The 72089-nt window shown below is 32.6% G+C and overlaps 1 protein-coding gene across 5 annotated transcripts; it reads right to left on the bottom strand.

The window, feature by feature from the left end:
- Positions 1-14806: 14806 nt before the first annotated feature.
- On the bottom strand, positions 14807-39808 carry LOC145296139 (uncharacterized). 5 transcript variants are annotated; one of them, XM_080142308.1, is made up of 5 exons: positions 39654-39775; positions 33048-33099; positions 30795-30846; positions 17713-17788; positions 14808-16891 (listed from the first exon to the last, which is right to left on the bottom strand). In XM_080142308.1, the coding sequence occupies exon 5, from the start codon at positions 16860-16862 to the stop codon at positions 14991-14993; it is 1872 nt and encodes a 623-aa protein (XP_079998434.1). In that variant the 5' UTR covers positions 16863-16891; positions 17713-17788; positions 30795-30846; positions 33048-33099; positions 39654-39775; the 3' UTR covers positions 14808-14990. The 5 variants fall into 5 exon arrangements, with proteins under 5 accessions (XP_079998432.1, XP_079998434.1, XP_079998436.1 ...); XM_080142310.1 differs by lacking the exons at positions 17713-17788; positions 30795-30846 and adding an exon at positions 30893-30959; XM_080142307.1 differs by lacking the exon at positions 17713-17788 and having other exon boundaries at positions 39654-39774.
- Positions 39809-72089: the final 32281 nt, after the last annotated feature.

The raw sequence follows: 72089 nt of genomic DNA, 5'->3' as shown, positions 1-72089 counted from the left end.
ATATCAAAAACTACGAATACACCTTGGCTCAGATATGTTGGGATGAGATGCATCCTCGATTGGGGAAGATCGAGTAAGTTTGCTCATCGAGTTGTCTCCACACCAGTGGTTAAGAAATGAACAAAAAAAGAAAGACAAAGCAAGACTGGTGGATAAACGAACATTGAAAAAACATCAAATGTCATATCGGCGAAGCTTGATCGACCCACATTATAAACATTGGATGAATAACCTTTCCTCGGACACTCGATTATCCATCTAGATGTGTCTTCCTGAGTATCTTGTAATATCGTCTCACCCTCTCACCCCCCTTACTTCATAAATATCTACTTACTGAATTGTTTTTTATTATTTTTTTTTCTTAATTGAATATTTTCTGCTTGCCTCATATGACTTAACCGATGTTTCATATAGGAAAAAAAGAAAAAAATACAACAAAAAAATGAACAAAAGAAAAGAGGCAATGTTTATTTGAACATTTTTCTTCATCGGTGCCGTCCCTTTCTTGACCCCTTGGACACTGTCTGCATGTTTTATTATTATTATAATTTTTTATTGTAATTTTGTTTGTTTGTTGAATTTTAACGTACAATAAAATGGCATGTGTATAATACATATATATGGCCGTGTTGTTACGTTATTTCATTGCTTGGTATTTCATCAACCGAAAACCTTATAGGAATGATCCACGACGGAGTTTATGTTCCAAATCTGGGTAAAGTGCTACTTGGCTGTGATAACTCTATGGTTGACACTTTACATTTTTTTATACGCTACGATTTAATAAGTAGATCCCCTTTTGAAAACTTCTCAAACGGGAGATACAATCACAAAATTCATAAAGATATACAGAACATTTTCTATTGTATGTCAGTAATACATGTACATTCATAAGGACATATAGGATATTTAATATTATATGTAAGTAATATATATACATTCATAAAGACATATAGGATATTTAATATTATATGCTAGTAATATATATACATTCATAAATACATATAGGATATTTAATATTATATGTCAGTAATAAATATACATTCATAATGACATATGAGATATTTCCTATTAGGTGTTTGTAATAGATATACATTCATAATGACATATGGGATATTTACTATTAGGTGTTTGTAATAGATATACATTCATAATGACATATGGGATATTTACTATTAGGTGTTTGTAATAGATATACATTCATAATGACATATGGGATATTTACTATTAGGTGTTTGTAATAGATATACATTCATAATGACATATGGGATATTTACTATTAGGTGTTTGTAAAAGATATACATTCATAATGACATGGAATATTTACTATTAGGTGTTTGTAATAGATATACATTCATGAAGTTATATGTAATATTTATTATTATATGTTAGTAATAGATATACATTCATAAAGATTTATAGGAAAATTAATATATGTTGATAATAGACATATGGGATATTTACAATCACATATAAGTCATCATCATTATCATCATCATCATCATGCAGTCCGTCAGTCTTGACGATGCCTAGTTGAGGCCTCAGTGCTTTACCCCTCAGTGTTGACATAGTTTCACTCCATCGCCACAGGACTTTCCACCTTGGCTCCAAACTTGCTTGCACAGTTTAGGTGCAGTATCTGTTGCGCATCAGTTAGACACCCTCTGAACCTCTATTGCTCATGTCCAGTGGAGCGAACCCGCGACGACTGGCAGCAGAGGAGGCCGCAGCTTCTGGCCGAAAGTAATCTCAGTAAGGTAAACAGTCGCCCTATCGTGTCCGCTACCACGCCTTTTCTTTCTGGATGAGGTTCCATAGCTTTTTAAGGAAAACCGCAAGGCCATATTAGGATTTAAAGTCAGAGTTCCTATCTCTTAGCCTTTTGCTGTGATAAGGCCCACAAGGCAGTGGTATTTGATTTTGAGGTTGGTTCCCCTAGTCTTCGCCCAACCAAGGGCACCCACAAGACAGTGAGGTAGGGGATGGTAGTGTGCCAGGGCATGTTCACAAATTGGTGGGCCATAACGCACTACCTCTGGGGTCCCCTACTACTTCAAGATCTCCTACAAGTTTAGCCTGGACCGCAAGGCACCCAGTTACATGGAAACACTGTAGGAGTCTTGGTGTGTGGGTTTGGATTCTTAATCCGGCAGAGGGATGTGATGCGTCTAATGTGTTAGGTATAAGTTAGTGTTAAGTTCATGCTTGCATGCCTTCTCGCTTCCAGCTAACACTGCTGGCTAACCACGTGGTGAAAAGGGGGCAGATATGCATAAGTCTTTCCTGCCAGTACATGGCCTCTCCATCATCAATATATAAGTAATAGATATACATTCATAAAGACATACGGAATATTTACTATTATACGTCTCTAGTAGGTATACATACATAAAGACCTTGGAATTTCAAAACAAAAAAAATACTCTTCACCAAATTAAATTATTTGGTAATCTCACTAAGTTTCTAGCATGAAAAAAAATTTGTGTAGACAGAAAAATATTTTGCTTTTTTTTTTTTTTTTTTTTTTTTTTAATTTTCAAACAAAACAAAAACAGTTACGAATATAATTAAAATAAAAACTGACTTATTTTCGACATTTGAACGACATTTTCAAATCTGACCTTTTCAGTTTGGTGCTCCCGACCTTGACCCCCGCCATCTTGACTTCCGGCCTTATATTACCTCATTCCGGTGTGTAGCTTCATTGATATGCAAATTACATCAAACTGCAACGAAAAACTTAAAGGATTTCGTTTTTTTTTTTTCTACTATTCTGGAAACAACTATACAGAATCTTTGACCATTCTGGGAATTGAACTTAAGCCACACTTTTAGAAACAATCGCCCCCCCCCATCAGAAAAAAAATCAAAAATTTTCTTTATTTACGTTAAAAAAAAAAAAAGCCAGTGAATAAGTGCCTTTACAAAAATGAAAAAAAAAAAGTTAATGGAATTCCATTTTGTTCTTAAACTTTTTGTCAGTCACGCACGCGCGTTAATGTTTGCAAATTACCTTTTTCCCTTCTTTCGCCTTTCAGGTTCGAGATTGTCTCTGAGGCTAATTATATTTCGGAGGGGGGTTACTCGGGCACTTGCCGTTATTTTTATTTAAACAAAACTTGTTTTGGTCCATTTATTTTTTATTTGATTTTTTTTCGGGGAGGAGTTCCAGTGCATGGGCAACAAAAAGTTCCTAGTATCAGAAGAATAACTTCTTCTCTTTGTATCCCTTCTGCCGAAATATCTGGTGGAGAGGGTATCACGTACTTCTTCTTTTTTGGGCGATTACATTTACATGTTTTTATCCATTCTTTTACTTTTGAAATTGTTGTGGGGGTATCGACGTTGCCCACGATGAAAGTATCGAAGGTGTGTTCCACACGGAACTTCATGTCAAACCGAGTAATGCCAGGGGCCCATACTAGTGTATATATATATATATATATATATATATATAATTTAAAGGAGATTAGAATAATAGTCTAAAGAGCTAAGTGTATTTTAATGTAACAGTAAAATTACTAGTTTAATTAAAATACAGGAAATGCTCGTTGTAATTTAGATATATAATAAGCTCGATAGTTAAATGTCCTAGAGTTAATTCAATATTAAGTAAAGTGATTTTCAATTTGAAAATTTAAAAAAAAATTTTTTAATTTAAAAATCAAATTTTAATTAAATTAAAAATCAGTTTCATAAGAAGGAACAACAACAAAGTCAATTATCTGTTCCTTCTTATGAAACTGATTTTTAATTTAATTAAAATTTGATTTTTAAATTTAAAAATTTTTTTTTTAATTTTCAAATTGAAAATCACTTTACTTAATATATATATATATATATTACACTGCTTACTCCTAACAACGGGGGTGGGGCCCCAAGGGGGTCACTTATACTTGGAAACCTTGTGCACGCTCACACTGTTTGATGTCTACTAATAGAGTTACTAATTATGGTAGGATAATTCACAATGGGGTGGGGGAAGCTTTGATAGGTTACACTGCTCACCCTCAACATAGGGGGTTGGAACCCAAGTGGAGTCACTTATAACTGAGAACCCTATGCACACTCACACCGTTTGATGTACAGCTGCCAATCTTGCCATGATAACCCAACATGGGACAGGGGGTTTACGGGCTCATTCTCACCAATGCAGGCGGAGCCTCATGGGTATCACTTATATTGGGACACCCTAATTAATGTTCATACGTTTGTGTCAATAAATATTTACACTAGTGCCTTCTAATGTTTGTTTGAGCAATTGACACTCCACCCACTGTCTCTGTCTGTCTATAAGATGAAAGGAAATATAAGATACAAATTGTATGTAAAAAATAAATATTAGTATAAAATAATTTCGAGGTTATATTGTTATATAAATCAGAGTCCATTTTTCAGAGGCTCTTTTTGAACCCAGTCAAATACAGGTATTCTGCTAGTTTTTATATATATATATATATATATATATATATATATATATAGTCAGGATTTATGGTATAGCTGCTTACATAACTGTATATTAAGTAGAGTTTGCATTAACAGTTAAAGGAACTGTGTTCAAAAATAGGTTCAGAAGTGAGGCTTCAGGGTCCTGACGATCTGGAAGACGAGTCGAGAACATTACTGTCTGCGTTATTTTTTTTTTTTTTTTTACACAGTGATAACCACTTATCAAGGCCCGGAAGCCACTCAGGGATAAGGGTTATTGCAAGTACATTACGTTAGTGTGGAGATTTGATGAAGTGTTTACTTAAGGGGGTGGTTCATTAGGAATTTGTTAACGTTGGACTTGAACACATCCAAGTTGTAGTCCGGTGGGAAGCAGGCAGACGGAACAGAGTTCCACAGGCGTGCAGTTCTAAGAAAGAAGCTTTGTTCATGGAATCCACGTTTTGACTTAGGCACAGATAAAAGTGGGGGAAATTTTTCACAGTGGATTCGGCTAGACGGGTGTTTTTCGTGAAAGATTGGCAAGGGGGGACCTGAGATTGGAGTTCAGATGAGCACCTGCCATGGAAATAATGATAAAACAAGGATAGGCTCGCAACGTCTCTTCTGTGGGAGAGAGGTTGCAGGGTAGAGAAAAGGGCATCCCCCACTAAGCCACGAAGTCTATTTGGTACTCTGTCAAGGCAGGATAGGCTGTTTTTTGCAGCTCCTGCCCAGATATGGCAACAGTATTCCATCCTTGGATGTACTTGGCTTTTATATAGATAGAGAATTGCATCAGTAGTGAGATATCTTCTGGAGCGGTAGAAGGATCCCGCCATCTTTCCAGCGACCTTGGCATCAAATAATGGGATATAAAAAAGTTATATGTGATGCTACCAGCTGTGTCTGCATAGACTGAGAAACAAAGCTAATTACTGTGGTGGACATGAAAGTCACCAAATGCATGTATTTTGGCAGTAGTGTCTAGGGAGAGTGCAACATTAGGTGTATCAGAATTTTTGACACCCCTAACACGAAACTGCGAATAAAATATAAAAAAAACTTGTAATTTCTCTTTTAAAAGTGGGTTGTTTATTTTCTTTATGGATTATACTCCCAAAATAAACTATTAAAGTTGTATAAAAATTAATAGAAATATTTTTTTTATTTTTTTTTAAAAAACAGTAATTAAATCAATTGAATTTTATGAGTTCAATATTTTTAAATTTTTAAACTTTAACAATCTATCAAAATTTTCTATTGATTTTATTTTTACGATATTTTCAGGGTCAATGTAAAATGTTATGCTCTTTCCAATAAAAAGAACATAATATTTTAGACAAACGTTTTTTTTTTAATTCACGCAGCCCGCCTATTTGGAAATGTCTATTAAAAAGTAAATAATTAATTTATGTGCCAAAGTTATATATATATATATAACAAATTGAAGATAAAAGATCAATAAATAATATGTTCTAACTTAAAACAAAAAAAAAAGAACAGTTTTTTGGAAATTTACCCGTAAAGTCCGAAGTTTAAAACCTTTCTTTTTTAAAACCACATTGTCTGTATTATTTGTTTTTTTTTTTTTAATGAAACCTTCGTCCTTGCTCCTTTAATTGAAAAAAAAATTAGGGTTGGAATTACATATTTCAAGTAGTTATAAGCTTGGAAAGACAAGGGGTCGAATTATTCAATATTTTTCACAAAGTTTCTGACACATCTAGTTCAACATCTATGCTGTCAGAGATGTGATTGATTAGAGTTACAATCTTTGGTCTAGGGAGAGCGATAAAGACAGTATAAGTAGCTATAAATGCTATGGTGTTAAAATTAGTCCAAAGCACATAAAGGCCTGGTCATCTGATTCTAGTTTAGACTCTCTAGTCATGGGGAGGGATTTACGAATATAGACTCCAAGTCCATGCATGCGTCTGTCAGAGTCCTTATGACAAAGTGGAAGATAACTGGAAATGTTAAAGTGGAAAAAGGCGACGGAGGATTATAAGTTAGTTTCGCTTAGTGCTAAGATATCCGGGGAGTTTACTATGAGAAATGATTCTACATCGTTTAATTAGTTCTAAATTCACGGAGATTTGTAAATGCAAGTCTCCGGGGAAGAGGCAAATTATTATTTGAATGTGTGTCTGGGTTCATCATTACATAGTTTAAGATTTAGGGTGAGAGGTGCTAGACAAAACAGATGTGCATAGCCACCATCATGCAACACAACTGACCATCAACAGATTGAAAAAATTGATACAGAGGAAGAGACCATCATGCAACACAAGTAGACCATCATGCAACACAACTGACCATCAACAGATTGAAAAAATTGATACAGAGGAAGAGACCATCATGCAACACAAGTAGACCATCATGCAACACAAGTAGACCATCATGCAACACAAGTAGACCATCAACAGATTGAAAAAATTGATACAGAGGAAGAGACCATCATGCAACACAAGTAGACCATCATGCAACACAACTGACCATCAACAGATTGAAAAAATTGATACAGAGGAAGAGACCATCATGCAACACAAGTAGACCATCATGCAACACAACTGACCATCAACAGATTGAAAAAATTGATATAGAGGAAGAGACCATCATGCAACACAAGTAGACCATCATGCAACACAACTGACCATCAACAGATTGAAAAAATTGATATAGAGGAAGAGACCATCATGCAACACAAGTAGACCATCATGCAACACAACTGACCATCAACAGATTGAAAAAATTGATATAGAGGAAGAGACCATCATGCAACACAAGTAGACCATCATGCAACACAACTGACCATCAACAGATTGAAAAAATTGATACAGAGGAAGAGACCATCATGCAACACAAGTAGACCATCATGCAACACAACTGACCATCAACAGATTGAAAAAATTGATACAGAGGAAGAGACCATCATGCAACACAAGTAGACCATCATGCAACACAAGTAGACCATCATGCAACACAAGTAGACCATCAACAGATTGAAAAAATTGATACAGAGGAAGAGACCATCATGCAACACAAGTAGACCATCATGCAACACAACTGACCATCAACAGATTGAAAAAATTGATATAGAGGAAGAGACCATCATGCAACACAAGTAGACCATCATGCAACACAACTGACCATCAACAGATTGAAAAAATTGATACAGAGGAAGAGACCATCATGCAACACAAGTAGACCATCATGCAACACAAGTAGACCATCATGCAACACAAGTAGACCATCAACAGATTGAAAAAATTGATACAGAGGAAGAGACCATCATGCAACACAAGTAGACCATCATGCAACACAACTGACCATCAACAGATTGAAAAAATTGATATAGAGGAAGAGACCATCATGCAACACAAGTAGACCATCATGCAACACAACTGACCATCAACAGATTGAAAAAATTGATACAGAGGAAGAGACCATCATGCAACACAAGTAGACCATCATGCAACACAACTGACCATCAACACATTGAAAAAATTGATACAGAGGAAGAGACCATCATGCAACACAAGTAGACCATCATGCAACACAACTGACCATCAACAGATTGAAAAAATTGATATAGAGGAAGAGACCATCATGCAACACAAGTAGACCATCATGCAACACAACTGACCATCAACAGATTGAAAAAATTGATATAGAGGAAGAGACCATCATGCAACACAAGTAGACCATCATGCAACACAAGTAGACCATCATGCAACACAAGTAGACCATCAACAGATTGAAAAAATTGATACAGAGGAAGAGACCATCATGCAACACAAGTAGACCATCATGCAACACAACTGACCATCAACAGATTGAAAAAATTGATATAGAGGAAGAGACCATCATGCAACACAAGTAGACCATCATGCAACACAAGTAGACCATCATGCAACACAACTGACCATCAACAGATTGAAAAAATTGATACAGAGGAAGAGACCATCATGCAACACAAGTAGACCATCATGCAACACAAGTAGACCATCATGCAACACAAGTAGACCATCAACAGATTGAAAAAATTGATACAGAGGAAGAGACCATCATGCAACACAAGTAGACCATCATGCAACACAACTGACCATCAACAGATTGAAAAAATTGATATAGAGGAAGAGACCATCATGCAACACAAGTAGACCATCATGCAACACAACTGACCATCAACAGATTGAAAAAATTGATACAGAGGAAGAGACCATCATGCAACACAAGTAGACCATCAACAGATTGAAAAAATTGATACAGAGGAAGAGACCATCATGCAACACAACTGACCATCAACAGATTGAAAAAATTGATATAGAGGAAGAGACCATCATGCAACACAAGTAGACCATCATGCAACACAACTGACCATCAACAGATTGAAAAAATTGATACAGAGGAAGAGACCATCATGCAACACAAGTAGACCATCATGCAACACAACTGACCATCAACAGATTGAAAAAATTGATATAGAGGAAGAGACCATCATGCAACACAAGTAGACCATCATGCAACAAAACTGACCATCAACAGATTGAAAAAATTGATACAGAGGAAGAGACCATCATGCAACACAAGTAGACCATCATGCAACACAACTGACCATCAACAGATTGAAAAAATTGATACAGAGGAAGAGACCATCATGCAACACAAGTAGACCATCATGCAACACAAGTAGACCATCATGCAACACAAGTAGACCATCAACAGATTGAAAAAATTGATACAGAGGAAGAGACTATCATGCAACACAAGTAGACCATCATGCAACACAACTGACCATCAACAGATTGAAAAAATTGATATAGAGGAAGATACCATCATGCAACACAAGTAGACCATCATGCAACACAACTGACCATCAACAGATTGAAAAAATTGATACAGAGGAAGAGACCATCATGCAACACAAGTAAACCATCATGCAACACAACTGACCATCAACAGATTGAAAAAATTGATACAGAGGAAGAGACCATCATGCAACACAAGTAGACCATCATGCAACACAACTGACCATCAACAGATTGAAAAAATTGATATAGAGGAAGAGACCATCATGCAACACAAGTAGACCATCATGCAACACAACTGACCATCAACAGATTGAAAAAATTGATACAGAGGAAGAGACCATCATGCAACACAAGTAGACCATCATGCAACACAACTGACCATCAACAGATTGAAAAAATTGATACAGAGGAAGAGACCATCATGCAACACAAGTAGACCATCATGCAACACAACTGACCATCAACAGATTGAAAAAATTGATATAGAGGAAGAGACCATCATGCAACACAAGTAGACCATCATGCAACACAACTGACCATCAACAGATTGAAAAAATTGATACAGAGGAAGAGACCATCATGCAACACAAGTAGACCATCATGCAACACAACTGACCATCAACAGATTGAAAAAATTGATATAGAGGAAGAGACCATCATGCAACACAAGTAGACCATCATGCAACACAAGTAGACCATCATGCAACACAACTGACCATCAACAGATTGAAAAAATTGATACAGAGGAAGAGACCATCATGCAACACAAGTAGACCATCATGCAACACAACTGACCATCAACAGATTGAAAAAATTGATATAGAGGAAGAGACCATCATGCAACACAAGTAGACCATCATGCAACACAACTGACCATCAACAGATTGAAAAAATTGATACAGAGGAAGAGACCATCATGCAACACAAGTAGACCATCATGCAACACAACTGACCATCAACAGATTGAAAAAATTGATACAGAGGAAGAGACCATCATGCAACACAAGTAGACCATCATGCAACACAACTGACCATCAACAGATTGAAAAAATTGATATAGAGGAAGAGACCATCATGCAACACAAGTAGACCATCATGCAACACAACTGACCATCAACAGATTGAAAAAATTGATACAGAGGAAGAGACCATCATGCAACACAAGTAGACCATCATGCAACACAACTGACCATCAACAGATTGAAAAAATTGATACAGAGGAAGAGACCATCATGCAACACAAGTAGACCATCATGCAACACAAGTAGACCATCAACAGATTGAAAAAATTGATACAGAGGAAGAGACCATCATGCAACACAAGTAGACCATCATGCAACACAACTGACCATCAACAGATTGAAAAAATTGATATAGAGGAAGAGACCATCATGCAACACAAGTAGACCATCATGCAACACAACTGACCATCAACAGATTGAAAAAATTGATACAGAGGAAGAGACCATCATGCAACACAAGTAGACCATCATGCAACACAACTGACCATCAACAGATTGAAAAAATTGATATAGAGGAAGAGACCATCATGCAACACAAGTAGACCATCATGCAACACAACTGACCATCAACAGATTGAAAAAATTGATACAGAGGAAGAGACCATCATGCAACATAAGTGAACATCAACGGATTCAAACAATTGAGTAGAGGGCTTCCTTATATCTTATAGAGTAAGAAAAATATTAGAGGAAAAGAAAAAAAGGGGGAAAAAAAGAGTAAAGGGAAGCAAGTTTTAAATAAAAGGCAAACAAAAGCAAAATAATAAAAGCCTTTTCAACTTTTAATCATATTAAACTGGCGAAAAAGGGAGATAAACATGTCCATGTATTCGCAATCTCCAAGGTGTTCACATCTAGAAAAAATGCAATTACCCCCCTCCCCCAAAAAAAATTATTTTTAACGCTAAATAAGTTTTTAGTCTATGAATATTTATATATTATTTATTTAATTATTTTATTGCATTAAACTATTTTATTAAAATATATAAAAAAATATATTATTAAAATGAAAAAAAATTATATAATATTTTAAATAATTATTTTATTGCTTTACAATACGTTATTAGAATATATAAAAGTATTTCATTAGAATATAAAAATCTTTCAAGTATAATTTAAAGTATTTCGTTATAACATCATGAAATTTATCACAAAAATAAAAATATTATATAGAATTTTTTTTAATAATATTTATTGCTTTACAATGTTTTGTTAAAATATTATAAAATCATTTATTACAAAAAATAATATTTCTTTAAAAATATTTTAATTAAATATAAACAAACATTTTATATAGTACATTTGAAAAACTTATTGCTTAAAAATATTTTATTAAAACACGAAAAATATTTTATAATGTATGTTTAAAAACTATTTATAGCTTAAAGATATTTTATAAGAAATAAAAACATATTTTATTAAAATATAAAAAATATTTTTTGACTACAGTGTAATAAATATACTTTATTAAATTATGCAAAGACATTTGATTTAAATATAAAAATGTGATTAAAATATTTTATTTTATTTAGCATTTTTACAAATTATTTTAATGCTTCAGAAATATTTTATAAAAATGTAAAAAATATTTTGTTAAAATATAATAAACTGTATTTTATGAAAATTGAATAAATTATATTAAAACATAATAAAAATATTTTATGAAAATATAATACAATATTTTTTATATAAGTTCAAAATAGTTCATAAAAATTTGAAATATTTATTGCAATCAAATAAAATATTGTATTAAATAATAAAAAGATATTACAATATAATAAGAATATACCATTAATATATAATAAAAACATTATAAGAATATAGTAAAACATTTACTTACAATAAAATGAAATATACCAGTGAAAATACGATTAATAGATTTTATTAAAATATTATAATAAAATATTTTATGAAAATATAATAAAAATATTTTATCATAATATAATCAAAATACTTTATTAAACTTTGAAATATTTTATAAAAATATAAAATATTTTATTTAAATATAATAAACAGTATTTAATTAAAATATAAAAATATATGCTACCAAATATAATAAGAATATCTAATTTTAATATGATAGATATATTACTTACATAGAAAAATATTTTATTAAAATCTAAAGATTATTTTATAAAAATATTATTAAACTATTTTATTTAAATATAATTAAAATATTTAATTAGAATAATTTTAAACTACTATCAGATATAATAATAACATTTTATTTAAATATTATTAAAAAAATAACATGCAATAAAAATATTTTACTCAAATCTAAAAATTATTTTATAAAAATATTAAACTATTTTATTTAAATATAATTAAAATATTTAATTAGAATAATTTTAAACTACTATTAAATATAATAATAACATATTTTATTTAAATATTATTAAAAAATAACATGCAATAAAAATATTTTATTAAAAACATTAAAAATATTTTTGGAATATATTTAACTATTAAATAAAAAACTTCATAGAGAATATGTCAAAAATATATTAAATACATGTATTATATAGTAGTTTTTAAAAACTATTTAATCTAATAAAAATATTTTATTAAGATGAAACTATTTTATAACACTATAATAAAAATATCCTAGATAAATGTAATAAAAATATCTTATAACCATGTCTTAAAAAATCTCATTGAAATAAATTAAGTATATTTTCTATAATTAATTCTTATATTCTTCATTAAAATATAATTAATATTTTATTAAAACATAAAAATTGTTTTATTAAATTATAACAAAAATATTTTATAAAAATATATTAACAAATAATAAAAAATTTTTTTAACAAATATATAGTATTTTTTTTTAATAATAATAATGTTATTTTGTTTGATATACTGCACAATCACATTGACACTAAGGTTCTCGCCAGATCACCGAAGTTAAGCAATGCTGAACCTGGTCAATACCAGATGGATGACCATTTGGGAAAAAGAGGCGTTATATGTACTATGAGGTAAAATACCAGGTTGAGAAACTGGTGCAGTCTATCCTTCTCTTGAGTGTAGATATGACTCTCTTAAGCCGTGGTAAACCCCCCCCCCACCAACCTAGTGATAGTGTCACAAAAAAAACATACCCTTGATAGCCCTGGCAAAGCATCAAGTATTCAGCTACCGACAAGATTTGGATTGCACTACAACTTGTGTAGTGAGTTCAATCTCAGCCACGGCTGCGCTGGGTGGGATAAATGGATTTTGTTAAAAATATCTTTTAAAATATATTAGAATAACATTTTTTTAGAATATAAATATATTTCATACAATTCTTTTTATAAACATTATACTATTGCTTTAAAATATTTTATTGAAATGTAAAAAAAAAAAAAACAATATTTTATTTAAATATGACAAAATATTTTATTAAATATAAAATACTTTAGAAATACATAAAATATTTTATAAATACATAATAAAATATTTTATTCAAACACTATAAAATGTTTTCTTATAAACAAGAAAATATTTTAAAAATATATAAAAAATTATTAAAATTAAGTAAGAATGTTTTAATTAAATATAAGTAAAAAATTTAATCAAAGATAACAAAATATTTCTTAAATATAGTCACAATATTTTAGAGAGAAAGTGAATACAGAGAGAGTAAGAAGGGAGAGGGGAGAAAAATTAATATAAGAGAGAAAGAGAGTTAACTAAAGTTAATAATTTTGGTTTATTTCTCCATTGTGACATATGTTAGAGGTTTCATTAGAGTTAGTGCTATGGATAAAAGAAGTATTTCGATTTCATTTTCTCGTATAAAAATGTGTTTTTAATAAAGCAATAGACTTGTAAAAATGTTTTTAATAAAGCAAAAGATTGTAAAAATGTTTTTAATAAAGCAATAGACTTGTAAAAATGTTTTTTATAAAGCAAAAGATTGTAAAAATGTTTTTTGAATTAAAAAAAAAAAATTCCGAAAATTAAGAAAAAACAAATTTTACTTTTGAAGGAATATATTTTTTAAGAACTTTTCTTTACCATAAAAAAATGATAATGATAGTTTGTTTTCCTTCTCTGCGGGAAGATAGACACGTCATGTTTTGAATGAGCATTGCACTAATAAATGTGTCTTGGCAGTCCTGTTAATATTCCCTGGTAGGAGATGTCCAGGCGATAACAATAAACTAATTGATTCTCAAAGACAAGGCAAAACCTGAGAGCGTGAGACCCCTAAGAATCCCTAAGCTCGATTGCAAAAAGTCTCCTGTCAGACTGAATGCCAAAGACATATCCGTGACTGATACAAACAATGCCTACTCAAGCTGTGCCACTTAATGCTTATTGAAATTTTTGTAAATCGGAAGAACAAATGAGTAAAAATTTTGTTAAAATATTGATGGTCACAGAATTATAAGATGGAAACAATTGTTTTTATTTTTTATTAGTTTGATAATAATGGAAAAATGATTCAATAAAATATTAATAAAAAATAAACATTTTATTTTTTATTAGTTTGATAATAATGGAAAAATGATTCAATAAAATATTAATAAAAAATAAACATTTTATTTTTTATTAGTTTGATAATAATGGAAAAATGATTCAATAAAATATTAATAAAAAATAAACATTTTATTTTTTATTAGTTTGATAATAATGGAAAAATGATTCAATAAAATATTAATAAAAAATAAACATTTTATTAGTTTCTACAGTTCTATTGAAATATTCAAATATTTTAAAGTTTTTACATTAATTTTCAATAAAATATTTTAAAAACTTTAATTATCCATTTTCCATCACTTTGAAAACAAATAAATATTTTGTTTTGAAAAACAAAAAATATCGGATGTGTTTCAGGTCGTTTCTCAAAAACGCAAAAACGTCCTTGTCGAAAAAACGAAAAAAATCCGTTGCGATTACAATAAAATTGTCCAAATTCAGTCAAACTAAAATCAGAAAAATTATTATCTTTTTTAAACGAATCAATTTTTTCACCTTCCGAATTAAAGCAAAACATTTCAGAACGATCATTACTTGAACCCCAAAATTTCCCACTGGAAGAATTAACACGGATTCGCAGAAACTGTTGTGACCTACTCAATCCTCTATTTGTGATTGTTTTAATTTCTATGCCTCCTTTTGTAAAATGATGAATTCCGAAATAAAGATCACAAGTAAAAATTGTTTCGTTTTTTACACACACGGAATAAAATTCTCTTTTTGTTGGAACGATTTTTTGTATTTGTAAAAATGGATCATTTTCAATTCTTTTCAAAAAAATTAGTTTATTTTCTCCAATTCCACAAACAACAAATTCTTCACATGAAATTGAACACATGTCAACAGGTTTGAAGTTTTGATTTTCTTTATCAGACAAAAGAAATTCACTCACAAATTGTCCGATTTCACTCATTTCAATTATTGATTTATTTTCACAATCACACAAAAAAATGTGATCATCTTTTTCATTGATTAAAATAGTTCTGATATTTCGTGATTTTGATCCAGGTAGAATCCACTGATTTTCTTTTACAAGTTTTTTGACAGGAATTGTTTTCCGAACACAAGACACTGATGGGATTTGTCTGCTGACCAATGGTTCCATCGCTTGATGCCACCAGTCAGGCAATGTGAAACACAATTCACATATTTTATTCGGTCGCATCGTTTTAAGATGCCATGATGGAAGTCTTGATGTCAACAGTTTTAATCCACACAAGATCTCTCGGTCTTGGTAATCTTCACGGAACAAATACTGTAAATTCAGCAACCAGATTTCAACTTCTTTGAGAATTCTTGTATTTTTATCAAAACTATTCTGCCATTTTTTAACTTCTTCAGCCGTTTCTTGTCTTATCTTTTGGCACAGATCCAAGGCATCCAACTTTGCATTTTCTACGATTTGTTCATATTTTATCCAAACATCCTGGCATTTAGATTCGCATTCAAGATTTAATTCATCCGTATATTTGAAAACATTTTCATTTGATGACTGCAAGAATTCTTTGAATTCATTCATTTCTTTTTTAAGGTTCGGGACTTGAGTTTTTATTTTTATAGTTTCCTCCTTCACTAATAATGGTGGCATTTTCATGCAGTTGCTGCTCGTGTCAGTCGAGTGAGACTTGTAACATGTGTTGCAATAACACACGTTACAATTGTTACAAAACAATTCCACGGCTTTTCCGTGCAACAAACATTGTTTCCCCATCATCATTTCAATGGCGTCAACCCTCTTCATTTCGGTCAAGATTTTCAAAATGTGTTCTTTATGAAGTTTATTATGGAATGATAAGCAAGTGTTGCAAAACAATTTTTCACATTGGATGCACCAATATTCTGCTACTGATAAACCGTCACCTTCTAAGCAAGTGTCGCATTGCAATTCAGGCAGTGATAATCGTTGACGTTTTAATTCATTGGCCAAAATAGGTGAAAGAGTCAAGCTTTTATAATTTTGAAAGTCGCCACCACATTGTGGACATTTGCCTTCTATCTCTCCATTTAATGTGTTGCAGAAACATGAATTACACAAACTATGAAGACATGGTAAAGTCTTGGAAGTTTCGTTTATTTGAGATTCACATCGGACACATTGGAAAAGTGATCGATATTGATCTGACGCCATCAATGAAGAATTAAAAAATGTAAAGCAAGCTGAAAAAAAGAAAAAAAAGAAAAAAAAATTATCTCAATTATATATAATTTGAACTTTGATAAAAAATGTATTCAACCAAGAGAATTATTTTTAGGATATTATTTATCAAATATCATGAATACTTTTTATATAAAAATGTAAAAACAAAGTCGACAATAATCCAATTTTTTAAAGAAAAGTGAAAATAAAATGGAATGGATTCATTTTATAACATTCCTTCATATTTTTTAATAACTAAAAAACACTCGTTCTTTGAAAAACCACCAAAAATAAAATCGATTACCAAAAAAGATAACACAGTTTAATCACTTAAAAATGGAGAATCTATTCTGTCAGACAATTATCTGAAGAAATCTTTAAAATTAATTAAAAAAGTTTATTTAAGTTGAAAACAATTTTTTGAAGAATTAGCATCCAATGTGTGCCTCCATATAATTTACATGAGATAAAAATCGAAATTGCAATCGAGTTTCAACAGTTTTTCCATACAACAAACATGATTTTCCCATCAACAAAATTTCGACTTCTTTGAGAAATCTTGGAATATTCTGCCATCTTTAAACCTCTAAGACCATTTTTTGAAATAAAAAAGGTAGAACATTGTTCTCCCACAAACTTTTTTAGTTTACTATTACACTAAATGATAGATGTGATCACTCCCTTGATTACTTGACTTGGGGTAGAACCCTCGTCAAACCAGTGGTTGAACACATCCGTCAGAATCGGTATCAATATGGGCGACAACCTCAAATACAATTTGTAAGCCAGACTTGTTGCAGTCAACTTGCTTCAGCGCAGTCAGAACCTCCTGCTCAGTTACCTTGCCTTTGCAACTGCTCTAGCCACCTCGAGGCAGGGAGAGTTGACCAAATACGTGAACAGGGAGATTGGGCTAACTGCAAACAATGATAGAAAAGGTATATATATATATATATATATATACGAGCAAACAGTTAATAAAACATGTTAAAAAACACTTTGAAATGAGTTAAAAACATATTTAATCTGAAAAGGAAACACTAGATAAGTGGATAGTCCTTAATCCGCGGAGTTTCGAAGAAATACTTTCCTTCTCATCAGAGGGTAGGAATTAGCAAAATGCGGGATCGGATTTTGCATACAAAAGTATTTGATGAAATGAAACAACAAGTCAAAGATCTAACTTGAAAACAAAAAAGTGAAGCAGAGGGAATATGGTGAAGAAAAAGGTGATTACACATGAATTTTATTTTATTTTATATATATATATATATATATATATATATATATAATAAGGATAGAAGAGGTATCAAGGATCTGAAAGGTGGGGGGGGGGCCTTTGCACACTCACACCATTTCACATAGGCCTATTAAATTTAGCAGGAAAACCTACAATGGGGAAGGGGATTTTTTGATGGGTTACACTGCTCTCTCCCAACAACGAGGGTGGAGCTGCAGGGGGGGGGTCACTTATAACTGTTTCATGTAGACTCGTAGAGTTACTAAATATCGTAGGATCACCCACCATGGGGTGAGGGAAGTTTTGATAAGTTACACTGCTCACCCTCAACATAGGGGGTAGGGCACGAGTGATGTCACTTATAACTGAGAACCCCATGCATGCTCACACAGTTTGACGTAGAGCTACCGAACTTACACTGGGAAGGCAGTTTATGGGTTACATTGCTGATTCCCATCAACTGAGGTTGGGCTCCATGTGGCTCACTTATAATGGGGAACCCTAATTAATGTTCATACATTTGTGTCGATAAATATTCCCACTAGTGCCTTCATATGTTCCTTTGAGATATTGACCCCCACCCCACAAAAATGATCCAAGCAATGCCGGATCTGTCCGTCTGTCTGTCTGTACGATGAATAGGAATATAAGATACAAAAGGTAGAAAATAAATATCAGTTTAAAATAATTAAAAAGTTATATTTTCATTCATGTCAAGTTCATGCAAATCCAATTCACCTAATTAAACTCACAGTATGGTGCCGAGTAACCTCAAAAAGGGTTATCAGGTCCTTCTTCTTTGAAGATGCGGATGAAAATGCTGTGACTGTAACTGCTGAGAGATATAGAGATATGCTCATGAATTTTGCTCAACCTCAGTTAGCAAACATGCAAGGGTATTAGTGGCGACAACATGAAGCAACTTCACATACAGCTAGAGCCACAATGCAGTTGTTAACTGTAATGTTTCAGGATCAAAAAATTTCTCGAAATTTCCATTTTTAATTGCCTCCACATTCACCAGATTTGACAGTTCAAGACTTTGGGGCTATCTTCAAGACAAAGTGTATGCAAATAAACCTCAAACCATCCAAGAACTTAAGGCAAATGTATGACAGGAAATTCTTTCCCTACAACCTCCGATGTTAAGAACTGTTATGGAGAATCTCTTAGAAAGAGCTCGACTTTGCAAAGCCAATAATGGAGGTTACTAAAGAGACATTATCTTTCGCAATAAAATCAGAAAAAATTTTCACACTCTAAATAAAAAAAAGAATTAAGTAAATACAGTCATTTAAGAAAAAATTGTTTCATTTTCAAACTCTAAATTAACTTATAGGTCACCCTGTATAAATTATCAGGATTTGTACTATAGCATCATGTATATTAGAAGTTGTTAGAGAAATTTCATCAGTGTAGGTATTTTGATGGTTTGGGAATTTTCCTCTGATCCTTGGTAGTTTCTCGAGGTATGTGTTGGGATGGGCTTATGCTTCAAGTTCTTATAGTTATGTATTCCAATATTTATTCAAAAAGTTTGGTTTGTTATTTTGTAGAGGAAAATTATTGTTGTTTTTTAGTGACATGTAAGCCTTACAGGTATTCATGCTGGATAAAGTTTGTTGTATTTAGTTTTGAATTTTACGATTAATAAGTTTCGTTTACTGTATGTTGAGATTTTTCAATTTCTTTGAATATTTTTCTTCATTTTCTATACTTTTGTTTTGTTAAAATATTTTCATCTCAAAGATTTTAGTTTCCTTTTGGTGAGTTTTACTAAAGTCAAGGACTGTTAGATTTTTTTGTATGATCCATGGAGGGATATATATTAATTTGGTTTCATTTTGTTTTGTACCTTACGTGTTGTATTTGTTTTTTGTTTTTTTCTGTACTTTTAGATTATTATCGATCATGGAGTTGGGGGGGGGTAGATTAGCTATTTCGGTTTTGTATTTTCCTGTTCCAAAATATCTTATGGAGGAAGTTGGATGTTTTTCTGAAATTTTTCTTATTTTATGAATTTGGTTGAATTTCATGTTTGAGTTGAGCTTATTTACATAGTTTTCCCGATAATTTTTTAGCTTCTTTTATTTGTTCTGAGTCTTTTTAATTCATTTAGATTTTGGGTAGTTGGTGTAGCTCTTAATTGCTGGCAGAGTTTCAGGCCAGAGAGCTATTGCTTTTTAATAGTCCTTATTGAACCATAGCTTGTTTTATCATTTTTTTGCTTGTCTTTAAGGTATGCATTTCTTTGCTATAGTGGTGAGGTTTTCTGTAAAATGAATTCAATGATGCATGTTATTGGACATGACACAGTTTGCTTTCTGAGAGTCTCACACTGTAAATATCTGCAAAAGAAACATGAAACTTTCAGGTTATGAATGCATAAGTTCAACCATGCTAAGAATGCAATTTGCAAACTCATCTGATCCATTCGGGTGGAAAAAATAGGAAGCATTACCTTTGGAATGTAGCTCGTATTAGGAGTGATTAATAAGATGCAAGTAAAAAGCATTTACGATTTTGGTATATTTACTTCCTGATATGACGAGATCCCTGGCGACACCAGATGATCTTGCTTTTCATATAGAGGAAGAGAAGATGGGAGAGGATGAGGTATGGTTGGGGGGGGGGCATGCTGACATTTGGTCAAGGAAAAACAGATGTTTATGAGATTCCTGTCCACCAGAGAAGAAATAGTAAATATTTCAATGAGAAAAAAATATAAATAAATATGATAATAGATAATAGTTGTTCTTAAGCGGTTTTAATTTCCATTTTGTACTTATGTAGCGATAGGAAGAGGCAAAAATGTCCAGAAGAAATAAAATATTTCAATGAGAAAAAAAAAAAAAATAAATATGATAATGAGATTCTTGAGTTGGCAGAAAAAAACAATACAAGATCGTTTTCTGATTTAGGTTAGAACAACAATTCAAATTATTAAAGAACAATGTTCTGTTGAAAGGTACGTGGGGGGATGTTTAGGGTCAGGAAAAAAGGAAAAAGGGTCGCCAGCCGAAAATGTTTGACTCAGATAACGAATCACTCATGGAAATAAATAGTTATCGCTTATCACATCAGTGCTGGGGTGGGGTATTTAAGAGAAAGACAAACGAGAATTGTTCCTATATCACGGCTGTTATACATCTATCAACAACGGAAGGGTTGGTTTTAAACACCTGCGAGCAATAGGAAGAGAATTCAGAATTTAGTGACTTGAGGTGGGAACTGAGGGGTGAGGGGTCGCCGTCAGGCCTTGTTCGACCTAAGGACTAATAACTCCTAATTTGATAATAAGTTAACAACTCAGACCAATGAGGGAGAAGATTTGGGACAAAAGAAAGAGAGAAGGGGAGTAAATTAATAGGGAATGAAGAGAAAGAGAGAAAGGGAAGAGAAAAGAAAGAATAACTCCAGAAAGGTGTTTTGATAAAAACCAGATACTCTGGCTAATCGGCGTCTTTTCTCGTTCGGGCCGGCAGGAGCTATTCGTGATAAACAATTGAAGAAAGAGGCCCCTCAAGAAATTCTTACTAGCCGAGATTATCACCAGTAGAAGAGACAAAGGCACCTGCATCAAGAATCCTTGCCTGAAATTAGCGAAAACGATAGTGATTTTAATAACCTGAGTTTTCCTTTCTGCACGATGTGTATGTTGAATCTATTGCCAATAATGTAAATTGTGATACAGAACTCCCTGGCGTTGTTGATCATTTAATGCTTTCACTTTGTGAAGGATGACCCATTGATTTCCGCTGCCAGGACCCTGATCTTCAAGCTGCAACAGCGAGAGATATCTACTTGCCAACTCCAACGCATGTGAGAGAATCTGACCCCAGAACCTGACGTAGACGATCACCTAGCCGCATCCAGGTTTTGCCCGGACTTGGGGTTGAGAGCGCTGTAACGTATCGGTGACCTGATTCCGAGGGTCTGAGAGAGACAGTGCATGTTGAGGGGTCCGGTGCTCGACAGAGTAGGGTTACTGCACGTCGCTTCGTATCATGCGTGCACGGCCTGTGGGTGCAGTTGGGGTTACATTTATATTTTTGTTTGTTTGTATCTCTCTTGATCAAGGGCATTCAAAAAGTAATGTTTTCTATTTTTTAAACCTTGACATTAACTTTGTTTTGTATCTTACACATATTTGTTTTTATATTTCTTGTCGATTATTAAGGTTTTGGTGTATTTAAGAATTTAGCAGTGATTTATAAAATGCAAGGAAAAAAACATTTAAGATATTGGTGTATTTAGTTCCTTATTTTTTTGTTTGTTTGTAGCGCTCTATATTTTATATGAGAAGTACATTCAAATGTAATGTCTCCTATTTTTTTTTTTTTTTTTTTTAATTCTTTGACTAAAGTGCCTGGAAAATGGTAGTGACTATGTAAAAAAATAAATTCTGGGTCACCAAAAAGTTGCTGGTTTTAATGGTATCACTTTTGTCTTTGTAGCTTTTTAACTTTTTGAGTAAAAAAATAGGAGGTTTTACTTTTGGAACAACTTCCGAATCCCATTTTTTTTGCTATTTCTTGTAACATTATATATATATATATATATTCCAGTAAACAATATATGTCAGTAACATTCACAGCAACCCTCTTTCTCTCTCTCTCTCTCTCTCTCTCTCGCTTGTCTGTTTGGCCATTCCACATTATCTCAGAAACTATTGGGCAGATAAGTCTAAAATATTGCATGAACGTTTATAGTGCAGCCATTCAATGTTTTTTTTATTATTATTACATTTTCACCCCAAACAAGGTACATTGCCAGTTTGATGTAGGGAGTTACTATCAGGGACATAAGCTACAGGGGTACTATGTAGGGAGTTGGGCAGCAAGATGTCGGTTCACGTTACACTTGAACTTCTGCATGTCAGTACAGTTGAAGAAGCAGGGACCCGGAACGGAATTCCAAATTCTAGCGGTTCTGGGGAAGAAACAACTGTAGTAGAAGGCTCTCTAACATTTAGGTATCTCTACTGTGAAGGGGTGGGATTTAGCTGCTTGTCGGCTTTGTCGGGAGTATTTATCGAGGGGTACAAGTGCTTGCAGTTAGTTGGAGCATTCACCGTTAAAGTACTTGTAGAACAGGTAGAGGGATGCAACATTTCATCGATGGGTCACAGGCTGAAGCTAAGATGAAAGTTCAAGACCTATCAGATTGGCGACTCTCTTTTGAATCTTGTGTAGGAGCGAGAGACTAGTAGCAGATGCACCAACCCAAATATGACAACAATACTCCATACATGGCCAAATGGTGGCTTTATAGAGGTACAGGACACTTTCAGGCATTAGTAGCTTTCTAGCATGGTAGAGAGAGCCCACCTTTCTTGCAGCGGTTCTGGCAATGCTCTTAATGTAATTGTTTCAACTCCTGTTTCCTGTGAACGTTAGGGCGAGGAGTTTAAAAGATGTACTTTCAGATAAAGAGTCACTGACCATTGCTATTGGTGGCAGAGAAGGTTTCTTGTAATTATTGAAGGAAACAAGTTTAGTCTTGGCAGCATTGAATGTGACCATCCATTTTTGTCCCCATTTCACTACAGATTGGAGATCATCCTCTAGTGTTTCTGCCATTTCTTTAGATATATGTTCATTCGTTTTCCTGTCGTGTCTGTCAGAGCGTGGTGTCATCAGCATATATACCCATCTCACAGACAATTTTGTCAAGGAGGTCATTTATGAATATTAGGAATAACAGAGGTCCAAGGATAGACCCTTGAGGTACTCCCGCATTTATATCATATTGTTTAGATGTACGACTGTCTAGGACAACCTGGATTTTCGTCTTATCTAAGAAGGATTTAATTGTGTTAAGTATTCGCCCAGTGTCTAACTCCATATTGTTGGTCGGTAAGAAGTTTAGCATCTGTGAGGTAATGGACTAGAGCTTGGTTAATTATGGACTCAGATATTTTGGCGAAAAGTGAGAGAAGGCTAATAGAGCGATAATTTTATGGCTCAGTTCTTTTGCCAGAATTCTTGAAAACTGGTACCACAGAAGCAGTTTTCCAGCAGGCAGGAAAGCAAGATTCATTAAAGCATTTGTTGTAAAGTTTGGAGAGAATTGAAGTTACTTTGGTGTAGGACTTTTTTAATAGCACAGCTGGGATCAGATCAGGTCCACATGCTTTTGAAGTGTAAAGATTTTTTGTGATAGCATGTACCTGAGAAGGAGTGATTTTTAGATTGTCTAGTGTGGCGTCTGTCAGCAAAGGAAAGTCAGGGAGGAGGTGGTTAGCACGGTCCAGTGTGGAGTTGGAGGTGAACCGACTGGCAAGCATGTTAGCCTTCTCAGTTGCTGAGCAAACAACCTCATGATTGTTGATTAGTGGGGGAATTGTTGATTGCCCATTATTTACTACACTGTTGTAGATTTTCCAAAAATCACGGGTTCCTAATTTCTGTTATTTGATACGTTTTTGGTGATTTCAGTAAATTCTCTCTTAGCTGTCGCTATTTTTTTCTTACAGTTACTTCTGGCTTCTATATACTTCTGTCTGTTTGAACTGGACTTATGTCAGTTAAATCTGCGGTACACATGCTGCCTTTGCGCAATGGCAGCTTCACAAGTTGAAGTAAACCATTGGGGAGAGTGGGGCTTGCTATAAAATTTCCGCGTGGGAACATGTGCTTCAATTGCAATTTTGAACCATTCAGTGGTCTCAAAGAGAAAAGATATTTTTCCATGGGGCATCTCTGATGAGATCCCTGACGGCTTCCCAGTCAGCGTTTTTATAATATCTCGTTGTTTTGAGCAAGGGCTCCCCAGTTTTGGGTCTACAGTTTAGGGCGATTTCAACGATTATCACTGCATGATCAGTGTTCCCAAATAGGTTGGGCATTCGTTACACAATAATCAGGAACTATGGCCAGAAACAGATCTAGAAGTGATCTGTGTTGTTCTTGCTGGTCTGGGAAACGGTTAGAAATGTAACCATCTGTTAGAGAATGAGATATAGAGAAGCTATGTGTTGTGGTACGAGCTGCGTCTGTTTAAGTAGAAAATCCAAGCCATTTGTTGTGGTGGACATTAAAGTCACCAAATACATGCACTTGTGCGCTAGTGTTGAGGGAAAGTGCTGTATCTATGCTGTCAGAGATTTTGTTTCTTAGGGTGCAGTCCTGGGTTCAGGTAGAGCAGTAGAGAAAATAAAAGTAACTAATGTTATGTTGTATGTTAAGTCTAAAGCACATAAAGGCTTGATCGTCTGATTCTAGTTTTGTTTCTCTAGTCAAGGGGAAGGTGTTTTGGATATAGACTCCAAGCCCGTGCATATGTCTGTCAGAGTCCTTACGGTAAAATGGGAGATATCCAAGCATGTTAAAGTAGTTAGAGGGGATGGAGGAATGCAGCTTAGTCTCACTTAGTGCTAAGATATCCGGGGTGTTTGTTAGGAGAAATGCTTCAACATAAAAATATAATAAAAGTATTATATAGAATTTTTTTAAATCCACTATATTGTTTTAAGATAGTTTTAAAAAATATAATGAAATATTTTATATAGTATTTAAAAAAATCTATTTTATTTCTTACAAATATTTTATATAGTATTTAAAAAAATCTATTTTATGACTTACAAATATTTTATATAGTATTTAAAAAAAATCTATTTTATGGCTTACAAATATTTTATATAGTATTTAAAAAAATCTATTTTATGACTTACAAATATTTTATATAGTATTTAAAAAAATCTATTTTATGACTTACAAATATTTTATATAGTATTTAAAAAAATCTATTTTATGACTTACAAATATTGTATATAGTATTTAAAAAAATCTATTTTATGGCTTACAAAAATTTTATATAGTATTTAAAAAAATCTATTTTATGACTTACAAATATTGTATATAGTATTTAAAAAAATCTATTTTATTGCTTACAAATATTTTATATAGTATTAAAAAAAATCTATTTCATGGCTTACAAATATTTTATATAGTATTTAAATTATAAAAGATTTTATAGTACTTTTAAAATCTTTTTCGTTTAAAATATTTTATTAAATTATTTAATGTAGTATTAAAAGAAAATATACATAAAAATATTTTATTAAATTATTTTATGTAGTATTAAAAGAAAATATACATAAAAATATTTTATTAAATTATTTAATGTAGTATTAAAAGAAAATATACATAAAATATTTTATTAAAATATAATAATATTTTATATAGTATTAAAAGAAAATATACATAAAAATATTTTATTAAAATATAATAATATTTAATGTAGTATTAAAAGAAAATATACATAAAATATTTTATTAAAATATAATAATATTTAATATAGTATTAAAAGAAAATATACATAAAATATTTTATTAATATATAATAATATTTAATATAGTATTAAAAGAAAATATACATAAAAATATTCTATTAAAGTGTAATAATATTTAATGTAGTATTAAAAGAAAATATACATAAAAATATTTTATTAAATTATTTAATGTAGTATTAAAAGAAAATATACATAAAAATATTTTATTAAAATGTAATAATATTTAATATAGTATTAAAAGAAAATTTACATAAAAATATTCTAATGAAGTGTAATAATATTTAATACAGTATTAAAAGAAAATATACATAAAATATTTTATTAAATTATTTAATGTAGTATTAAAAGAAAATATACATAAAAATATTTTATTAAAATATAATAATATTTAATATAGTATTAAAAGAAAATATACATAAAAATATTCTATTAAAGTGTAATAATATTTAATATAGTATAAAAAGAAAATATACATAAAAATATTTTATTAAATTATTTAATGTAGTATTAAAAGAAAATATACATAAAAATATTTTATTAAATTATTTAATGTAGTATTAAAAGAAAATATACATAAAAATATTTTATTAAATTATTTAATGTAGTATTAAAAGAAAATATACATAAAAATATTTTATTAAATTATTTAATGTAGTATTAAAAGAAAATATACATAAAAATATTTTATTAAATTATTTAATGTAGTATTAAAAGAAAATATACATAAAAATATTTTATTAAATTATTTAATGTAGTATTAAAAGAAAATATACATAAAAATATTTTATTAAATTATTTAATGTAGTATTAAAAGAAAATATACATAAAAATATTTTATTAAATTATTTAATGTAGTATTAAAAGAAAATATACATAAAAATATTTTATTAATATACTAGCGGGGTTACCCGGCATTGCCCGAGTGTTTGTTTCCGGGACGGGGGGGGGGGAGTTTTAAAAAATGTTATGGTAAGTAAGTAGGAAGGATCAAACCCGGAGTCATGAGTAAAAGTAGGAAAATAAAGTGTGAAAAAAAAAAAAAAAAAAAACATCTGCAACGTTAACAGTTCGGCCACCAAGTTTCCAGTTGTTTAGGAAAAAAAAAAAAAAAAACGACTACGGTAGGTCGGCGCGAACGTGAAAATATAATGTGAATTGTCCAGCACGCTAACCACTACGCCACAGAGCACTGCAGCTTAGTTTAGTGATTTTAAATAACTTCACATGAAAGAACTATGAAGCCAAACCGGTGTTCTCTTCTAAACTGTTCCTTGTGAACGATCCCCAAACGGTGTTAAGTGGTGGCAGGGGGAGGAGGAATTTATTAGAGAGAAAATATTTTACCACTTCCATTGATCTTAACCGATTTTGGCCGTGACTTCTCAGCAGAAAAAGTATAGAAATCTAAGATTATCGAGGAATTTGAGAAATAATAAGCCTATAACACACCTCAGATATTGTTCTGCCGTTTGTGCATATTATATTTGCATGAAATATCTTGATTTTTAATCCTATTAATGTCAAAATCAGACGGAAAAAATGAGTTCATTTTATTTATATAGAGATAATAATATTTAATATAGTATTAAAAGAAAATATACATAAAAATATTTTATTAAAATATAATAATATTTAATATAGTATTAAAAGAAAATATACATAAAAATATTTTATTAATATGTAATAATATTTAATATAGTATTAAAAGAAAATATACATAAAAATATTTTATTAAAATATAATAATATTTAATATAGTATTAAAAGAAAATATACATAAAAATATTTTATTAATATATTTTATTTGCAGACTATTATTCTCATCTTTTAAGTTGTTTTAGGATTTTTCGGCCAACTAGTCCTTTTTCCTTCATCAGGTGGTTACCGCAATGGGATAGGAACTCCGAACTGCATCATTAACGATTACTGCCTTCCATAGTTGTTGTCGGCTCACCATGTTCTGGCCAAGTAAGCCTCTGCCTTTGGGTAGGATTGACCCTGCTATCTTCAGACAATGCCTACCTGGAACCATAGAGATTCAACATCTCCATCCACTGCGCCACTAAATATCAGGAAACAAAAAGATGAGGATAATAGTCCGCACTAAAATAAATATCAATAAAAAATTCTCGTTTCAATAATGCATTCCAATTAAAAATAAAGATATACCATTCAGTGCAGACCCAACAATAGAAGATGAGATAATAGATAAAACGTGGATTTATACATACATATACATACATATATATATATATATATATATATATAGGGCAGTGGATAGAGACGATAAATCTCTATGGTTTTAAGGTGAACATCCTCTGAAGATAGCGGTTTCAATCCTACCCAAAGTTGGCCAGAGGCTTACTTGGCCAAAACGTGGTGAAACAACAACAACTATGGAAGGCAGTAATTGAAAGAACAACTAAAAAATAAGAATAATAGTCTGCAATAAAATCAATTATTAAATAACACTCAACTCAATAATGAATTCCAATTAAAAAAATATGTATATATTGTATTAAAATATAATATCCATATTTTATTAAAATATAATATAAATATGAATTTTTTGTATAAAAATGTGATAAAAATATCTTATTAAAATGTAATAAAAATATTTTATCAAAATACATTGGAAATATTTTATTAGAATTTTATAAAAAAAAAATGGTATTAAAATATAATAGATATATTTTATTAAAATATTGAAAATTTATTAAAAATAAAAATTTATAAAAATACAAAAATACTTTATTAAAATATTATGAAAAATATTTAATTAAAATATAATAAAAACTACTAAAATATAATAAAAATATTTAATTCAAATATAATAAAAAATTTTCATTCAAATATAATGAAATATTTTATTAAAATATAATGAAAATATTTTATAAAAATATAACAAAATTCATACTTTTAAATCATAATAATATTCATTAAAATGTAATAAAAATTTTTATTAAAATATAATAAAAAAAATCATTAAATCATAATAATTTTTATTAAAATATAATAAAAATATAAAATATTTTATTAAAATATAATACAAATATTTTATTTAAATATAATACAAATATTTTATTTAAATATAATACAAATATTTTATTTAAATATAATACAAATATTTTATTTAAATATAATAAAAAATATTTTATTTAAATATAATAAAAAATATTTTATTTAAATATAATAAAAAATATTTTATTGAAACATAATAAAAATATTTTATTGAAACATAATAAAAATATTTTATTGAGACATAATAAAAATATTTTATTGAGACATAATAAAAATATTTTATTAAAACATAATAAAAATATTTTATTAAAACATAATAAAAATATTTTATTAAAACATAATAAAAATGTTTTATTAAAATATAAAAATGCTTTATTAAAATATAATAAAATATTTTAAATAAATATCATAAAAATAATTTATAAAAATATAAAATAATATTTTATTAAAACATAATCCTAATATTTTATTAAAATATAAAAACATTGTATTAAAATAAAATACAAATATTTCAAGTAAAAATAATAAAAATATTTTATTAAAATATAAAAATAATATTTTATTAAAATATATTATATTAATCTTATATGCATTCATCAAAGAGTTGCGAGATGTTCGTATTAAGATTCCAAATCATAAGAATTAATCCTTATCAAAAAAATTGAAAATTCAGCACTTCACTGGGAACGATGGACCCTGCAGAAACGAGTTTTAATTTAATGGTTGCTCCCTGAGGTTTTTTTTTTCACTTTCTTTGTGTATATCTCATACACTTTTTTTGTAATCGAGTGTGTATTTATTTTATTTTTTGAATTTTTTAAATTTCTTCAATTAAATTTGATTCATACTTTTATTTCGTGCTCGTTTTTATTTTATTTTCATTTTGTTTTAATTTTTATTATTATGTTTATACTTTTATTTTGTGCTCGTTTTTGTTTCTTTTATTTTCATTTTGTTTTAATTTTTATTATTATATTTTCCACACTAAATATTTTTATTTTTTGTTAAATTTATTTTTTCATACATATTCAAATAATGCTTTTGGCCTTTTTTTGCCTCAAATCGTACCTTCAAAAAAGTTTTCATGATTAAATAAACCAATGAAAACTTTTGCGCATGCGCTTTTTAGGGAGCAACCATTAAATTAAAACCTGTTTATGCACAGCCCACGTTCCCCATGAAGTACCAAAAATTCTAATGCGAGATGTTTTTCTTTTTTTTTTTTTTTAATAGAGATGTGATCGTTAATAAAAATATGCGAAATATTTCAATGGTCCCTATGCTACAATCAAGTGAAAAAAACTTGTGATGTCAGACAACTTAGAAGCAATTTGATTGGATGAAATATAAATAGAAAACGAAACTTACTTTCCAAGAAATCTTTCACAGGTGAAGAAAATTTCTGTTGTATTTGAACTTTCTAGAAATAAATTAATATAGAAATTTTTTAGTTTTATTCAACTCACTTTTTCCGTAGCTACCAACGTAAAGATGTACTGAGACTAAAGCTGCTTTCAGGACTGCCAGCAACCACTGTAAAAGAGTAATAAAAAATGCAAGAGTGCTATATGCTCAGTCCATTAAATCCAACGTAGCTAAGCAGCGGCTTGGTTCCCACCAGTTTTGGCAAAAAGCAAACAAGATCCTGAACAGAAACGTGCGTTTTATCTTAACCATCATCAATGGACCGGAGGTCATCTCGCCAGCATTAGACAAGGCCAAACTATTTGCCAAGAACTTTGCAGCTAATTCTACCCTATGCCACAAAGGCCATCAACTCCACGCATTTCCTCCTATAACAGACAACACGCTATGCAACATACAAGTATCTGTGCGTGAGGTCGCCAAGCTAATCAAGAACCTTGATTCCAGTAAAGCAACTGGCCATGACTGAATTTCAACTATAGTGTTGAAAAACTTTCAACCAGAACTTGCCCCCATACTTACAAAACTGTTTAAGCGTTGCCTTAAGGAGAAGTGCTTTCCAACAACCTGGAAAACCTCATCAGTATGCCCTGTATTTAAGAATTCAGGTGATGTCATTTCCCTCTCAGTACAGACCAATAAGTCTCCTGTGTGTCATGAGTAAGCTGCTGGAATCCATATTAAATAGAGAAATAGTCAACCACCTCAGAAGAAATAACCTTCTTAGTGACATGCAATATGGTTTCCATTTTGCTAGATCTACAGCTGATGTTCTAACGGTTAGTGAATCTCTTGACAAAGGCTTCCTTTCCAGGGCAATTGCTCTTGACATATAAAAGGCGTTCGATAAGGTATGGTATAACTGGAAATGTTTTCGCAACTATTAAATCGTTTCTCTCTGATAGGCTAATAAGAGTAGTGGTTGATAGGCAGAAATCAGAGGCCCACAGTATTAATGCTGGAGTCCCTCAGGGGTCCATACTGGGCCCAACTCTCTTCCTGATCTACATCAATGATCTCCCAAAACACATACTAAAATTTTTCGTTGACATCTATGCTGATGACACGACCATCTATGGCAACACATCAAAGGCCGTAAATGACAAAGTTCACCCTGATTCTCTCACCTCTAATCTTCAGTGCATGGTACAGTGGGGGAAGAGGTAGCTGGTTACTTTTAATGCATCTAAAACCATGCTCCTATCTTTACATCATCAATGCTCTGATCCTCATTTTGCATCAATTGAAATGAATGGTTCTCGTCTAGGGGAGGCTCCATGTTTTGATAAGCTTCTGGTTTTGACCTTTACTCCTGATCTGAAATGGAACACATACATCAAGTCTGTTGCCAAGGTCGCTGGGAAAATTGTGGGATCCTTCTATCGCTCCAGAAGATATCTCACTACTGATGCAATTCTCTATCTGTATAAAAGCCAAGTATGTCGAAGAATGGAGTACATATCTGGGTAGGAGCTGCTAAAAACAGCCTATCCTGCCTTGACAGAGTACAAAAATGACTTTGTGGCTTAGTAGGGGATGCCCTTTTCTCTTCCCTGCAACCTCTCTCCCACAGAAGAGACATTGCGAGCCTGTATTTATTTTATCGTTATTTCCATGGCAAGTGCTCGTCTGAGCTCCAATTTCTGGTCCCCCCTCGCCAGTCTTTCACGAAAAACACCCACCTCGCTGAAACCACTGTCATTAACGTTCCCCACTCTTTATATGTACCTAAATCTAAACGTAGATTCCATGAACAAAGTTTCTTTCTTAGAAGTACACGCCTGTGGAACTCTCTTCCATTTGCCTGTTTCCACCTGACTACAACTTGGATGTTTTCAAGTCCAACATAAACAAATTCCTGATGAATCGCCCCCTTAAGTAAGACACTTTATCAAATCTCCAATACTTACGATTACTACGATACTATCCCATTGATTACAGTACACACAATAACCCTTATCCTCGAGTGGCCTTCAGGCCTTGATAAGTGGTGACCACCATGTAAAAAAAAAAGTACCGAAAATGCTACTGCGAGATGTTTTTCTTTTTTTTTTTTAATAGAGATGTGATCGTTAATAAAATATATTCGCAATATTTCAATGCTACTATTATGAAAAAAAAACAAAAAAACTTGTGACGTCAGACAACTTAGAAGCAATTTGATTGGATGAAATATAAATAGAAAACGAAACTTACTTTCCAAGAAATCTTTCATGGGTGAAGAAACTTTCTGTTGTATTTGAACTTTCTAGAACAAAATTAATATAGAGATTTTTTAGTTTTATTCAAATTGAAAAACAAAAAACGAAATAAACATCTATATATTAATATGCTTGTCCGTACGGTGTCACGTCATCATCATCGCAAACATTAATTAATGAAACGTGTCATCATCAACGCAAACATTAATTAATGTGAATTATCTCCCTTTATTGTCCAATCTTTATTAGTTAAAAATCATTAAACCCTTTTATTTCCCAAAACTTCCCGAACAAAAAAAAATATATATAAACTGTCTATTTATGGTTCGGGATTATTTTAAAGACAATTATGCATGCATAGAAGGTATTGTTCCACAGTTTAAATAGTATAGTATTTTACTTACATTTTTAACGATGTCTTCTGTTTATTATTGCAGTGTAATACGGAACGCTCATTCTATTTTATTCAGTAATAAATATATTTTTTACATTTAACGTTACGAGTTCGTTTGGGTTTTTTTTACTGTGCCACTTTATCTTTTTTATTATTTACTTTTGAGTGAGCCTTAACCTTACCTAACAAAAAATATGTTTAGAAATAAATGTTACAAAAGTCAAGAATGGCTTTATTAAATAAATCACCAAAGTCACCATTCGCAAATACACTGAGTAACACAGAGTCAAAACATATTTTACGTCTTGTTCTGTTTTGTTTTTGTTTTACGGCATATCAATCCTTTTTCGCGTTATTTAATGCCGAAGCGAGTCACGTTGTTTACATAGTTATTACTTATGATTTGTTCGTTTTATTTTGCTTCTTTTACAGGCATTCATAATCTTCTAATGCCCACCGACAGGGCATACATATTTAAATACTATAAAAAATGGACAAAACATTTTTTTTTTAATATGAAATAAAACACTTTGTTTCATTACTTATGACTTAATTTATTTAAAGAAATATTTATTTCATATTTAAAGATTTTCAGTATGTTTATTTAACTGAAGAAATATTTATTGTTCATTCATATATTTTTTTCATTATTTTTATTACATTGTTAGGTGAAGTTTCAGAACAATTAACACCTCCTCCCCATATTAAGAATGGCTTTCAGCATGATTCTTACAATAGCGGTATCAAAGTTTTTTTTTTCTTTCTTATTTTAAAACAAATTATAAAAAAAGATACAAGACCATTAAATTTTTTTTCATTAAATCGCTATTTAGGTGAAGGTTCAAAATAGTTAACCCTTCTCCCCATAACCGTTTTTTTATGCAGTAAAATACTTTGTTTCAATAATTATGGTTTAAATAAATATTTATTCCTTATTTAAAGATTTTCAATATATTATATTTAACTGAAGAAATATTTATTGTTCATACATATATTTTTCCCTTATTTTTTTTTTTTTTTACATTGTTAGGTGAAGTTTCAGAATAGTTAACCCCCCTCCCCATATTAAGAATGGCTTTCAGCATGATTCTTACACTAGTGCTATCAAAGTTTATTGATTTTTCTTATTTAACAAAAATTATAAAAAAGATACAAGAACATTTTAAACATGTTTTTCATTAAATCGTTATTTAGGTGAAGGTTTAGAATAGTCAAACCCTCTCCCCTTATTAAGAATGGCATTTTTTGTTATTTCAGCGTGATGCTTACGTTTTTCTTAGTATAAAAAAAAAGATACAAGACAATGTTAAGCTTTTTTTTTTTATTAAAATGTTAAATCAAAGTTCGGAATAACTTTTACTTTATAGCCAATTAGCCAATTTAGCATTTAATACTTAATAAGGTTTTCGCTTCAATTGCCACATTGTAATTGTCTGTATTTTTGAGATGAGGTGTTTCATTTATTGAGATTGTCGAACTGACTTCCTCATCTTGATTGTCATAGTCACAACGTTTCGACCGTTTTGTCCTCCGGCCTTCATCAGGTGTTTTGTGTCCTAGTGACATATGGCCGAGTGGTCCTAGACGTTGTATCAAAGTTGACAGTTACCCAAAGTTGCTGAGTTCAATCCTGAATGAAGGCAGTGAAAAGTAACATTCAAAACAAAATAAGCAACTATGTCCCAGAGCCTAGCTGGAGTCCGAACACGGTACCCCCGTAATAATAATAAAGGGTTGGGTTCGAGACTCCTAATAAACGGCTCCTCAGTTCGATAGAAAACACCTGATGAAGGCCGGAGGGCAAAACGGCCGAAATGCTGTGTCTATAACAACCAAGATGAGGAAGTCAGTCCGACAATCTCAATCAAGGAATTTCTTACTGATGTGTGTTTTAAAAGATTTTAACTACCGTGGAATTTCCACGGGTCCTGCTAGTTATTTTATAATTTACTATCGGAAAATATGTGTCGAAGCATATTAACGCAAGAAATTTTCCGTTCCAACGAAGAATATATATATTTTTTTTTTTTTGTATAAAAATTATAAGGTGGGACCGTTTAAAGTAACCTTCTCCAAGCTAAATTAAAAAATAAAGAGCGTGTTTGAAAAGGGCCGAAGAAAAAACAAAGAAAAACGTTAAATGTTCGAATTAGAGACGGGATTAATTATATATATATATATATATATATATATATATATATATATATATATATATGAACAAATGATTAATAAAACATGTTAAAAGACATCTTGAAAAAGAGTTAAAAACATATTTAATTTTAAAAAAGGAAGCACAAGATAAGTGGATAGTCCTTAATCCGCGGAGTTTCGAAGAAATACTCTCCTTCTCATCAGAGGGCAGGAATTAGCAAAATGCAGGATCGGATTTCGCATATAAAAGTATTTGATGAAACTACAAGTAAGTCACAGATCTTACTTAGTTAAAAAAAGGGTGAGGTAAGGGGAACAGGAGGCAAAAGAAAAATGATGAAAAGATTTCACATGAATGGACAGTCCGGTGAAGGGTAAAAATCCAAAAATGGTAAAATCCAAAACGGTCGAATTTAAAATTTCAATCCAATGGGTAAATTCCAAATGGTCCCAAATAATCCAAAAGGCAGAGTTCCTTGGAAAAAAGCGCAAATGGAATGAATTCCAAATCATTATATATATATATATATATATATATATATATATATATATGTATTATTTTTCTTTTATTAATATTATTGGAACCTTTTCTTTTTTCCTTGTACACATTTTTGTGAATTATTCCATGGATTTCTGCCTTTGGATTATTATGGACCATCTTCTTCCAATTACGGGATTTCCTTGGATTTTACTTGAACAAATGGAAATTCTTTTAACTTTCTTGAAGTTTTACATTTGGATTTTACCGTCACTGGATTTTTTATCTTCCACCAGACTATCCATTCATGTGTAATCACCTTTTTCTTCACCATATTCCCTCTGCTTCACTTTTTTTGTTATCAAGTAAGATCTTTGACTTATTTGTTGTTTCATCAAATACTTTTGCATGCAAAATCCGATCCCGCATTTTGCTAATTCCTACCTTCTGATGAGAAGGAAAGTATTTCTTCTAGTGTTTCCTTTTCAGATTAAATATGTTTTTAGCTCATTTCAAAGTGTTTTTTAACATATTTTATTAACGGTTTGCTCATATATATATAAAGGTCAAGTTTTACGACGTGCCTCAAAGTATTATAAACAGCCCAACCTCCCTATGTTAAGAACGGCTTTCTGAATAACCCCCCCCCCAACCTCCTCATGTTAGAAACGGCTTTCGGAATACCCCCCCCTTTCAAGGTTGGAGAGTGTATATTCCGAAAGCCGTCCTTAACATGGGGAGATTGGGGTGCTTATAATACGCTAGGGTAGGGCACATCGTAAAAATTGACCCAAAAATAAATACATATATATTGTAAATTAATCGCTAAACAGTGAAAAGGGAAGAAAGAAAATATGGTACTCCTTGTGCGTTGAGTTCCATGGCGAATAGCAGAAAAATTTAATGAGTAAATGTTTACTTTAACTACAACAGAACATCGACCAATAAAATGTGTTTCTCTTTATGTTTTCGGGGTCGCTGACAACGAATCTGATATTCAAACCCGTCGCAAATTTACCGTTTGCATGGTATTAACCCCTGAACCCTCGCACTATTTTGTGCCAACTCTCATCGCCATCATTTATGCTATTCTTATACGTTCGTGCATGGACGCGCGTAGTAAGGTGACTTGTCACATCGCGGAAGAATGTTTTAGCAGACATTTAAAATAACAAGAAAGTTTTCAAAAACAAAATGTGGTTCATTTTTCTGTGTTACGTAGTTTTTGATGCTTTTTTAATTGATCTAAAAAAAAGTTTCACGAGCGGTCTACAAAAGCATTTATATTTTTCGTTTTTTTGTTTTGTTTTGTTTTTGGAGGGGGGTTCAATTATAAAACTCGTACAATATTTAACAGGTGCTTCAATGCTTCTGCAGTTTAATTTACCGTTTTTCCGTAAGTAACGCGGCGACATATACCGAGCAGAAGAACTGTTTAATTTTTCACAAAAATTCTGTTTACATTGTGAGGTAGAGCGACGGTAAATTTGCGACGGGTTTGAATATCAGATTCGTTGTCAGCGACCCCGAAAACCTGTACAAAACAAATTTATTGGTCGGTGTTCTGTTGTAGTTTTACCAATTAATTTTCTCTGCTGGTCGCCATGGAACTCAACGCTCAAGGAGTACCGAAAATATGTCGGCTCGATTTCTATAAACAGTGAATTTTAAAACAAATACACGTACTTTTTTGAATAAATGTTTTCAATACAAGTTTGGGCGTAAATCGAAATAGGCGAGTTATATGAACAGTCCCTATGCTACAATTGAATTGAATCTGATGTTTTCATCAAAATTCTGAAATTAACATCATTATTTACAAATCATTTGAACAACCAATCTTTTATTATTATTATTATTATTATTATTATTATTATTATTATTATTATTATTAGCTGAAGTTCGCAGATAAACCTGTAGATTATTATCGTTTATTTCGTTTTGAGAAAAAGTAATATTAAAAAAAAACAAAAACATATACACCTCTATACAGTCCAAGTCTAACAATAAATAGATACAAGAAAATTTTTTTTTGGTATTATTATACAAACACCGTGACAGCGTTAGGGTTAGGGTTAGGGTTAGGGTTTAGGGTTAGGGTTAGGGTTAGGGGTAGGGTTAATTCGCTGTCACGGTGTTTGTATAGTTTTACCTTTTTTTTTTGGTACTAGTGAGTGCACTTATTGATCCGTGCTGAAATAATAACGTTATTATTTTAAAAGCCATTCTTAACATGGGGAGGAGAGGGTGTTTTGTACCTTTTCTGGTTATTCTGACGCTCCGCACTTCTTTATTTACCTTGGAAGTGACGTCACACAAACCTTAGAATACGGATGGCTACAATTGTAAAAATAATTTGTTTTATTTTTCTTTCATTTTGAGCTCCTTTTTTCTCCCGTTTGTTTTTGTTTTCTACAATTAATAAACCAGTTTACAAGTAAAAAGTAATTTGTTTTACTTGTATAGTTTTTTAGCAGGTGCTTATGCAGTTTAATTAACCGTTTTAACATAAGTAACGTGACGACATTAACCAAGCAGAAGAACTGTTTATTATTTTACACCGCTTCCCACCAAACGTAAACAGGTAATTTTAAATTTTCCGATGGTAGAAAGGAAGCCCCCCCCCAAAAAAAAAAATCGTGGCCACAAAGTGGGTGAACATTTTACGTTAAATTCTTATAGAAAAGTGATCCCCCACTTTTTTAAACTAACATTTCTTCATATCTTGGAAACTACTCCTTTGCCGTAATTTTAAACGTTATTTTCGTTTTCAGCGACCCCGAAAACCTATAAGAGTGGTAATTTTAAAGGAATTTTCGAAGGTGGAGTAATTCTTCATATTTACCTTTTTTTTTTTAATTGAATTGTTAGGTGAAAGTACAGAATAGTTACAATACACCCTCCCTTCCCCATGTTAAATAATACGTTTCTAAATAATAGCGTTAAAAAATAGCTCGGGTCGTAAAGTGCAGGACTGCAGGACTAGTACCTATAAAAGGTAACGCCGGATCGGAAAAAGAGCTCAAAATGAAAATAAAATAAATTCTCCGCTCAAAATAAGAAATGGGAGAAAAAAGGAGCTCAAAATGAAAGAAAAATAAAACAAATTATTTTTACAATTTGTAGCAATCCGTATTATAAGATTTGTGTGACGTCACTTCCAAGGTAAATAAAGAAGTGCGGAGCGTCAGGATAACCCCTTTTCTGTACTTTAACCTTACAATTGAATAAAAAAGTATACATAAAACTTTAATTAAACTTGGAAATACGATTTAAAAAAATAGCGTGGATCAGTAAGTGCACTAGCACCATTTTTTTTTCTCTCTTTTGATAATCGTCTTCTAGAGATGTTTCGACATTATTCGGTTTCTTTTTAATTAAAAAATAAAAACTAAATAAAAAATAGCCTCAAAAAGCTAATATGGCGACAAAAACGAAGTGACATCAATTTCGGACAAACGTCGTTTTTTTTTGTTTTTTTTTTTCAATATAAAAAAAAGTAACAAAAAGATAAATCGATATTACGCTCAAACAGAATTTTGAAGATTGTGATTATTTAGAAATAAAATTTTACTCACAGTTTATCGTCTTTCTTTTTTTAATTTCAAGAACAAACAAGTTTGGCTTGTTGAATTGTTGAAAAAGAGTGAAGTAATTCTGTTTTTAACTTCAAAAAGAAAAAAGTTCGAATGTTTGCGTTTAAAATATGTTGATGAAAATAAAAACGAATTTTTTGAAAAAACATGTGACGTCACATATTGGAGAAGCAATTTGATTGGATGATTTAAAAATAGATAATGAAACTGATTTTTTGCGAAATCTTATTTGACTTCCTAGAAAACAATTAGCAAAAGTACATTCTGATTTCAATTTAAAAATATGAAAAAAAAAAAAAATGAAATAAAAATGAAATAAAAAAAACTTTGTCACATATATATATATTTGTATATATGTATATATGGTATTCCGGCATATATACTTCATTTTTACTCATATATATATATATATATATATATATATATATATATATATATATATACATATATATATATATACATATATATATATATATATATATATGTATATATATATATATATGTATATATATATATATATATATATATGTATATATATATATATGTATATATATATATATATATATATGTGTGTATATATATATATATATATATATATGTATATATATATATATATATGTATATATATATATGTATATATATATATATATATATGTATATATATATATATATGTATATATATATATATATATGTATATATATATATATATGTATATATATATATATATATATAAAATGAAAATTACAATTGAATTTACCAAAATGATCCAAGATGGTAAAATTAAAGTAAATTATAAATATTAAAGAATTAATATTTATAAAATTATCTCAGCCAGATATAAAAGCTCGATAAAACCAAATAGGAAATAGAGCTTATAATATGAGCAAACAGTTAATAAAATATGTTAAAAAATACTTTGAAATGAGTTAAAAACATATTTAATCTGAAAAGGAAACACTATATATATATGTGTGTGTGTGTGTGTGTGTGTGTGTGTGTGTGTGTGTGTGTGTGTGCGCGCGCGTGCGCGCATGAATTTTGGAAAACTCGTCCCATTTTGCTAGGTGGGAAAACTGGTTCCTTATTGAATAAATATCGATTGAAAACACATTTTATGACAATTCTTGTAGGAGACATTGTTTTTAAAAGAGACTATACCCTCCATAATATTTTTAAAAAATATTTTTACTTGTTTACTATTGTTCTTAAAAAAATAAAATCGATTTTCCAAGTGGAAAATTTAAAATGGCGCCAGACTCTTTGTTGAACACTGTAAGTTTGGGAAAAAGGAGTTAAAAATAAGATAAAAAAAAAACTACACAAAATACTCTTAAAAACCCACCGAATATATGCCAGCTCATGTCATGGTTACATATATTGAGCGAACAGTATTTTTATAGTTTTTTTGTTTTTTTTTTGTACTCTTGCATAATTTGACCCGAATTCTCGTGAATTCTCGTCAAGCATGGATCGGGCGAGACCGGCAATCATTGTTACGTTGGTGGTTGTTATTATTAGACGAAGATACCACTTGTGCGCGTATGTTACGTGAGTTCTTATTTAGTGTTCTTGTTTGTATTAGAAAGTCTTAGAGTGTAGCGAGCTGCTACTACTACGAGACTAGGCTGTATTCTCACCTTAGTTCTCTCTTTCTCCCTACTCTTTTCTCTTTTCCTTCCTTTCTTCTTATACGTCATCAGAGGTTCCAGCCAATGAAAAGCGAGAACGGTTTACGTGGGACATTCGAGTGAAGGAAACGTCCTCACTTCCACGGCGACTAGAGACAGAGCACATGCCTCACTCCTCAGCTCCCGTTAGGTAGCCAAGAGGAGCATTGAACATTAATACAGACTTTACAAAATGCACTGTCTTTCTTTGTAACCCGAGTTGCGGGAAAACACACATATATATTAGATATATAAAACCTCAGGAATTCATAACAAAGTCGCTTTACACGTCCTCATTTTTATAAGAAGACAATGTCTGCTTTTACCAGTATTTCTTTCTATTTCAGCGCTCCAGTTCTCCCTGTTATCGGAGGCGCCCCGAAGTGGGAGCCAACCAAAATAGTGACCTCTAATTAGTACCCATGTTAATGTAGGGTAATAATAGTAGAGGAGTGATAGAGAGTCTTAGGAGATATTAGAGTCTAATGAGTGTTCATGCTGTAATAGATGGAGACATTAACAAGTATATATAAAGAGAGAGACAGTTGTACTGTTACTCCCAAGATTGGGCATTTTCAATCAGCCGAAGCTCACAAGCGGCCCTATCTACAAGCTTATCTATGTGGGTGCATTCTATCGCGCACCCTCGTTGCAGCTACAAGCCTTTTAAGCCCATAGGCATGCAGCCTCCCGTCTTTATTGTATGCGAAGAATATGATCTTTCAACCGTCACACCGGTCAGCATAATCAAGCTACATACAGACAGCAAAAATAGCATTTTTCATAATCGAAAAACCTATTAAAAAAATCCCCCTTGCAGGGTTCTGTGAACCTCTTCCAAAAAAAAAAAAAATAGTTAACCGCCTACGTAAATTTAAACCTGCCCCCTTTTTTAAATTCTAATTTGACTAGACCGACCATTTTATCTTAATCTAATCTTCTGATTTTTTTTTTCATTACTATTTTGCAGACCACTGGAAAACAACAATTATACATTATATAATACAATATCAAATCATCAATACACATTTTTTTCTAACAATGAACATTAACTTCTAATTACATAAAACAACCTTCTTCAATCCTCTATGATAACTCTATGTAACAAACGTTCAATTTGGTGCTCGTGGACCAGTTCGCATCACCGATGCGATAATCGAACCTGTGTTTAAGAAAATACAACGTGGAAGCATGGAGATTTAGTGTCAAGAAAAAAGAAATAGACTAAAAAAGAAAAAAAAAACCAATACAACACAATAAAATGTTTTTAAACCATTTCAATCCTTAAAAAAAATGTTCAAAAATGTCGTTAAAACTGGAAAAGCAATATTCACGATTTAGAGAACAGTCTCGCCTGAAAAAAGAGCATCAATTCCTTTTTTCTTTTCTTTCTTTTCTTTTTTTTTTAACCCAGTTAAAGACAAGCGATGGCCATTTTCTCTTTTTGCAACGGTTTAAATATTTCAAGTTATGATTGACACATTTCCAAACAATTTCATTTGTGCGTGTTCCCATTACATTTTCTTACTGTCTCATCGGTCCCTTGCTTTAAACAGGATAACGCAACCTTTGTTTTTCCCTTCTAATTTTTACATTAAGTGATATTTTTCTTCGTTCATAACGAGCTAATTCCTAATACGATAAACATTTTTTTAACTATTTTCTATATATAAAGTTTTACATCTGTGTGTCTGTATGTCTTCCTTTTCTTTCTTTGTGAAAAGGTTGTACGTGTGTATTGCTTTTCTTTTTTTTTCTTTTTCTAATTCGCCTAGTGTTTTAATGGACCCTACGTTGTATGTGTGTTGATTTGTATTTTTTTTTCTACTGTTCTTTCTTTTTTTCTTTTTTTTTCCAGACATTTTATTGTGTTGCATTGGTTTTTTTTTTCTTTTTTAGTCTATTTCTTTTTTCTTGACACTAAATCTCCATGCTTCCACGTTGTATTTTCTTAAACACAGGTTCGATTATCGCATCGGTGATGCGAACTGGTCCACGAGCACCAAATTGAACGTTTGTTACATAGAGTTATCATTGAGGGGCACCATTTACGTTTGGTGTATAACATAAAAGGATTCCGTGTGCGTATGATTGTCTCTAATATAAATGGTTGTGTGTTTGATTATCATAAAGGGAATCGTGTGTGTGACATGTATTTTCAGAACCTACCTCTGCTTCTTCGATGTTGGACCATCTGGAAATTTCTCATCCTGGAGGGAGACTTGATACTGTTTTTGGACGAAGATTCAATCACTCCAAGACAAGGAATTAGTTTTATAGTTTTTTATTTCACTTTCCCCAGAGGTCCTGCAGAAGGTGGAAAGTGAAATCGGCCTGTGTGGGTTCTTCTTCTACACACGTCAGCGTTCGTCCCCCCCCGTGGAGAGGAGGAGACAACGGGAAGCCGTCCGTTGTCTTCTGTGTCCAAATCAAATCTCCCAGATCAAGCCAACCTGACCACGTCACTCATACGTAATCTGGTCAGCTGACCCTTGGTTCTGGTAAACGTGTCTACACTCCACGTTTACTCACCTCTCTCTCTCTCAATCCATTTTGTAACACATATTAATACACTTTGAGACGCGATTTGATATATAGATAGATAGACCGAGAGATTGGCATTTATGCTTTTGACAGTTCTGTATGAAACGGGAGTGTTTCTATAACATTTATAGTTTGACACATATACTTTCTAACACATATTTTTTAGATGATGATTTTATCAAAGGTTCTTATTACATAAATGGACAATACCTTTTCTGTTGAATTACAACACGAAGACGCATGTTATGAAAAACATGATGATCATTTATTTCTTCCATATGACCGGTCAATGGCTTTGCATCCAGGAATTCAAAGTTTCTTTACATCTTCTTCTTTAAAAACCCTCTCGCTTCCAGACGGTGCCAAGATTCGGTCTGAACCTCTCTGCTTCCCTGGTCGGACTGATCTAACTCCCCTGACTCCTCGACTCTCTCTCTCTCTCTCTAACTAACTTCAAACTCTTTCCTCTATTGAGAAATCACATGTACGTCTGGTCAACGTGACTATAATTCACGTTTTATCAACATGTGCGATTTGCACGTTTTTAAACCATTTCTGATGACCAGGAAATTTCCCATTTTCCTTTGTTGTTTTACAAAGAAATTTAACCTACTTATCTAATTCATATAACCCATATTTTATTGTGCATTCTTTCTAACAACGTGAATAGTTTCCAGCCAAATTTGTATTTATCAAATATTTTAACAGAAGCAACAATTTACTGGACATTCCATTTAAAACCTATTATTCTTTAAAACTTATCTACAGGGTGCGATTCCCGTTTTATCTGATATTATTTTCATTTAGCTAATTCTCTTTTTTTTTTACTTACATGAAAAGGGGACAGCCCTTTTCATGTAACATCATCGGTGTCAGCCGAGCGTTGTTCAAATGTTGAAACGCTAACTCGACATTTTAATTTATTCACTTAATTTTTTTCTCTTACGTTTTTAGTAATTTTTACGGTGATATTAAGGGGGTGGGGTGACTTTATTTTCTGATTAGTTACTTATTTATTATTTATTTATTTTTTTTTTTTAATTGAATTTTTGGGAGTTTGATTAGCCCAATGAAAAAGTGTTATCTAAATGGACGGAGACGACATTCGAATTGGAAGAAAGCGACTAAACCAGCACCAAAAAAAAAAGCTGACAAACAAATACATTTTCAAACTCGCCAAACAGAAAAATGACAGGCAAGAAAATAAAGCTATACATATAAGAAAAAGAAATGAAAAAAATCGATGTAGACAATCTCATATTGTCAGGAGAAGAAATCGCTGTCCCAAAAAATGAGGTGCAACAATTGTAAACACAAATGTTTACATAAAAAAGATCGTGTGTAAAGTATGTTTTCTCCTGGAGATGTACTTATAGACAGTGCCACCAAAAGAACCTGACTGAACAACAAATCTTGAAAATAAAATTAAAAAAAAAAACAAGAAAAAAATACGGTTACAAAAAAGAAAACAAAACAAAACAAAAATTGTACTTACACCTAACAATTATACGGTTAAAAAATCTTTTGTTGGAGAAAAAAAAACTTTCTGTTGATAAATATTTTGCAAAAAAAAAAAAAAATTAAATGCTAAAATGAAATAAACATATTTTCATTTTTCAAAGTTTTTTTGTTATTTTTGGTTATTTGCATTGGTATTTCTTTCGTTTTTTTATTTTTTATTTTTTCATTAGTTTGCGTCTGTTACGATGCTCGGTTGACACCGATAATTGCCGGTCTCGCCCGATCAATGCTTGATGGGAATTCACGAGAATTCGGGTTAAATTATGCAAGAGTACCGTTTTTTAAATATTTTTAACTCCTTTTCCCAAACTTACCATGTTCAACACTCGTCTAACCAAAACCACTATCAATAATTTCCCCCACTCTTTATCTGTGCATAAACCTAAACATAGATTCCCTGAACAAAGCTTCTTTCTTAGAACTGCACGCCTGGAGAACTCTCTTCCGTTTGCCTGCTTTCCAGCTGACTACAATTTGATTGTCTTCAAGTCCAATGTAAACAAGTTCTTGATGACCTGTCTCCCTAAGTAATCCAATTTACAAAATTTCCACTACTTATGTTTACTACGTTATAATCCCATTGACTAATATCTACCCATTAACCCTTATCCTCGAGTGGCCTCCGGGCCTTGATAAGTGGTGATTCCTATATAGAGAAAAAAAAAATAGAACTTCAACGTTTATGATAAAGTTTTCTTTGACAATAATGATAAATCCTTTTTGGTGTATTTTTTTTATGCATGTGCACTGTCGACAAACAAGAGAAAGATTAAGTCATTCAATGATTTATGAGATTTTCATAGATCTTGGAAATAAGTTCTTGGAAATAAATGTTAGATTTTTAGAATCTGTATAGCCGTGAGGACTTTATATATGTAACACTTGCTGGCATTTGTCTTTATTAGTGGCAGTTGGAATGGTAAAAGTAATACCAACGTTAACCTTTAAAAGGAAAGAACTTTATTTGCCTTTTTACATTTTGGAGAGAGTACACCTCTTGTTAATAATGTTCGCCAGCAACGTACGTCTTGTTAGTTCGGTGGCTAAGAGTGTACTGGCTACTTGCCTGTCATGCTGGCTAGGGCTTGGTTAAGGAGAAAGAGAGAGGGGGAGATGATGAGGGTGTCTGGATAGCAGTTCTTGGTTTGTGTTCGGTTTATAAGAAGGAGAAAGAGAGGGGCTAAGAAACCATTTTTTTGGAGGGGGGTATTATTTTCGTCCTATTTCTTGGCTTTTAGGGGTGACTCAGGTCAGTCCTACATTTATATTTCTGTAGAGAGCAGGTTTAAATGCGTTTATTATGAATTGAAACATATTGCTGAAACGTGAAAACGAAAGCTCAAAAGCGATCCTAAAATGAATGTTCTCCCTCAAGAAACTTTCGGTACGTGCACAGAAAAGGTACCGTGCTTAAAAAAATAACCTAAATATTTAGAAACTATTCTCTACTTTTTCCTAACAAGTAAATATGTAAATAGCATGTATGGCGCGCATGTGAAAAACTAAGCAGCAGCCGTAGGATGGCTGACTAGTAAAAATATTAGCAGCAACAGCAACCATTTTAGCACATATGTAAATTAAGCAAGTGTGCACGCACTGACGTCACGGGTAGGAGAAGGAAGATGAACGTGTGACGTTGAGGATGAGAATACTGGCTATGACCGGTGTCCGGTGGCAGAAAGAGATGGACTAGAACTAGAAGATGATCTTCAACAACAACAACAACAACAACAACAAAAAAACGGGCCTCATCCAATGGAACAGAAACAAATAGAACTCTTTTTCTTGTGTGTCAGTGCCTCCCTTGACTGTGCAATATGGCACATACTGACCAATCAGAGGCATAGCGCAGGGACCTTCCTTACCCCCTAAGGAACTCTAACTGCTTCCATTCCGGACGAGAAAAACTCTTTCCTTTTTTCCAGCCAGACGCCAAAGAGAGCGGACCTGTTTCCTCCCTCTCCCTCTCTGCCCACACCTGTATCGACGATTCCCACTTGGGAATAACTACCAGGCCAAGGCAGACAAGTTTTATCTGAGTTATATCTTTTTGGCATCTTACCTTGACTCGCTTCAATAAACCTTTTCCTTCTTAAATTTTACGAAGTTGTTTGTTCGTTTATTCAGTAGCTTGTGTTGAAATATTTATTTTATTAGGGCACTAACTCAACTCCCTAAAGAACTAGATTCATATCATTTTTTCTTGGGCGACAATTTTATGGTTCCACCCTGTATTATGCACCTCTGGGATAAATAGAAGATTTTAAAATTATGATAGGAATAGTTAAATTCGTGATATTATTTAATGACAGGTTTAAATGAGTTTATTATAAATTGAAATATATTGTTGAAACATGAAACGGAACCTAAATAGCAATCCTAAAATAAATGTTCTGTTTCAAAAAAACTGTAGTTACGTGCATAGCCGTTTTAGAACTTATGCAAATTAACCAAGTGTCTGTGTGTGTGTGTGTGTGTGTGTGTGTGTGTGTGTGTGTGTGTGTGTGCATTTCCCTACCAAAGTACTCTGTCAATTTTCAGTCTACAGACTCGAGATTTGACATAAGAGATATTGAGATTTGAGAAAATCTTTCTAATTGGTTTTCGGCTAGAAATGTGGATGTCAAGGGGTAAAAGTTCAACGATTTGATCTTTGAGAACTCTACCAAACTCCTCCATCAATTTTGGGTCTAAACACTTGAAATTTTAGATGTAGATTACTTGGACATGGATCAAACTTTCGAATTTGATCTGAGCTGAAAACAATAAAGATCAAGGGGTCCAAATTAGGGTCAAAGTTAAGTTTTAAAAAATTTGCCCTCTGCGGTCTCTACCATATTACTCAGCTATTTTTTTGTCTAAACATTTGAAATTTTTCATAAAATGTATTCAGACATAGGGCAAGCTTTTTAATCGGTTTAGGGCGGAAATTTGAGCTGTCAAGTGGTCAAAGTTCAAAAGATTTGATCTTTGCGTTCTCTAGCAAACTATTCAGCCAATTTTGGGTCTGAAAATTTAAAACTTTACATAAAGGATATTCAGACAAGCAGCAAGCTTTTTATTCAGTTTTGGGGCGAAGATTTGGCTGCCAAGAGGTCAAAGTTGAAAGAGCTGACCTTTGCAGACTCTACCAAACTCCTCCGCCAATTTAATGTCTAAACACTTAAGATTTTAGCTGTAGGTTACCTGGACCTGAGTTAAACTTTTTAATATATATATATATATATATATATATATATATATATATATATATATATATATATATATGAACAAATGATTAATAAAACATGTTAAAAACATCTTGAAAAAGAGTTAAAAACATATTTAATTTTAAAAAGGAAGCACAAGATAAGTGGATAGTCCTTAATCCACGGAGTTTCGAAGAAATACTCTCCTTCTCATCTAATTTATTTTAAAATGGAAAAGAAATAAGTTAAATTGGTCCCTACATCCAATACCAACAATTCATTCACCGTTAGTGAATATTAAGCCATCTCTTCTACCTACATCAAACACAATGAGAAAAGCCCCAAAGGATCGAAATTACTAAGATGATGAACTACCAAATTTTCTTTCAGCAGATATTATTATGAGTTTCGAAGATTTGGAAGAAGCAAAGTGTTGCCCCACTGGTTTCAGTTTAAAAAAAAAAATGAAAAATATGTATGGATTTTCCAGATTGATTTTGAGACAAATTTTCCATTACTGAAAGAGTGCATTCAGATTGACAACAATTTACACGTTAACTTCAGTATTATGGAAATCCAATACCATTACCACATTGGTTTGTGAAGGGTCACAATGCAAAACTTACAAGGTATAGCATGTTGGAAAATTTCCCCTCTTATATCCAAAACATTGTAGCAGAACCTCCAAATTCCATTCTACAAGAACTATACAAATTTCAACATTTTAAACCTAAGGGTCGCCCTTCATTTTCTGTAAAACTAATCATATTCTCTTTATTATTGTGCTATACTTCTCCTCAAACATATAAACTACTGGTTGAGCAATTACCATTTCCTTCATTTTCTTCATTAGAAAAAATACAAAAAGATGATGTAGAATCTGCTGCAAAATCTCTCTTGGGAAAAGGTAACCTTCCTCAGGATTGTATCTTGATGTTGGATGAAATGTACATTCAGAAGGGAACTCAGTTTCATGGTGGGAAGTATGTTAGTGCTGATGAAACTGGCAAATTATATAAAGGTATCATGATATTTATGATTTCAGGGTTGAAGAAGACAGTGCCAACTGTAGTTAAAGTCTCTCCTGAAGTGACTCTTACTGATGACTGGCTCTCTCAGGAGATAATTGCATGCATTGTACAGCTTTTAAATGCAGGATTTAATATAAGGGCTGTAGTTGCAGACAACCATTCTGCAAATGTAAATGCCTTTAAAATTTTATTAAACGAATTTGAAGGAGATAAACAGACATTTTATTACCTCTTCAGATTCTCCAAACAAAATATTTTTCTTTTTTGACATTTTTTGAAGAATATTCGAAACAGTTTACTAAACAAAAGCAAGTTTGTGTTTCCTTCTTTCGATTTAATATTTTGGACTTTCATTTGCGTTCCCAGTCAGGAGTTTTATCTTGGTCTGATATACATAAAATATATGACAAGGACAGGGTCTTGGATGCTACATTATGAAAAGCACCAAAACTAACTTTCAAGGCATTACATCCCGGTGACAATAAGCAAAGTGTCAATTTGGCTATTGCTGTATTCCACGAGACAACAATTATTGCTTGTAAAAGCCACTTTCTAGAACAGACAGACATTGCAAATTTTCTTAAATTGATATGGTGCTGGTGGACTATAGCCAATTCTAATCAAAGATTTACCCCTAAGTTTTTCAATAATGCTGTTACTGCAAGCGATGATAAAATCAACTTTTACAAACATTTTCTAACTGGGTTAAGTCTTGGTCAAAAATTTCTGACTTTTGCCTCACTGCACAAACTAGCAAAGCATTTGTCACAACTTTGTGAGCACAAGCAATGCTTATGAAAGAACTGCTGAATGGTGGGTATGAATATATTCTCACTCGTAGATTTCAAAGCGATCCCCTTGAAAAGCGATTTTCACAGTATCGACAAATGAGCAGAGGGAGATTTGTAGTGGGTTCGTGAGATTTATAGCTGTGAAAAGATTTTGATCTGTTGATCCATTTTAAAAGAAAATATTAATATTTGGTGGGAAAACCTCAATCTATTGTCAAAGAATGAAAATTATAATAATCTTCTGGATTTTCCAAACATAAATCAGAAATAAATGAACTATGTTTATCACCTGACAGCAAAGAAGTAGCATATTCAATTGCTGGTTATGTTGCAAAAAAACTTTTGAAGCGCTTTAACTGTGATATTTGTTCTACTTTTATGGTTGGTAATGATACGGAGATCACTGATAATCATTATCTTAATTTATTATCTCGAGGAGGTTTGACAATTCCATCCACTCAGATTGCTGAATTTATTTGTTCTTGCTTTGCAATTTTGGATTTTTCTTCTCACTTCATGGAAAAACATGGTCAGTCTACAACTAGGAAGTCTGCAGAAATAATTTTAAAAACTTATTCGCCAAAGTATGTATTTACATGTGAGAAACACATTGAAAACGTACATAAATTTGCAACAAAAATTGTTATAAATATATTCTATAACAACAAACAAAAACTTTCTTCAGATGAAATTAGAAAAGATTCATTAAAAATTTTTTAAAAAGCGGCAACGATCAAAATAAAAGTGAAATTTACTGTTGAACATTCACCTTTATTTACAATTTTTATTGAATTTCTTGTGCTTTGTAAGTATACTTTAAAATTCCTCTTGTAAGAAAGATAGCAGTTAATGATTTGATAATTTTGTAACAGAGTGAAAAACAATTTACTTCCTTTCCAATCTTTATATTCATGTGTTTTGTAAATAGTTTGATATTCTTAAAAAAAAAGATATTCTAATAAAATCTTTAAAAAACAAATAACCTGTTGTAGTCAAAAGCAAATGTTTTTTTTTTTCATATTTATAAACAACAAAATTATTGGAAAGGTCAAGGGAGACAACTCAAAATGAATTTGCTTTTTTTTTTGTTGCGTATTATGAAGAAATAAAAGGGAAAATACATCTAATTATTGGAAACATTTTACTTTGGACAGGATAACAGTAAAATATATCAGTAGAATTCATTTAAGCATTATTTCAAATATTAAAATCTGAAATAATTATTTAATTATCAAAGCATTAAAATCTGAAATGTTTGAATAGAAAACAATTTATCTTAGTCTTAAGGTTCAATGGCCTCTTAGAAAATTGCCTCGCAATGTAACATATACGGCCGTATTATTATAGTAAGCTATGATGGAACCAACAAAAGTATGTAAGAGAGCTGATAAAGGTAAATCTAGAGTTGTTTCACGCCGTTCTCTACTCCAAATTAAACGTGAAGTTGTTAAGAACCCTGGGCAGACAAGTCGAGAAGCCTTTGACCAAGCCGGATTGAAGAATGTCTCAAAAAGTACTCGATGTAGCCTTTTGAAAGAAATGGCAAAGTCTGTTAAGCCTGTGACAAAGACCCCATTAAAGATCCATCACATGCAAAACCCATTGAAATGGACAGAGGACAACATGAAAAAAGATTTTTCAAAAGTTTTGTTCACGGATGAAGTGCATGTCACTCTTGATGGCCCAGATGGTTGGAGCAAGGAATGGGTCCTAGATGGACGACATTTTCATTAGCGTTTAATGTGCCAAAAAGGTGGTGGTGGGTTAATGATTTGGGTTGGGATTACCGGAAGTATATTAGTTGGCCCATGGAGAGATCCAGAAGGCATAAAAATGATGGCAAATGCTTACATGGCTTTTCTGAAGGAGCACTTTGAAGCATGGCTGAGAAGCAAAGGTTGACATTCAGAAGAACCATTATTTTATGCAGGATAATGTTCCTTCGCATGCAGCAAACAAAAGCAAAGAGTATGGGGTTCTCTGGGCTACGGAAGATGGAGTGGCCTGCAAATTCACCAGATTTTAACCCAACTGAGAACCTTTGGAGTATAATGAATTGACGCCTCTATGCAAGTGGACGCCAATTTAAGAGCAAAGATGAGTTGTTGGATGCTCCCCAAGAGGAATCACAAGGAATAACTGTTGACGAAATCACAAATTTGACTAATTCTGTAGACCAACGTCTTTTACAAGGCATTCATAAAACAGGATCGCATATTCCCTACTAATTATGTCAAAGTAGAAATTGCTATGTAGTTATTGTGTTCTAAGCATTTTTCCTAGTTCATTTAATGTTTGAAAATTATTTCAATAAACAAATTATGGTATATTGTGTTTTTTCTCAACCTCGTTATTCCTATCTTCTGCCATAGTTTCGCTAATACTGCTTTAAATACTTTTATTTTCTGACTGGAGTAACTGAATAGTATTGTAAGCACTTTCTCAAAGTTTCATGGATTTTTATTCTCTCCTTTCTTTAAAGGATGAAATACATCATCAACATACTGATCCACATCTGGCATCAATTGAAATGAATGGCTTTCGTCTTCAGGAGGCCTCAAGTTTTGACAAGCTTCTGGGCTTGACCATTACTCGTGATCATGAATGGAACACGTACATCAAATCTGTTGCCAAGGCCGCTGGAAAAATGGTTTCTATCGATCCGGTAGATATCTCACTACTGATGCAATCTTCTATCTATATAAGAGCCAGGTACGTCCAAGGATGTAATACTGTTGCCACATCTGGGCAGGAGCTGCTAGAAAGGACTTGTCCTGCCTTGATAGAGTTCAAAATAGACTTCGTAGCCTCGTAGGAGATGTCCTTTTCTCTTCCCTGCAACCTCTATCTCACAGAAGAGATGTTGCGAGTTTGTCTCTGCTGTATCATTATTTTCATGGAAAGTGTTCGACTGAGCTTCAGTCTATGGTCCCCTCTCGCCTAACTTTCACAAGAAACACTCGTCTAACTGAAAACACTATCAATAATTCCCCCAACTCTTTATCTGTGCCTAAACCTAAACGTAGATTCTATGAACAAAGCTTCTTTCTTAGAACTGCACGCCTGTGGAATTGTCTTCCGTTTTCCTGCTTTCCGGCTGACTACAATATGGTTGTCTTCAAGTCTAACGTAAATAAGTTCTTGATGAGCCGTTCCATATAAGTTATCAAATTTACCGAATTTTCATTACTAATGATTACTATATTGTTCAATTTCTACTGTACACTCTTTAACCCTTATCCTTGAGTGGCCTCTTGGCCTTGATAATGTGGTGATGCCTATGTAAAAAAAATATTTAAAAAAATGTAAACTCGTTAATAATTTGATACACAGTGTATATGTATGTACTATATATATATATATATAATACATATAATTTATATATATATATATAATCTTCTATGAAAGTGAAAATGTGTGTGTGTGTGTGTGTGTGTGTGTGTGTGTGTGTGTGTGTGCACATCCCTACAAAATAATTCTGTCAATTTTCAGTCTAGAGACTCAAGATTTGTCTATAAAGTCATAAGGGGTATCGATATTTGGGAAAATCTTTTTCATCGGTTTTCAGCCAGAAATTTGGCTGTCAACGGGTCAAAGATCAACGTTTTGACCTTTGAAAACTCTACCAAACTCTTCCACCAATTTTGGGTTTAAACGCTTGAAATTTTAAAAGTAGGTTACATGGAGATGGGTAAAACTTTTTAATTTGATTGAAGCCACAAAAAGTAAATTGTAAGGGGTTAAATTGGGGTCAAAGTTAAAAAAAATTACCTCTACGCTCTCTACTAAATTACTCAGTCAATTTCTGGTTGAAACATTTGAAATTTTACATAAAGGGTATTCAACGATAGGGCAAGCTTTTTAATCGGTTTAAGTCGAAAATTTGAGCTGCCAAGTGGTCAAAGTTCAAAAGATTTCACATTTGCGGTGTCTAGCAAACTACTCAGCAAATTTTGGGTCTGAAGCATTTGAATCAGTTTGGGGCGAAATTTTCACTATCAAAAGGTCAAAGTTGAAAGAGTTGACATTTGCAGATTCTACCAAATTTCTCTGCCAATTTTGGATCTAAACACTTGAAATTTTAGATGTAGGTTACTTTGACATGGTTAAAACATTTTATTTTGATTTGGGACACAAAATAATAGATGTTAAGAGGTCAAAATTTGGGTCCAAGTTATAAAAACTTTACTTTTGCAATCTCTACGAAATTATTCAGACAATTTTTGGTCTACACATATGAAATCTTACATAAAGTGTATTCACACATAGGTCAAGTTATGAACAGTACATAGGGCCCGAGCAAAGCCGGGCTGAACTGCTAGTATATATATCTATAAAAGTGAAAATGTCTGTCTGTCTGTTTGTGTGTCTGTCTGTGTACATTTCCTTAGCTAACTATTCTGTCAATTTTGAGTCTGCAGACTCGAAATTTGACATAAGGGTATTGAGATTTGTGAAAATCTTTTTAGTCGTTTTTCAGCTAGAAATTTGGCTGTCAACGATTTGCCTTTGGAAACTCTAACAAACTCCTCCGCCAATTTGGGTCTAAACACTTGAAATTTTAGATGTAGGTTCCTTGGACATAGGCCAAACTTTATAATTTGATTTGAGCCTAAAACAATAAATGTTAAGTGGTCAAAATTGGCGTCAAAGTTAAAAACTGCTGGAAAACCGCCTCTGTGGTGCCAGTCTTCAAGAATTCTGGTGAAAGAACTGACCCACTAAATTATCGCCCCATTAGCCTCCTCCCGCTTTTCGCGAAAATATTTGAGTCCTTAGTTAATCGAGCCCTAGTCCAGCACCTAACAGCTGCTAAACTCCTGACTGACAAACAATATGGATTCAGGCAAGCCCGGTCAACAGCAGATATCTTAATTGTAGTTTCTGAACGTATATACGGGTCACTGGATAAAACAGGGGAGGGTAGAGCGGTGGCCCTTGATATATCTAAGGCTTTTGACAGGGTATGGCACAATGGTCTTCTAAGGAAAATTAGATCATATGGAATCACTGGAAGAATACATAATGTAATTCTTCTTAAGTAAGAGAAAAATCAAAGTTGTCCTCGACAGTCATACATCCAAACAATATGACATAAATGCGGGAGTACCTCAGGGGTCTATCCTTGGACCTCTATTATTCCTGATATTTATAAATGACCTCCCTGATAAAATTGTTTCGGAGATGGGTATATTTGCCGATGACACCACTCTCTATAACAGATATGAGGGGAAAACAAATGAACACATATCCAAGGAAATGGCAGAAACACTAGAAGATGACCTCCAATCTGTAGTGTAATGGGGACAAAAATGGTTGGTCACATTCAATGCTGCTAAGACTAAGCTTGTTTCCTTCAATAACTACAAGAAACCTTCTCTACCACCAATAGCAATGGCCAAGAACACATTGCCTGAAAGTACTTCTTTTAAACTCCTCGGCCTAACGTTTACAGGGAATATGAACTGGAATAGATACATTGAGAGCATTGCCAAGGCTGCTGCAAGGAAGGTTGGCTCCCTCTACCGTGCTAGAAAACTACTTACGCCTGACAGTATCCTATACCTCTATAAGGCCACCATTCGCCCATGTATGGAGTACTGTTGTCACATCTGGGCTGGTGCATCTGCTGCTTGTCTCTCGCTCCTGGACAGCCTGATAGGTCCTGAACTGTCAACTAGGCTTCAGCCTCTGTCCCATCGACGAGATGTTGCATCCCTCTGCCTGTTCTACAAATACTTTAATGGTGAATGCTCTGACGAACTGCAAACACTTGTACCTCCCCGACGTAACTACTCCCGATAAACCTGACAAGCTACTAAGTCTCATCCCTTTACAGTAGAGATCCCTAGGTGCAAGAAAGCCTTTTACTCCAATAGTTTCTTCCCCAGGACTGCGGGTCTTTGGAACTCCCTTTTGGGATTCTGCTTTCCCAACTGCACTGATATGCAGAAGTTCAAGTGTAATGTTAACAAACATCTTTCTACTCATCTCCCTTCATAATGACCCCACTAATTAAGTCCCTGATAGTAGTCCCCTGCTTCAAAGTGGCACTGTGCCTTGTTTGGGGTGAAAATTAAATAAAAAAAAATAAAAAATAAAAAAAAACAAAAAATTATTTTACCTCTACGGTCCTACCAAATTACTCAGACAATTTCTTGTCTAAACATTTGAAATTTTACATAAAGGTTATTCAGAGATAGCGCAAGCTTTTTAATCGAAAATTTGGCTGCCAAAGGGTCAAAGCTCAAAAGATTTAACTTTTACGATTTTTAGCAAACTACTCAGCAAATCTTTAATCTAAACCTTGAAAATTTTACATAACTGGTATTCAGACATGCGGCAAGCATTTTAATCAGTTTTGGGGCTGAAATTTCGCTGCCAAAAGGTCAAAATTGAAAGAGTTTAGATGTATCAAACTTTCACATTTGAATTGAGCCCCAAAGTCAAAATTGTGGTCAAAATTAAAAAGTATTCACCTCTGTGGTTTCTGGCAAATTAAATTTTGATGAATTCATTTGAAATTTTACATAACGTGTATTCAGACATAGGACAAGCGTTTGAATTGTTTTTTTTTGCCGAAAATTACGCTGCCAATGGATCAATGTTCAAAAGATTTTATCTGGCAAACTAATCAGTCTATTTTGGGTCTAAACATTTGAAATTTTACATAAAGGGTACTCAGACTTGCAGCAAGCTTTTTAATCAGTTTTTGAGCGAAGATTTGGGTGCCAAGAGGTCAAAATTGAAAGAGTCGACCTTTATAGACTCTACCAAACTCCTCCAGCAATTTTGGGTCTAAATACTTGAAGTTTTAGATGTAGATTACAATGACATGCGTCAAACTTTTTAATATATATATATATATATATATATATATATATATATATATATATATATATATATGTATATATATATATATATATATATATATATATATATATATATATATATATATATATATATATATATATATATGCTCATAAAGTTATGCAAAGTACATAGAGCAAAGCCGGGCTGACCTGCTAGTATATATATATATATATATATACATATACATATATATGTGTGTGTCTGTGTGTGTGTGTGTGTGTGTGTTTTTTTTTACATAGACGTCACCACTTATCAAGGCCGATAGGCCACTCAAGGATAAGGGTTAAAGAGTGTACAGTAGTCAAAAGGACAATATAGTAATCGATAGTAATAGAAGTTCGGTAAATTTGTTAACTTAGGTGGAACGGCTCATCAGAAACTTGTTTATGTTGGACTTGAAGACAACCATATTATAGACAGCTGGAAAGCAGGAAAACGGAAGACAATTCCACAGGCGTGCAGTTCTAAGAAAGAAGCTTTGATCATGGAATCTATGTTTAGGTTTAGGTACAGATAAAGAGTGGGGAAAATTATTGATAATGTTTTCAGCTAGTCTAGTGTTTCTTGTGAAAGTTTGGCGAGGGGGACCATAGATTGAAGCTCAGTCGAACACTTTCCATGAAAATAACGATAAAGCAGAGACAAACTCGCAACATCTCTTCTGTGAGATAGAGGTTGCAGTGAAGAGAAAAGGACATCTCCCACCAGGCCCAGAAGTCTATTTTGAACTCTATCAAGGCAGGACAAGTCTTTTCTAGCAGCTCCTGCCCATATGTGGCAACAGTACTCCATCCTTGGACGTATCTGGCTCTTATATAGATAGAGAATTGCATCAGCAGTGAGATATCTACTGGATCGATAGAAGGATCCGACCATTTTTCCAGCGGCCTTGGCAACAGATTTGATGTACGTATTCCATTTAAGATCAGGAGTAAAGGTCAAGCCCAGAAGCCTGTCAAAACTTGAGGCCTCCCCAAGACGAGAGCAATTCATTTCAATTGATGCCAGATGGGGATCAGAACGTTGATGATGTAAAGATAGAAGCTTGGTTTTAGATGCATTAAAAGTAACCAGCCACTCCTTTCCCCATTGTACAACGTGATCAAGATCAGAGGAGAGAGAATCGGAGAGAACTTGGTCGTTTACTGTCTTAGATGTGTGTGTATTACAATAGAAAAATGTGAGCATAAAAAGTAATATGGGTAAGCTTAAACATGAAAAAGTAAAAGACTAGTTGTTAAAACTGGAAAAGAAAAAGACCGGATATTCTAGTAAAAATATAATAAATTTATTGCATAATAAATATTGTATAAAGAATTGATTATATAATGTTATAAATGGATTTTTTTTTAGCTTTTTTCCCGTTAATATAATCAATTACAAATTTAAGTTAAAGATTATAAAAAAAAACTTTTAAAAATCATTTTTTTTTTAACTTTTCACGTGGGGGTTCAGTTTTCAGTAAATTTCGTGTTCAACAAAAGTAGTTTATAACTAAAAAATGTACGCCCACGTGAAGTTATAAGAAATGTTTTTCACAAATTGTTTTTGTTTTATAGTTTTAAACTTAAGTATATAATTGATGATATTAAAAGGAAAAACTGTTTTAGAAGAGTGAAAATTGTGGAATTTAGAAGGGGGTGCAATTTCACTTATGTCCGCCTTTTTTATTTTTCAATATTTTAAGCAGATTATTATAGATTTGAATCCTACGGAGTATGGGCTGTTTTATGGTTGTTGTAAAAATGGAACGGAAATTTAAATTTCGTTCCATTTTGATCTTTTTTTTTTAATTGTACCTCCCAAAAAAGCGAATATAATCGAAAGGATAACATTCAACAAGCGTACTTTTTAATGAAATGAAAGATTGTTTTTGTATAAAAATTAAATTTATTAACAAAAACGAAAGTTAATTTTTAAACAAAAACAAGCAATTTGGTATACCTATTTTTTTTTATTTTTTACAAAACTTACTTACCGTTCACATTGCTTTCCTGCCTGATGGAAAACTGCTACTGTGGTGCCAGTTTTCAAGAATTCTGGCGAAAGAACTAACCCAGTAAATTATCGCCCCATTAGCCTCCTCTCCCGTTTGGACAAAATATTTGAGTCCATAATTAACCATGCTCTAGTCCATCACATTACAGATACTAAAATTCTGATGCTACACTACTGACTGACAAACAATATGGATTAAAGCAAGACCGTTCAACGGCAGACATCCTAACTGTAATCTCGGAGCCTATATACCATTCACTGGACAAAGTGGGGGAGGGTAGAACGGTATATATATATATATATATATATATATATATATATATATATATATATATATATATATATATATATAAGGCTTTTGACAGGGTATGGCATGAAGGTCTTCTCAGGAAATCATACGGTATCACTGAAAGAATACATAAAATAATTAAATCCTTCTTAAATAAGAGAAAAATCCAGGTTGTCCTCGACGTTCGTACATCTAAACAATATGATATAAATGCGGGAGTGCCTCAAGGGTCTATTCTTGGACCTCTATTATTGCTAATCTTCATAAATGATCTCCCTGACAAAATTGTCCGTGAGATGGGTATATATGCAGATGACACCTGACACCATGCTCTATGACAGGCACGACAGGAATATATATATATATATATATATATATATATATATATATATATATATATATATATATATACATATAGATAGATAGATATATGTACATATGTATATATATATATAAATATATATATATTTATATAGATAGAGCGATAGATAGATAGATAGATATATGTACATATGTATATATATATAAATATATATATATATACATATATAGATAGATATATAATAGATATATATATACATATGTATATATATATATATATATAAATATATATATATATATATATATATATATATATATTTCGAGCTTGAAACCGAATGTACCAATGACTTGTCTCATCTAACAACTTTCTGTACACAAAATACAATATATATATATATATATATATATATATATATATATATATATATATATATATATACATACATATATACTCGGGTTTTTTTTATTCAAAAGTAATGGACTAATGAATTCAACGAGGTTGTTAGATAGTGCCCAATAAAAAGAGCTGATAATACTTGTTTATTGTTATATAAACATGCTCATATCCCGCTACTACAAATAGCCACTTGTTTCAATCAAACAACAGATATCATCAGGCAGCGACTTGACTATTCAAAAGTTCAATGAATAATCAGATTATTCATTGAACTTTTGAATAGTCAAGTCGCTGCCTGATGATATCTGTTGTTTGATTGAAACAAGTGGCTATTTGTAGCAGCGGGATGTGAGCATGTTTATATAACAATAAACAAGTATATATATATATATATATGCATATATATATATATATATGTACATATACATATATATATGCATATATATATATATGCATATATATATACATATGCATGTATATGGATATATATATATATATATATATATATATATACATATATATATACATATACATGTATATGAATATATATATATATATATATTTATTTAAATAGACATTCGGACAGATAACTTGCGGGCATCGCTTCTGTGGTCGAGGGGTAGAACTGCCGACTGCCAACACAACAGTTCTAGGTTCGATGCTTGGCTTGCAAGAGGTGTTAGTCTAGTGCATAGACTCTCAACCTGGGGGCAATGGCCCCCAAGGGGGCCATGGCAATAATTTAGGGGGGGGGGCCATGGTGGAATTTTCTTTTTTAATTGATTAAGTTGACAATAAAATTTTGTTACCTACATAATATTGTTACGAATGTGTGTGTACGTGTGTATGTATGTATGTGTGTATGTATGTGGGAGAGAGGTGATCGAATTATCTCAGTGTGGCCTTGGATATCAGCACGTAAACATGTGGGTATAATTGATTCTGAACCATACTGTATACTGTTTTACTTATTTTGTTCGACAATTATAAATGCGGTCGCTGTTTTCGTGTGTGAAATATTTGTGCACTTCCTTTATTATTTTCTTATTTTTTGGTATCATTGTATTCATGCTCATTCCCTACTCAGGTATTCCTGCTTTTTTTTTTTAGTGCTAATATTGATGTGACTCGCTATTCTTCTCAATTGGGGCAGTGCTTGTCAAAGGAGGTGTGTTCTTGCTGTAGAAAGTACATTTCAGCTTGCTAGGTTGAGTGTGAATGTTTATCATCTTTACTCTCTCTGTGTATGTTTGTGTATGACTGTGTGTGTGCTTAATGTGTGAGTCCATGGATGTATTATGTATGTGGATATTTGTGTGTTTGTCATTTTATCACTTGTCCTATTTATCTGTCCTTCATTATCATTCTTTTGTCTTATCACTTAATGTTTGTTCTGATGGTCTGTCTTCTTTATTTTCCCTAGATTTGCGATGGCTACTAGTGTTACTAAGAAGCGGAAGTACAGTGAAGAGTACATTAGCTACGGATTTACATCAATTCTCGCTGATGGCATCGAGAAACCTCAGTGTGTACTGTGCTTCAAAGTGTTGGGGAACGATTCTATGAGGCCTAGTAAGTTGAAGCATCATTTGCAGACCATCCATCCACAGTATGCTGAAAAAGACCCCGATTTCTTCAGGCGCCATGAAAGTAGTTTCGGAAAACAGAAACTGGATGCAACTGGTGCTTTCCAACAACAGACCTCAAGTGTAGTTGAGGCATCATACGAGGTTGCCCTTGAAATAGCGAAGCAAAAGAAGCCCCACACAATTGGTGAAACCTTAATCAAGCCATGTACTTTAAAGATGGTCAAGCGTGTTCTTGGAGATGCAAATGAACGTAAAATTCAACAAATTTCCTTGTCAAACGACACAGTGAAGCGGAGAATTAATGAAATGTCAGATGACATAAAGGAAAAAGTGATACAGGAGATCAAATCGTCTCCAGCTGGTATGTTTGCAATACAACTGGATGAGTCAACGGATGTGAGTTCGTGTGCACAGCTACTCGTGTTTGTTAGGTATATTTTCTTGTGTGATATCAAGGAAGAATATCTGTTATGTACACAGCTTGAGACCACCACAACAGCTGAAGATGTGATGGAAAAGCTATCTTCTTTCTTCAAAGCTAACAGGATCCCATGGGAAAATTGTTGTGGAGTCTGTACAGACGGGGCTCCAGCGATGCTGGGATCAAAATCAGGGTTCCAGAAGCGTGTCAAGGAAGTAGCTCCGAATGCCAAGGGGGTTCATTGTATGATCCATCGTTTTGCACTGGCGTCGAAAACCCTCCCTGATGAACTTTGCAAGATCCTGGAGGCAGTGGTCAAATGCGTCAACTTTGTAAAAGCTGGAGCTCTGAACTCTCGCCTTTTCCAGAACCTCTGTAGAGACATGGATTCGGAGCATGAAGCTCTCCTCTTTTACTCCAAAGTGCGCTGGCTTTCCAAGGGCAATGTTGTGAATCGAGTGTTTGAACTTCGGGGGGAGCTAAAATTGTTCCTGGAAATGCAAGGGAAAGATGATCTGTTGAGTCACTTCAATGAGGTTTTGTGGGAGCCACGTCTTGCATATTTAGCAGATATATTTGAGCAGCTAAATAGGTTGAATCTGAAACTACAGGGCAAGGAAAGAAATGTGTTTCACCTGATGGACTGTCTTCGTGGATTTCTTGCCAAGCTCCAGAATTGGCAAAGGAAAGTCGGCGCCGGGAATGTTGCCATGTTTGAAAACCTTTCAGCTGTCCTTGACGAGAATGAAGAAGATAGTCTGCTTGACCCATTACTTAAAACTGAAATCACCCAGCATCTGAGATCCTTGGAAAGTGAACTTAATATGTACTTCCCAGAATTCGAGGAGGAAGAAGGGAAGTTGGTAAGGAATCCATTCTCTGGCACTCTTGATATTACTACCATTCCCAGTGATGTTCAGGAAGAGTTCCTTGATCTCAAACATGATTCTGCTGCCAAAGATCTCTATGAAGAAAAATCTCTGAATGTATTCTGGTGTTCGATGCATCAGTCATATCCAAAAGTCAGTGAGATTGCACTTCGACTACTCTTGCCTTTTTCAACTACCTATTTATGTGAGTCTGGTTTCTCCACCCTTCTACAAATCAAGAATAAGAGCCGCAACCGATTGGATGTGGACCCCGACATGAGATGTGCATTGTCAGTGACACAACCTCGGATTCGTCAACTGACTGAAAAGAAACAATATCAGCCTTCCCACTGATGTGTGATAAAGTATGCAGAGGTTAATTGAACTTTCTCCCATCCAAATCAAATTTGCTATTGTCTGCTAGTCTTTTGTAGTCTAGTGATGTAAGTTAAGCATATCACAGAAATCTATCAATATAAGATAATTATGACTGTAAACTTTGTAATAAAGCAAGGGTGTTCTCTTCATCAACATTTTATTTATTCTTTTTTTTCTGCGCCTTTTTTGGCAGGGTGGGATTTGGGAGAAAAATGAAGGGGGCCACACGAATGTTGAGAATTCATGAAGGGGGGAATGGAGTGAAAAAGGTTGAGAACCACTGGTCTAGTGGCACTGATGAGTTGTAGTACAACGAAACAGGACTTATGTGGATGACTACAAATATATATTAAAGCCTTTCTCTTTGGGTTGAGCACTGTCGTAATTAATCCCACTCTGGCTGAAAAATGCGAAGCTCACGGTTTGTTTACAAAATAAGCGGTTTAAGCACTGTCCAAGTGGCGGACGGATGTTTATTTAATTAGACATTAAGACAGATTAGTTGCGGCCATCGCTTCCGTGGTCGAGAGGTAGAACTGCTGACTGTCAACACGACGGTTCGAGGTTCGATCCTTGGGTTGGGAGAGGTACTAGTCTAGCGGAACTGATGAGTTGTGGTATAACAAAACAGGATTGTATGTCGATGACTACAAATATATATACATATATATATATACATTTCTGTAGAAATATATTTAAATATATATATATATATATATATATATATATATATATATATATATATATATATATTTCTGTAGAAATATATTTTCTTATAATAAATATCAATCCTTATTTCAGAAGCTCAATATAATTACAGAGAAATATAGAGAATAAATAACAAAAGTTATATATATATATATATATATATATATATATATATTCTTGCCAGTACTTTGAAAACGAATATTCTATAAAGGGGGTTTTCCACTTCCACTGCAGGACCGCTTAACATAATATATATATATATATATATATATATATATATATGCATCTATATATATATATATATATATGCATCTATATATATATAAATATATATATATACATCTATATATATACATATAGATACATCTATATATGTACACATATATATGTATATACATCTATATACATATACATCTATATATATACATATACATACATCTATATATATATGCAAGCATATATATATCTATACATACATATATAGGCATATATACATATGCATATATATGATGACGATGACTGCTGCATCTTTCCAGATGTTCGCCGTCACATTGAGTTCTCCCAATCTTTTCGTCCAAACCATCTCAGATGACTCTGCATCCCCGCTGGGGATTGGCACAATTTAAAGCATATGTGACATACAATTGGAACAATATCCATCGAGTTGACTTCCTCTGGAGTTTCAAGGGTATTCCTATGAACAATATATACATGCATATATGTATACATACATACATATATATATACATATATATACATCTATATAAATATATATATACAGCTATACATATATATACATCTATATATACATACATATACATCTATATATACATACTTATATATATTAATCCATATATGCATACATATATATGATGATGATTGCAACGTCTTGTCAGACGAGTGCCACTCCCTCAGACATTTAAAATCCATGAGCCCAAATGCCTGAGGGATTATCTATACAAAGATAATGTTACAGAGTCTTAACTTTGTATGACAGCTAAGTCTCTCTCTCGGCTCAAAATGTTGAGATCCAGCAACAAGCAAGAGCAAGATAGCCAGCAACAAATTAAACTGCAGACCAACTTAATGCGGGTACTGGTCTCCCGCTTTATGGTTTTTTAAATCAGAGATTTGCTTCTCCTAGAAAGGTGACCTTCACCACGGCTTACGGGAGCCCTCTCCACCCCAATACACACACACAGACACACACACACACACACACACACACACACAAATATACACGGTGCTAGTTGGCCGTTGACCCAGAAAAAAGAGTTCATTCGCCCTTTAAATACATATATATACATCTATATATATATATATATATACATATATAGATACACACATATATATATACACACATATATATATACATCTCTATATATGAATATATATATACATCTATATACATACATATAGATACATCTATATATGTACATATATACACATATATATGTATATACATATATATACATCTATATACATATACATCTATATATACATATACATACATCTATATATACATATATATACATCTATATATATACGTATATATACATCTATATATATACATATATATACATCTATATATATACATATATATACATCTATATAAATACATACATATACATCTATATATATGCATATATATACATCTATATATATACATATATATACATCTATATATATACATCTATATATATACATATATATACATCTATATATATACATATATATACATCTATATATATACATCTATATATACATATATATACATATATATATACATATATATATACGTCTGTATTATATACCTATATATACATCTATATATATATATATATATACTTATATATACATTTATATATGTACTTATTTATACATTTACATACAGATATATACATATATATATATACATACATATATATACATGAATATATGCATATACACACATATATATATACATATGCATACATATATATATACATATATTATATATATATATATATATATATATATATATATATATATATATATATATATATATAATGTCGAAGAAAAAGAGGAAAAAAAAAAGATTCACAAAGGGGTCTTACTCCGAAATATATTTCTTTAAAAATAAACACTCGCTTATTTTCTAAAAAATTTTCCGTTGCAATATGTGAATACTTGTACATAATATACATAGTATCTATTCAACCATGATTCGTGTCGTGTTAATAATCCATAAAATTCTTTTTATTTTTTCATTCCATCTTAGATGTTCGAGACATGTTAATAATCTAAATATGATGTTTTTGTCATTAAATACATCGTAGATATTATTTGTCCTTATGCTCTTATGTTACCGGGTTTTTTCCTTCAGCATCGTTTATGAAAAAGGAAGCACGTTTATTAATAAACAAAAACTAAAACAACGGAACAATGAAAGCATATTAGTGGCAGGAGCTGCTAGAAAGGACTTGTCCTGCCTTGATAGAGTTCAAAATAGACTTCGTAGCCTCGTAGGAGATGTCCTTTCCTCCTCCTTGCAACCTCTATCTCACAGAAGAGATGTTGCGAGTTTGTCTCTGATGTATCGTTATTTTCATGGAAAGTGTTCGACTGAGCTTCAATCTATGGTCCCCCCTCGCCAAACTTTCACAAGAAACACTCGTCTAGCTGTAAACACTATCAATAATTCCCCCCACTCTTTATCTGTGCCTAAACCTAAACGTAGATTCCATGAACAAAGCTTCTTTCTTAGAACTGCACGCCTGTGGAATTGTCTTCCGTTTTCCTGCTTTCCGGCTGACTACAATATGGTTGTGTTCAAGTCTAACGTAAATAAGTTCTTGATGAGCCGTTCCATATAAGTTATCAAATTTACCAAATTTTCATTACTAATGATTACTATATTGTCTAATTTCTACTGTACACTCTTTAACCCTATCCTTGAGTGGCCTCTTGGCCTTGATAATATGGTGATGCCTATGTAAAAAAAAAAAAAAGTTTCGTTTAATTGGGATTCAAATAAAACCGGAACAGGAATTTATTCTATGCAGATGAAGAAAAAAAAATTCAAATCAAACTGAAAAATAAACAAAAAATTGTCAAACAATTATAATTCAGTATATATACACATTCATTGTCTAGGTTACAATATATATATTCTATGATGGTCTGAAAGAGGTATTTGGTCCTCAGAAAAGTGGTGCTTCCCCATTAAGCACAGCCGATGGAGAGGCATTGCTGACTGATAAATCAGATATTCTCAATCGTTGGAAGGAGCACTTTGAAACTGTCTTAAACACCTCATCTGTCATTGACAGCGATGTTGTGTCCTCTATTCCTCAGAATCCAGATATTCCAGAATTGTTATTGGAACCTGCTTATCAGGAGGTATGGGAATCCATCAAACAAATTGCTTCTGGCAAGTCCCCATCACCAAAGGATCCAATTCCGCCTGAAGTGTACAAGCATGGTGGGCATGTGCTGGTAAAAAAGCTCCATGCTCTCTTTGTAAAGATATGGAAATCAGGCCGAGTTCCACAGGACTACAAAGATGCCTGCATCAAACATCTCTACAAAAATAAGGGAGTCAAGAATGTCTGTGACAACCATCGGGGGATATCTCTGTTTTCAATTGCAGGAAAGATTCTGGCTAGGCTCATTCTAAACCGAATCATAAATCGTCTCGTTGATAAGGTGTATCCAGAGTCACAGTGTGGGTTTCGGTCGGGTTGCGGCACCATTGACATGATATTTTCCTTACGTCAGGTGGCAGAAAAGGTCCGTGAGAAAAATCAGGAATTGTATATGGTGTTTGTTGACCTGACAAAGGCCTTTGACACTGTGAATCGCGATGCTCTTTGGCAAGTTTTAAGAAGGCTTGGTATTCCAGAAAACATGCTGAACGTGATCATTTCCTTTCACGAAGGGATGAAGGCCAGTGTTGTCTCAGATGGTATGATGTCTGATCCATTTGATGTTACGAATGGGACCAAACAGGGATGTGTAATGGCGCCAGTCCTCTTTGCACTCTTCTTTTCACTAATGCTGAAACATGCATTTGATGATTTGGACACTGGTGTCAAGTTTCAATTTCGGTCATCCGGTGGCTTATTTAACCATCAACGGTTTAAGGCCAAGACTCTTCTTCGCACCGAAATTATTCGCGACTTGCTCTTCGCTGATGATGCCGCACTGGTAGCCACTTCCTTTGAGGAAGCCTAGGTTCTTCTTGATCGATTTTCAGCCGCGTGCAAGGCCTTTGGCCTGACAATTAGCATAAGGAAGACTGAGGTAGTGCATCAGCCACACCCTACCCCAAAACAAGTTGAAGGCATAAAGCAAAATCCACCAGAGTATAGATTTCCTGCGTGCAAGCTGAAAGTCGATGGTCATGATATCAATTATGTCAAGTCCTTTCCTTACCTTGGTAGCAAGGTGAACCAGGGCGGTTCTCTTGATGATGAAATTGTCAACAGGATTGCTAAGGCCACTTTTGCTTTTGGAAATCTCCGCCATCGCTTGTGGAACGAAAGGGGTATTCGACTAGACACAAAAATCCTTGTCTACCGTGCTGTCGTTCTTTCCATTCTTCTTTATGGATCTGAGTCATGGACTCCATACAGACATCACATTAATCAGCTGGACGTTTTCCACAAAAGCTGTCTACGCTCCATATGTGGTCTTAGCCTCCGCAACAAGGTATCAAATGCCGAATTATTCACAAAATGCAAAATATCTGGCATTGAATTATTCCTTATTCAATCGCAATTGCGGTGGGCTGGTCATGTATTGAGGATGCCCGATGACAGAATTCCAAAAATTGCGATGTACAGTCAATTTGAGGGTGGTAAAAGAATTGTCGGACGTCCTTGGCTTAGGTACAAGGACAAGTTGAAGAGTAACTTGTCTGCAGTGAACATACTATACAGGAGTCTTGAAGATGAGGTGAATGACCGAAAAGGATGGAGATCAAGGTGTTTTGAAGGTCTCCAGAGGTTTCAATCTGAAAGCTTAAGGCAACTGAAAGAAAACAGAGTAAGAGCAAAACGACTAGCAACCGAACCAATATCTGCAGCGTTAAATCCACATTCATGTTCTATTTGTGGCCTTGTCTGCAAGCTCCTTGCTGGACTAAAAAGTCATCAGAGGCAAAAGCATAAATGAGTTTTAGAAATATGGGTTGTCCGAACCTCATACGTCAAAATCGACGGGAGAGTCCATCATATATATATATATATATATATATATATATATATATATATATATATATATATATATATATATATATAAAAAAGCAAATAGTTAATAAAACATGTTAAAAAACACTTTGAAAAAGAGTTAAAAACATATTTAATCTGAAAAGGAAACACTTAATAAGTGGATAGTCCTTAATCCGCTGAGTTTCGAAGAAATACTTTCCTTCTCATCAGAGGGTAGGAATTAGCAAAATGCGGGATCGGATTTTGCATACAAAAGTATTTGATGAAACAACAAGTAAGTCAAAGATCTTACTTGATAACAAAAAAGTGAAGCAGAGGGAACATGGTGATTTCACGTGAATGGAAAGTCTGGTGAAAGGTAAAATCCAAAAATATAAATCCAAGAAAGTTAATTTAATTTTCCATTCGCACAAGTAAAATCCAAGGAAATCGCCTAATTGGAAGATGGTCCAAAATAATCCAAGAGGCAGAAATTTTATATATATATATATATATATATATATGTGTGTGTGTGTGTATGTGTGTGTGTGTGTGTGTGTGTGTGTGTGTGTGTGTGTGTGTGTGTGTACACACACAATGTATATATACCTTGTATATAGACATATATCTTGCATATATATATTTATAAAAAATAAACATTTCATGTTGAAAAATAATATTCTGGGATATTCCCAGCTTCTGGATACTTAGTAACAGTCCTATTTCTAACATTGGAATGTATACTTTTGCATTGATTGACTTCTCACATCTAATAAGTTCCCCAACTCCTGCTGCAGAAAAAGTTCCTCATACCATTATTCCTCCATTCCCGTGTTTAATTGTCGTTTTTATGCAACTTGGCAAAAATCATGCATAGTTCTTCGATTGCAACTTTCAGGTGCATCGGGAGCATCACTAACAGGACAAAACCTTGATTCTATATAACCGGAAAACATTCCTAAACCAGTCTGTATCTTTTTAATTTGTTGCCATGGTCAAAATATGTTTTCTTTCGATCCTTCAAAACAGTGAATGTAAGACTGTGGTCGTCTTTCAAATTGGATGCTCTAGGGCGACCAGATCCAGATTTCCCTTTTACCAAGCGTTCGACTTCAAAGCTTTGACCAATTCTCTTCACTACAGAAAGAGATATTTTCACATTTTCTTTTCTTAAAATATCAAAAATCTGCTTATAAGTTATTTTGGACTGCTTTAATCCTGTAATTCGGTTTTTTATATCCTCGTCAAGAAGCGGTCTTACCATTTTTAGGATTAATTTTTCAATACATCTACATGCATACACACATGCATAAATACACATACACCCGCATATATACACAAGCTCACACATGCATATATACATATACATACATACACAAATATATATATACACATACATATATACATACATATACACATAGATATACACACATATACATACACATGTACATAAACATACATACACCTATACATACATACATACATATAATGATGGCAGATCAATTATTACATACTTCCAGCATGTCAGACCTACACGCATCACAAGTTTTCCATTGCAATAGGACCAATTTTTTTTATAGACAAATGCCTGAGGAAGTATCTATACAAGATGGTGTTACAGAGTTTTAGCTTTGTACGACAGCTAAATCTCTCTCTCGGTTCAAAATGTTGACATCCAGCAACAAGCAAGAGCAAGATAGCCAGCAACAAGTTAAACTGCAGACCAGCTTAATGCGGGTACTGGTCTACCGCTTTATGTTTTTTTAACTCAGAGATTTGCTTCTCCTAGAGGGGTTGCCTTCACCACAGCTTACAGGAGCCCTCTCCACCCCGCGTACACATGGAAATGAACACATGCGTACATACAGATGTACGCCAGCATACGTATGCATGTGCACACACATACAAACATAATCACAAAGAGGCACACATATACGCATATACACACATATGCATATACATACGTACACACATATACATGCAAAATACACATGAATAAACATTCCAAAAGTCATAAATAGTAAGTGATCAGCGACTGGGCCGTTTTTGTTCCTTTTCCGTCCTGCTTGGATTTTTTTTTTTTTTTAAATAAAAAGTTTGTTTTAGACTCATACTTTTTTTTTAAATAAAAAGTTTGTTTTAGACTCATACTTTTTTTTTTAAATAAAAAGTTTGTTTTAGACTCATACTTTTTTTTTTAAATAAAAAGTTTGTTTTAGACTCATACTTCTGCAACACATGACAATAAAGTTGACAAACTCACACATAATTTTCCAAATAAATCACCGTACGAACCGACGAGAATACAATCCAACTGAAAATGTATGCATATATATGCATATATATATATATATATATATATATATATATACATATATAAAGTTTTAAATATAATGGGCGGAAGTCTCTCGAGAGCTCTTTCAGCTATCATCTCATCAGGAGAAAATCGATAGCGTAAAAATAATACTATGTCGAAAGTAAAGAGTTCTGATGGGGAACTATTGAATGTGCCAAAAATTACGGGGACACTAAAATAAAGTTTATTAACGTTTAAAAACGATTAAAATAATGGCACAACGAAGAGGAAAAAAACAAAAACAGGAGAAAAGATTCACAGTTCCCCAAAGAGAAATCTAGTTT

Source organism: Euprymna scolopes, chromosome 16, assembly GCF_053919585.1.
Source record: "Euprymna scolopes isolate OS-2025 chromosome 16, ASM5391958v1, whole genome shotgun sequence".
NCBI classification, from domain to species: domain Eukaryota; kingdom Metazoa; phylum Mollusca; class Cephalopoda; order Sepiida; family Sepiolidae; genus Euprymna; species Euprymna scolopes.
This window is presented reverse-complemented; position numbering and strand designations above follow the sequence as displayed.